Source organism: Athene noctua, chromosome 1 (genome assembly GCF_965140245.1).
Source record: "Athene noctua chromosome 1, bAthNoc1.hap1.1, whole genome shotgun sequence".
Classification (NCBI taxonomy): Eukaryota; Metazoa; Chordata; class Aves; order Strigiformes; family Strigidae; genus Athene; species Athene noctua.
In genome coordinates, this window is record NC_134037.1 from 50,526,507 (window position 1) to 50,598,595 (window position 72,089).

At 41.1% G+C, this 72,089-nt stretch overlaps 2 protein-coding genes across 5 annotated transcripts; both read right to left on the minus strand.

The window, feature by feature from the left end:
- Positions 1 to 724: 724 nt before the first annotated feature.
- On the minus strand, positions 725 to 33,966 carry POPDC1 (popeye domain cAMP effector 1). Of its 2 annotated transcripts, none has more exons than XM_074896104.1 (8): positions 33,817 to 33,966; positions 27,321 to 27,554; positions 24,977 to 25,101; positions 16,287 to 16,474; positions 15,219 to 15,327; positions 13,089 to 13,256; positions 9,748 to 9,889; positions 725 to 2,323 (listed from the first exon to the last, which is right to left on the minus strand). In XM_074896104.1, exons 2-8 carry the CDS (start codon positions 27,541 to 27,543, stop codon positions 2,199 to 2,201), a joined length of 1,080 nt encoding a protein of 359 aa, XP_074752205.1. In that variant the 5' UTR covers positions 27,544 to 27,554; positions 33,817 to 33,966; the 3' UTR covers positions 725 to 2,198. The 2 variants fall into 2 exon arrangements, with proteins under 2 accessions (XP_074752205.1, XP_074752202.1); XM_074896101.1 differs by lacking the exon at positions 725 to 2,323 and adding an exon at positions 4,451 to 4,565 and having other exon boundaries at positions 33,817 to 33,959.
- A 5,637-nt stretch (positions 33,967 to 39,603) lies between these two features.
- POPDC3 (popeye domain cAMP effector 3) lies at positions 39,604 to 59,926 on the minus strand. 3 transcript variants are annotated; one of them, XM_074896105.1, is made up of 4 exons: positions 59,826 to 59,926; positions 49,387 to 50,130; positions 47,417 to 47,525; positions 39,604 to 46,517 (listed from the first exon to the last, which is right to left on the minus strand). In XM_074896105.1, exons 2-4 carry the CDS (start codon positions 49,875 to 49,877, stop codon positions 46,197 to 46,199), a joined length of 921 nt encoding a protein of 306 aa, XP_074752206.1. In that variant the 5' UTR covers positions 49,878 to 50,130; positions 59,826 to 59,926; the 3' UTR covers positions 39,604 to 46,196. The 3 variants fall into 3 exon arrangements, with proteins under 3 accessions (XP_074752206.1, XP_074752208.1, XP_074752207.1); XM_074896107.1 differs by having other exon boundaries at positions 49,387 to 50,125; positions 59,826 to 59,921; XM_074896106.1 differs by lacking the exon at positions 59,826 to 59,926 and adding an exon at positions 59,136 to 59,268.
- Between the last annotated feature and the right edge of the window lie 12,163 nt (positions 59,927 to 72,089).

A 72,089-nucleotide genomic window follows, 5' to 3' on the forward strand; every position in this document is an offset into this window, starting at 1 on the left:
GGGATCATTTTCTCTGGAATGAGACTAAAGCATCACTTCTTACACAGAGCTTGAAACTGCTGCCACGAGCAATGAAGCCTTCTCCCACCAAGCTGCAAGTCTCAACATAAATAAGTTCGTATTTTTATAATTTATCCTACTGAAATGTTCTGCAAGAATTCTTTTTATTAAAAGAAACAGGACATCAGAAATCTCAAACTTGACACCAAGCAGTTACTGGAGTTATGAGGATACATATTTCTCTTCTGGCATGCATTTTATTGCATGGAGAGTGTTTCCTATTTCTAATATATTCAGTTTTCTTGTTTTCTATTGTACTTTTGTTCATGGCGTAAACTGTTCAGTGGCTAGTATTTGACAGCTACTAAAAATGTGGTATAATTTAAAATATGCATTTATGTTTTAGTTGCTGAATCCCAGTTGTACCCCGGTAGACTTGCAACTTCTCCTATCACTTCAGTTTATCAAACAAGTTGTTTTAAAAGCTGTTCCAACTAACATTTATGTTATATATAAGTTATAACAGCTGCAGGCAAACTTCTTATTTTCTACATATGAAGACATTACTAACATGAAATCAGATTTAGATGATAAACTACATCAACTCCAAGAGAAGCCAGTGTGCTTTCTTTTGTGTATGTGTGGCATAAAGGTATTTTGTATCTATTTACACAATTTAGTAAGTATGTCTCACCCCAGTGCAACATTTTTAATAATGAAGAACTGACCAAACCACAAGACATTTTAATGTAATATTAAACACTGAATTTAAATTCACAGAAGCAGGACTGCTGACAATGCAGGTCAAACTTCCAATTGTTTATCTGCACATTCTGATACCGCACAAGCTTTTGAGGAGAGAATAAATGAGTTATGTAAGTCAGATGCAGGCTGATTAAAGATGCTTTGCCAAGATAAATTTTAGAATTAAAATGGCGTGACAGAAAACAGAGCAAAACCAGACTCTGACACCTTTGACTGCTTGAAAGTTTGGCATAAACTTCTGTTACTGTATGTGAGTTTTATGCAACTCAATAAAAGGAACAGTATCTATTTTCTGTTATGTTTAGTTAAAAGATACTATTTGTTGCAAACAAATTTCAAGAATTGCCAAAGTACAGAAGAACAGCTACCATCTATGCATCTCCACATATAAGGCAGGACTGCAACAAGTACCTGTTTTAAATACTTCCCAATGCCTCAAACTATGAGACTGTGCTTTACTGTATTCACAGCTACCCAGTCATAGAGTTTGACTCAAATTTGCTCTATCAGATGTCATTTCTACTTCACATATTGCTACATGGAAAGATCAGTCCAGAACAACTCAATCACTCCACAGATAAAACTAAGGAAAAGCACATTGTTTTGCCCATCTTAAAAAAGGAAATAAAGAAACCACAATGGGCATCTTTTCCTTGAGAGTCACTAGACATGTCACAACTTTGCAGAGATGTGTGTTTGGCATGGACGGGCTGCATAGCATAGATATGACCTCGTCAGCCTTTGTTAGACTGCCTTCTGAGCAAAATGAAGCGGTTGCCTAACTTTGTAATACAGTTCCCTAAAGAAGAAAAAAGGTTGGAAAAGCAACATTCAATTTAAATATTTAGAAAAAAAAATTGAAGTCATTATTACAATGTAGAGTCAAGCAGTCAAGTTAGGGAGTGCCAGAATTAGAGGCAAATACCTCCCAATAGGTGCAGAAGTGTGCACTGTTTCACATGAGATTCTCACAAAAATTATGGTAGGTAACAGCAACATGGCTTTGGAAACAGTTTCAGAATCTCCCACCAAAAAAACACTAAGACCTAGGTTTCTAAGAAACTTAGGGAAATAAAACTGGGGATATTCTGCACCAAGTAAGTCTTTAGAAGTTTCAGGCTAGTCAGTCACTTAACACTAAATTTATGATGGCAAGTGTCAAAGTAGAAATAAAGCTAACACCCGTGTCCAGAAAACAAAAATAAAACCCATAGAAGTTTTAGGGGTTTGGTTGTTGGGGTTTTTTTTTTAAATTTATTTATTTAGAAGTAAAATAAAATGTGGCATTTCCATCTAGAAGTCACCAACATATGCTACAGCAAATTCAAACACACAGAGGTGGAGTTTTCACTTTCAAATTCCTCCCCAGTTCAGCTTCTTCCTCTTGCACTGGAGCCTTGTACAAGCCCTGATGTGCCTGAGGACACATCTGTTTAAGGCAGCCGCTGGAGTTCAAGCTTATCACCAGATGATGCTTCAAAGACGTCATCTTCAACACTTTCTTCTATGGGCTTCATTTTTGCCGAAGTTCTCAGGTAGGGAGACGTCCGGCCTGGGCCTGCCACAGTTACAAAGAAATTACCAATTAATTTAACAGCACGTATCTGCTACATACACCTATTTGTGACAAAATGTGCACCATCTGATGATCCTGTCCTAGTTTCCCCATGAGAAGATTTTATAAGTGAAGGTTTCTTCGTAATTTGGCCACGGGCATTGGGAAATTCTAGCCATGGGACAGCCATGCTGCTGTGAACCAGCAATGCCTCTGAGGTTCAAACCCTGTGGCTGGCCACGGGCATGCTATTCTCCCCAAATTCAGTGCAAATCCTGACTGCACAAGGTGCACAATGCTGAGTCCCTGGCGATTGTTTTCTCACTGTTACACTCACCCACTAATTCTTCTCCACAAACAACGATGTGAATGACTGCCCTAAGTACAAAAGGTATGTACAATTGCACACTTGTCTCAGCTGTGATAAAATTTCTTGGTGTACTGGGCAAACCTCAGGTGGGTACCCCTAACTGCCTTAAAAGCATGATAATGTAAAACTCATGGAAAATACAGTAACCCCATAAGCAGCCATAGAGAAAAGAAGATTAACAGGTGAGGCCATGTAACTTTTGACTAACAGCAACTTTGTTGCTCTAAGACAGTCTAGAAAGGCAGCAACTCAAAAAGCTTGCCAGAGCAGAGAACAGGTAACGGTCACTGCCGGTAAGACACAAATGGAGTTTTTGTGTAAGTTACCAATGCAAACTCCCTCTATTGTAGTTAAATTTTCAGCATAAGGGTTAAAGCAGAGAGCTCCTTTGAGCTCAGGTTTATTTCCCATTGTTCACTCTGAAAACTGCTTCTGCACTTGGACCGTTTTTTCTCTCAGTATCCTCTTCTAGAGTTAAATCACCACAACGGTACAAGGTTGTAAACAGCTAGCATATGATAACCAAAAAGATGAGGGAAATCTTTGAAATACCATTTTAGAAGAAAAGAGCAAGAGGTAGTGGTCCTGTCTGACAGATCATATGTGTGCCAGCTAAAAATTCAAACTTCCTTGAAAAAAATACCAGCAGCCATAACACAACTGTTATTGCAGGGCTATTTTTGCTACTTTAAAGATGTTTATTAGATATACAGTAAAGTGCTCTACTAAGGAAGCCTATTTATGAAAAAGGACTCCTTTGTGCCGCCTATGTTAAACAGAGAACAAAATACTAGCTACAGGCAAGACCAGCAGGTTATCGTATTACTGCATTTTTAAGCCACATTCACACAAACACTATTTGGAATTAGCTTTTTAGAACTTTCTGTGTTAAAAGTGTATTAGTATTTTAACATTTAAAAACTACCACGATAAAGGGTTATTTGCACACATTTTTAAAATATTGGAATTGTTAAGCACTTTTTTATTACTTTATTAATAGTTTACTACTATTTTTAGACTGGTTCTCTTTTGTTCAAGAGTGCTTAGTTCTCTCTAGAACTAAGAAATCAGAAGTAAGAAGCCATAAAATCTTTTAAAGTCTGTTGAACAGGAACCAATACTGGGTCTAATACTGTCAAGTTGTTTGGTTCAGGGACATGCCCTTATTTTCTTCAAATACAAAAACCTTGTCTATTGATGTCCGGTGTTGGACAGATAGATGTTCAGGAGCCTGAGTGTGATCCTGAACCTGGGCCTTCCATACCTGGGCCTTCCCTGTTGCACTCTCTCAAGGACCTAAACCCAAATGCCCATATTAAAATGCCATTTCCCATGAAACCCAATCCTGCTTTTAACCTCAAGCTGGGTATAACATAGGGAGCACACAGTGAAATAATAGCAATAAAAGGTTTCTCAAATAAAGTGTTTTCTACATTCCCGCTTAGCTTAGAAGTTTGCAAATACAGATTCACAGACCAGCAAATCTCAGTGATCTAAACCAAGCAGCATAGAAAAAAGAGCCTGTATCACTAAGTAGTATATGAATGACTATCAAGAAATAGAATTATTAAATAGAAATTAATACCAAAATGTTTTCTAAAGGACTGAAAGTTAGGTGAAGCTACCCTTGTAACCAGGTTAAGCTATTTCTGCTTAACTCAAATTTTGGAAAAAGAGATGCATCAATTTCATTTATTAACAAATTACATACAGATGGATCACGGATGTAAAGCACAAGTATCACGTGATAAACAAATCCCACTTTAATACCTTTTTGAGGATGCTTTGCTGAGTTAATGTGATGTTATCAACAGAAAACATCATGCTGCAAACGACTCACTCCGTAAGCATTATAGAACTCTTGTTGGTTATTTCCTTAATATAAAAGCAAACAGTTAGTTGGGCTTCTTAGTTAAATTCAAAACACAGTTTTGTTAGTAATCAGTTTGGGGCCTACTAATTAGTATTTTTCACTCTTTCACTACTAAACACTTTGAAAGGAGTTTTATATTAATTTATTGAGAAAATGAGTCAAAGCCTCTTGTTTGTAGCACGGATAAAAGCATAATTTTAAAATTTTGGATTATACAAAAATATAAATGGTCAATTTTTCAAGAATATAGAAATTAGGCAAATAAAACTTATTTGTACTGTTGTAGTCAAATATCCTATCTGTAATGGGAAGCTTTTGTCCACACAACAATCACCTAGCAATGACAAGACAGTATTCCTGTAGATAAGTTCTCTTATTACTTTCTTCTTATAATTAAAAAAAAAAAAAAAATCTAAGAGTTTGTAATTTCCATATGTTCCTCACTAATTCTGGGGGTTCAACAGTTTTGTTTGGTTGTTTTTTTTAACTAATTGAATGCATGATTGCAGAGGAATGCATGCTCCAGAGGGAATAGCACTGGGACAGTATGCACCTCATACTGAATCTTAAAAAACAGACAAAAAAAAAAAAAAAAAAGACACTGACTGCTGCACTGAGAGCACCCAGGAGAAGGTTTTTGAAAGTACAACAGTGGAAAGGAAACTGGCAGCTTTTTTGATCACTTTTCCCTGTGATCTGAGAAAAAGTGCATACATGGCCACAATCCAAATTGAATACAAATCTTTAAGCAGAGCTCACCTTGGTAACGAACCCCTCATTGGCAATGACAGTACCCAGGAATAACTAACAAGCTATTTTGGCAGGAAGGAAGATGGAAGTGTTATAGTTTAGTGAGATAAATAACTTTTCATCAAGGCTTTTTACCAACCTTTTATAGAAGTCAGAAACGTCACATTAATTAAAATACACAGAAGAAATAAAGGACAGTATTTCCCGAGGTGTATGATACACCGCTGTATGGGTAACACCTCTGACTCCCCAAAAGTAAGGGAAGTATTGGACTTGGGAGGCTGCTGCCACACCTACCGTTGCTAGTGGGGTAGTGGCAGTGTAAACTACACCAACCACTGTTGGACTGAGCAATATTGAAATATAAAAGACATTTAAACCCCTCTTTTGGGGAAAGCACACCCCATACACCAGAAAATATGGTACACAAACCAAGGAAAAGTACAACAGAGGAAAATGCATTTATCAAGTATGTGCTAAGCATGAAAGCGTTTTAGGGATTAATATCATTACAGCTGAACATGTCATGCATTTAGATTACTGTCTCTCAAAGCTGAAATACTGGTGTGTAAGTGTTCTGCTGCTAAACCTGAAAGAGAATTTTAATTCTAGACAACTGCAAAAACACATTTTTACAATTTCTTTCAGGCTTCTGAGTATGCAAATTTGTCCAATGGGACTCCATGCAAAGGAGTGGCTTCAATTTCATGGCACTTTGCTGTGGAACAGGTGAAAAGCCAGTCAAGAGCTTATAGGTAAAGATCAGAGAACAGACCAACACAGCAGACTTCATGGCAGGTAACTGCTACAGGCTGCCTGATCAAGAATAAGTAGATGGAAGCCTTCTTTAGAGAACTGGATGATGCCTTATGATCGGAGGCCTTGGTACTTGTGGGGAACTTTAACCACCCCAGTATCTGGTGGAAAGGCAACAGGGCTGGGCACAAGCAGTCCAGGAGATGTCTGGAGAGTGTAGCAGATCATTCCTTCACAGAAGTGACTGATGAGCCGATTAGGAGAGGTGCTCTGCTGGACCTGTCACTGATGAACAAGGAAGAACACATCAGGGAGCTGAAGGCTGATAGTAACTTTGGCTGCAGTGTCCAGGAACCGGTGGAGTTTAAGATACTGAGAAGTGTGCAAGACATATGGTAGAGTTACAACCCTGGACCTGAGGACAGGGTACTGTGGCTTGCTCAGGGATCTGCTTGACAGGAACCCATGGGACATGGCCTGCAAGGGCAAAGGGACCCAAGGACAGATGGCAGATCTTCAAGGACACCTTCCCCGAAACACAAGCACAGTCCATTCCAGTGTACAAAGTTGTGCAAGCATAGAAGAAGGCTGCCATAGATGAACAGAAAAGTCCTGACAGAGCTCAAACACACACATACAAAGTGGAAGCATGGATGAGCTGCTTGGGGGTAATACAGAAACATGGTCCAAGCATGCAGGGATGGAATTAGGAAAGCTGAAGCTCGGCTGGAGCTGGATCTAGTGAAAGGCAAGAAGAAAGGCTTCTAAAAATACATCGGCAACAAAAGGATGACCAGGGAAACTGCAAGACCATGGCTCAGTGGGGCACAGAAGCTAGGGACGTGGAAAGGTTGAGATATTCAACACCTTTTTTGCTTCAGTTTTTACTTTACACGTTTGTCTTGAGGCCTTGCACGTCTTTGAGTCTACTGGTAGAGAGTGGGAGACTGATACTTGACTTACAGAAAGGGTGGACTGAGTTAGGGAGCACTTAAGTCAAGAGAGAAAAAACAAGACTGTGGAATCGCATGAGCTGCATCCAAAGATGCTGACAGTTGGCTGATGCAATTGCAAGACCCCTCTCTATCATCTTGGAAAGGTCATGGCAGTCAGGGGAGAGAAAAAAACCCTATAAATATCATGCCTGTTTTTAAGAAGGGCAAGACGCATCCAGGGAACTACTGGCCCATTAGCCTTACCTCAGTTACCAGGAAGATTATGGAGCCTGTCTTCCTGGAAGCCACATCCAAGCAACACAAAGGACAGGAAGGTGACTGGGAACAGTCAGCATGGATCTACCATGGGCAGATAGTGCCTGACCAGTTTGACCACCTTTTGTGGTGAGATGACAGGCTCTGTGGATGGAGGGCGTACAGTGGATGTTGTTTACCTGGACTGTAGCATGGGCCTCCACAGCCTGTCACAGAATCAATCTAGCCAAATGGGTGAGAAATGGACTGGATACATGCAATACAGCTTGGGTAAAAAATTCGCTGGACTGCTGAGTTCACAGGGTGGTGAGCAGCAGTACAACACCCTGCTGGCAGTTGGTTACCAGCAGTGTCCCTCGAAGGCCAATACCAAGGCCTATAATGTTCAATATATTAATGATCTGGATAATGGGATGTAGTGTGCTCCCAACAAGTTCATAGACAACAGCCAAGTAGTGAGGGAAACTACTGATAAGCCAGAGAGTAGGACAGATGGTCAGAACAGGCCTTCAGAGGCTGGAGAAAAGAACTGACAGAAACCACATGAACAAAAGCAAATTCTTGCACCTGGGACACAAGAAACCTACACAGCAGTACAGCCTGGGCATCAACTGGTTGGAAAGCAGCTTTGCAGAAACAGACCTGGGTGTCCTGGTGGACACAAAATGCAACATGAGTCAGCAGAGTGCCCTGGCAGTGAAGAAGGTCATCCATATATTGGACCACATTAGCAGCATATATTGGGCCATATTAGCAAAAGCACAGGCAGCAGGACAATGAAAAAGATTAATCCCCTCTATATGGCACTTGTGAGACAGGCTCTGGAGTGCTGTGTCCAGTTTTGGGCTTCTTCATACAAGACAGACATGGACATACTGGAGCGAGTGCAGTGGAGAGCAACCAAGATGGTCAGGGGCTGGAGCACAGGACCTACATGGAGAGGCTGCAAGAACTGGTTGTGTTCAGCCTTACGAACAGAAGGTTCTCAGGGGATCTTACTGTTGTCTTCGGCTACCTAATGGAAGGGTATAAAGAAGACAGAGCCAGACTCTTCTCGGAGGCATGCACTAAAGAACAAAGGACAAGAGTCATGAGTTGCAATAAGGGAAATCTTTTTCACTGTGAGGGCGGTAAGGCCCTGTAACAGGCTGACCAGAGAGGCTGTGAAATCTCTCACCTTGGAAATAGTCAAAGCTTGACTGGACATGGCCCTGAGTAACCTGCTCTAGCTGACCCTGCTTTGAACACAGGGTTGGACTAGATGATATCCAGAGGTTCCTTCTAACCCCAAATGTTCTGCGACTCTACATGTCCTTTCAGCATACAGGGTAGAAATAAAGAGAAAAATGCAGAATTCTGCATCAAACTATCCCTACTGTCACCCTCAATATTCTTGTAGGGTGAAACACTAGCCGGGCTTTTGCTTCCATCTGTCTGAGCATGCAGACTATACTACCAATGTTAAGGAGTGAAAACAGATAGGCCCTCCATGTCTGAAGGAGTTCCTGGATGAAACTGTGAGGAACACAATGGAGAACAGGTAATTAAACAGGAAATTGCAAATGCTTGAAATCACTTCCTCTTCTGAGAGTTTAACCATTGTCAATAACTGGCAGTGATTTTTTTCCTCATATATTTGAATTTTAGTTACTAAAGAATAATATTTCCCAAATAAAAATAAATAATCCTATATGATCCTTTTAAATTCCATTAAACTAACAGTTTACACCAAATGAGAAAATTGAGCATCTTCTGGGTTTTTTTGTTCAAAAGATGCTTTCAGGCTACTGTTAAAGTTTAGATTCAGGAAAATTAAAAGTAAAAAATAACAATAGCCTACAAAGAATAGTTTAAAAGGTTTCTATAAACAAATAAATTACAAGAGTAGAAGCAGAGAGGTCAGGCTTGGTTTCTTCCCTCATTTCACTTGTTCTTTACTACTCCTGTCATACAAAGCACAGGGGAGGAGAGCCTGACAGGATATTTGGATATTTTCCAGGTAGCATCAAAACATTGGTTGCACACCACATTTCTCCAAATGCTGACAATACAAACTATCTCAGGAAGAAACGCAGAGCACCAAACTGCTGAGGGAAAAAGTTTGTTTGGATTTTTAATTTCTACAAGCATCAGTCGAAACCAAAGGAGATACTACTGTGACAGGCATCATACATTCACAGTTTTTCCCCACTGCCAGAAACATTCCGTATTATGCCTACACATTCATATTATGCCAAAAATTATTACAATACATGCTGGATTTTTGCCATTATCTATATAAGGGGATTCAGTGAGCATAAAAAGCCTTATGAATTCCCTACAGATAGGTCCCTCTACTTAACTGAAGTACATCAGCATCCAAAAAGCTATAGTCTGCTCCCACTGAAGACAACAGGGGTTCCACAATCCTCTCTTACGATCAACCAAGCTGTGTTCAAAACTGGCACTAACTATTATGAGCACTCACGAAGAGAGGATGCAGAGGAAGTCCCACGAAGAAACATCTGCAAGCCATCCTCACTGTCACTGGTACTGGCCATACTGTTCCTCATCTGCATCACAGATAGCTGTGAGCAAAGGCTGGACTGTCGATCAATTTTTTTTGAAGCCTAAAAAAAAATAATAAATAAAATAAAAATTATTTAAAAGAAGGTATCAAGGAAATTAAAAATGGAAAAAAAACTTATTTCCTCTGTAGTAGATGCTTTGGTCTCAGCTATGACTATTCATGAATCAAGAAATTAGTTAGAGCAGAAGATTCTATGCAGTGTAAATAGTTTTAAATGAAAATAGAAGATGCCAGTAATATATCAGAATTAGAATACTGACAAGCATGAAACTTCTGATTAATTATTCAATTTTAATTCTGTTTTGCACTGGACTTGTATTTTCCTACAGAAAAGTTGATTTTTATTATTTGGCAATTCATTATTCAGGTATGATGCTCTGCAATTAAATACAGCCTTTATGATGAGCCTGGTCCTCCTTGCTAACCAAGGCAGCATACTATACACAGAGCTTAGCAATTTATATCTTAACAGAGACTTGTTCACTTTCCTGGCTTTTCATTTCATAATGTTAGAAAACAGTGAATGCCATTCCTTCCTAGTAGATGATCATTTGACCCTTGATTTTGCTGAAGACAGATTAAATGCATCTCATGAACATTATCCTTTACCTGTCAAATGGTCTTAGGAGCTTCCATTTGCTTTGAGTAGTCTTCCCGTGAAGTCTTTGTACTATCATACTTATATGAAACCATACAATGTACCTTGTTAGGTATTCCTGCAAGTCAGAATGCTATTTTAGGTGTATGTGAAAGGTAGTAATCAATTACAAAAGCATAATGGATAACTCCACTTTGCTGAACTTTAAAAGTCAGGAATTAGCATCCTGTTTCATGCACAGAGGAATTACTATTTTCCCAAAAGTAGTGAAAATCTCCTTAGGCAGGAGAAAATCACAAGGTTCCTTACAAATAAGTGGATGCTTTCTGTATTCCAATATGCAATGAACTGATCTACTTGTTTTCTTACTACCATCTTGATTATGAGTAATCTATACTGAATTTGTTTTAGCTGTTCTCTTGTATGCCCCTGTGTATAGAATTAAACTACAAATTTTTCTGTTGAGACTGTCACCAGCTAAAAGGCATTAAAGACACCAGTAATCTGTGTATTTGACAATGAAGCCTGTGAGAAATTACACCCCCATAGGGTTCTGGCAATGGGGAAAATGAAGGAGAATTTACTTGACAGATTTTCCTTGTCCTAGGCTATATAGGAAGGGCTTCTACAACAGGATTTTCATTTGAGGAAGACAAATAGGTACTACAAATTTCTCAAACGCTTGGTCTTAATTTTTACAACATACATTTTCAAGTCACTGTGATAAAACAGTTGCAATAATCTTAAATTCATGTGACTATTGTCACTAAAAATAAAGACTTGGTACAAACTGAAATGTGCAGATATTAAGTCAAAGGCGGGGCGAAGTTAGTTTTTAATACTTAGAAAGTATGATAACGACCTTTCACTTAAAAACAACCATTTACAACATTACAGAAAGTACTTCATTATACTTCCATTTCAATAAATATTTATACCAGTGCTGAAGCTCTATAGTGCCAGAAGTCAGCAGCACAAGGCTGTTGCAGATGACTCTGTATACTAAGCATGACACACTAATGCTGTCATCCATGTATAAAAAAAGATGAGGGAAGAAAAGAGGAAAGAAAAGAGGAAAATAAAATAGAGAATAAAAAAGAGAAAAAATGAAAACAGAAAAAAGAGAAAAAAGAAGAAAGAGATAAAAAAGAGGGGAAAAATTTAAAAAGTGCATGGTGAGAAGTGTGGAGAACAGGAGTGTCCCAGGAGAGGCTGTCAGAATGCCCAGGCAGGAGGCATGTTGCTACATGTTCCTTTCAGATGCCACACTCCAGAAATTATTTACTGCCTATGTAGATGTGGGTTTTAACACAGAACATTCTCCTGTCATTCTTTTTTATTAACAAAAAAAAGCAGCTTTAACCACACACTTAAGATGTATTTTATAGATGGTACATTCCTGCTAGATCATTTTTACCTTACAGTATTAGTAAGAAGAAAACAGTGATCCAAAAGAGTTTTGAGGATCTGATTGCAAGACAGTGTAATCCTCTATTTCATTGACTGGAAGGCAGAATAAACAGAGTTATTGCTGTTAAACTGCTTCTCCAGAAATTCTTTTCTCTTTCTATAACCACTACAAAATTGAGAAAACTTACAAAGTCTATTAGCCATAAAGACTTTACAAGTTAAGTCTGTTGAAGTCTGTTGTATAGCAGCAGTGTCAGTCATTCCTTCTGAATCATTTTGTAGTAAATTCACAACTTTGCACAACTAAATATTTAACCTATATGAGATATTCACCGGCAATCTGATGAGAAGGGTTTTTGCTCTGAGTTAGTGTGAGTTAAATACAGACAGAATACAAAAATACTCTATTATAAAGCTTTTCATAAATGGCGAAAGTTCTTCAAATAAATTATGTATGAGAACCCTACAGCCACTACATAAATAATAAAACAAACCAAACATCAGCAGCCAAGCTACCATCCAAATCTTGAAAAGCCACGTAACTAAGAAGACAAAATTAAAGTAAAACAAGATAATAAATATATCCATGAGTATACCCAGAACACTTACTGTGACACCTAAAACACACTACCCTCTACATGCCAAGAATAAAATATTAAGTGATCTGAATATAACTTATATATACACTTAGATTTATTTATATTTTATATGCATTTCATGCCTCCTTCCACTAATGTCAACATAATGTTTTGGTTTGGGGTTTTTTTGTATTTACAACCCTCAAACACACGTTGAAATTATTGTTCTTGGCAAACAGTGTTACCCAGTTTGACCCCAACAAGCAAATTCTTTAAGAAAAAAATCTCTGAACCTTGTTTGTCCAAAGGCACCGATTTGTTAATGAGAAAGGATACCCAGGGAGAGGCACCTTTCTAGCTACCAGCCATCATGTCTACTAGTTGGCTAGAAATATTTTTGCTAGCTGATCAGTTCTAAGTCTCAAGTTATTAATCTTTCTTCCATATTACTGTGCTAACTTAGCAATAATCAATATTGCTTCTGACAAAAATGTTGCACTGACTCATACTTTGGCACCAAAAGGCCATGAGTGTGACTTCAGCAGCTGATAGCAGTGGGTTAAAAAAAAGGTGCTTCAAGATTATTTAAAGTTGAAATAACAATACATCTGTGTAGGGGAGGAAATGTCCCAAATAAAACTTCAGTTGCTTACCTTGTCATTTAAGGTCGGGTCATTCAGTGAATACAGTTTATTTGTAATATCTTTGCCAATAAGATACTTAAAGATCTCATAGAGAAATGGCTCAGATTCCAGAAAATAAGTCAGTCTTTCCCTGGACCAGCACAGGAACTTGCAGTTATCATCTGCAATAATGGTGACCTGAGAAAATACATGCTCAGAATTAGCAATTCTCTTTTGCTTTAAAATAAGCAATACAATTTTATTTGTGCCTCCAGTTAAAATAACCCTTAAAGCCATAAAAATTTTCAGTATCCCTTAGAAGGTGATATTTGCAAACATAAAACATCTCAGATATTTAATATCATCATACGTTTAGCTGATAAGCATAGCCAGTTTATTTTTTCAGAAAACCTGGGGGAAGCCAATAGGGGAAAAAAAAAATCTGTCATAAGTTCCCAAACTGTAAAAGCATTTATGTTAGGAGATTTACACATGAAGTCAGTTCTACAGCGATGACACTACTTGTATCCCAATATGCCTAGATGTTGCTTGGCTTTATTTTATGTCACTGTCACCAACAGGAACAACTGGTATAATCCAGAGGTCTCCATCAAAGAGTTTTTAGGGATTCAAACAACATCTTCATCTTTCCCTCTTTACTGTTGGCCCTGCTGACCCCACAAGTACCACCTTCTAGCAGTTGAGCTAAGGTTCTGTTTGCTCACTTACTGATAATTCAGTATTGATAGTTACAGAATAGCTTGCACCCTCTCCAGGGAGGCTGGACCTGCCAGGTTTGTCCCCCTGTGCCGGCAGAGGGAACGGCACACCAAAACCTACAACCATTCAGTGATACCCAGTGGTGTGTTTTGCAAGGAAAAGTCAGTCATCTACAGAGAAATCAAGGTGTTCTGCTATTACAAGCTAATATTGCCTCCCGAAAAAATTAAAAATATATAAAGCCTAAGAAAAAGTGGGAAGCTGTCATGTATCCATGGATTTTAACCTCACAGTCTGTAATATAAGCACACAAGCTGAGGAAGAATTTGCCAGCGTTGCCAGCAGATGGGGTCCTCAAGATTGATTCTGTATCCTCTTGCAATGGCAACGCTGAGTGTCTATATGGCAGTAACAAGCAGAACTCACGAGTGAAGGATGTACACCGTACCAGATTACAGTAATTTTTAAAGAAGGCACAAGTTGAGGCATAAGCCTTTTCCTTTTAAAGGGACCAATTTGCATCCAGTCGCTTACGAGAGAAAACAGGCAGTGCCAAGAGGGTGGCTGTGCTGCCGGACGCCTCGCTGTTGAGATATGAATACATCTAGGCAGTTCTCTCTCCCTGGCGTTAAGCCTACTATTTGACTGGAACATATGACATCAACCCCTGATTTTAGAGTCTACACTGCTCTCCTTCCCTCTTCTGCCAGGGTTATCAGTGTGGATGTACCCAGTCAACCACAGTCTGCTCATTATTACACGCACAGAGTTAAAAAACATCAGGTAAGAGGTAACAAAATAGCCATTTCAGTACTATAAGAAAAATAAACTTCTCTTAACAGTATTTTTTTCCCACAAGCTATAGTATAATATATCCTTTAATGCACTAGCAAAATTACACTGCTAGAGACATATACCCTTATTGTTCCCTGTATGAATATTTATATTCAAGATACTGTGATATCTTTCATCTTATTTTGCTTTAACAATTTTCAAGATGACAAAAGCATTAAAACATTAGATAAATACCAGTTTCAAACTACTAATGCCTGAATTTTTAATTTTAGTCACACCAAATATTACAATAATTTTTCCTTTTCTGATTTTGAACCAGTGATGAGACTGCTCACATCATCTCTTTTTCCAGTAGAACTATCTCTTAAATTATTACTCCTGAATAACCTCTTAACACAAAATAAACTTGGAAACAGTAAAAGAGAAGAGAATAGTAAAAGTCAGACTGTTCAGCAAACACCATCACAATACTGTCTTGCAGCATTTAATTTTAAAAGGTATTCTTGATATGATCCATCATGAAACACCAGTACTAGAAAGCTAATAAACTTATGCAAGTCAAATGGTTCACTGTTGACCAAATTTATACTGGTTTTTTTATGAGCTCATCAGCTCATATCCAGTGACATTAAAAGCAAAGTGTACCTGGAATTTCTCACCCCGGTTCATCTGTGTTGATCGAAATTCAGGAGAATCTATAAAGGCACAGGGGTAAATATTATGCAGAAAATGCCCTCGATAAGACACCTTCAATCTGGAAATAAAAATGTATGAAACAACATTTTAAAGTCATGGAGGTTAATTAATTTAATCTAAATTTGGACATGATTACTGACAATGGTAAAGCAGTAGGTAAAAGTCAAAAACATGTTTATCTTCTGGAATTTCAGCTCCAGAGCTACCCTGTTTCCTACCTCGACCATTTCAAAGCAGAACAGACTACCAGCCAACTCAAGTTGCCAAACATGGTGTATGTCCTCAAAACGTTGCTATTCAAAATGAAAAAGGTCTGCAGGGTTACACTACACAGCCAGACCAAAAATCAGGCTTCCTTTAGGTAACTAGCTTTGCAGTAATGAGCAGCTAATGACTTCAAAGAAAAATGATAAAGTCTGACATCACTGTTCCTATCATCAGACACTGGTTAAAATATTGGTCAGAACTTAGCAAGAGCTTCAAGATTAGAGCCTGACCAGGGGCATTTATTTTACCCTTTCCCACCTGGGCCCTGTCAGCTTCTGGGCAGCACACCTGCCCCTCTCTGCTTGCACATACATGTGCAATGAATGAATTCCAATAGGCCTGTTGTTTTAAAGTCTACTGGAGGGGTATTTTTTCTTGCCACATGCACAGTATTTTTTAACCTTAAAACCTGAGAATGCACTAAGAAGATGACTTAGATATCTAAAACTCAAACAAATCTCTTGCTTATTCTGGAAGACACTGCCTTTGGTATTATACAAATAGAATTCCCACTAAAATCCATGCAGCTGCAAACACAAGTGGAGACGTAACATTCTCTCAGTAAGAAACACCCATGTCATTTGAAGACAGTGTCACAAAATAGTCTATACCTATAGACTATTTGGCTATAGATCATAATGCGCTATAAACCAATAACATTTTAAAAGCTAACAAAATCCCCAACAATTTTCTAATCTATTCAACTACAGCACAAAGCATAAGACTGTCCTCAAGCTTTATAGAACCTACTTCCCCTTCAGCAGGATGCTTAGCCTATCATCAACTGATGTTTTATCTTCTGCAGCATAGGCTTGACCTGTCTTTAAAGTCTGAATGTTGCAGAATTGTCCAGTTAGTCTTTGGAAGAGCTCTGGAGGCACATGTAGAGGTTCAAACATTCTCTTGTAGAGGCTGCTAAGCTCCTTCTCTATCTTGATCTAGAATACAAAACCAAAAGACATCAATAAACACAGATGCATGAATTAGAAAAGGGGGAGACTGCACGCATGCTTTAGTTGTTCCATCTGAGGAACATGTTTGTCTTTGTTCTGTTTAGGCAAGAAAAGAAGTGGTAGATGTGTGACATCTGTCCACAACCACTGCCTATGACAGGATGACCAAAACCTTATCTTAAATTAGACAGGCTGGCACACTGGTGCTTTAGAATGCTGTTCCATCCAAGTGGCACATTAAATCTGATACAAGGAGTCTTCTGAGACTTCTGTTGATCTAACAACAAATAGGACTTGGGCCAGAATTACACAGGAAAAAAAATGATGTTGCCTGCATTTTTCACACCACATGCACACCTCGTTCTGGCCATCTCCCAGGCTCTCCTGGGAGTCCCTTTCATCCCTGAGCTTCTTGGCTTACTTGCAGTAGAAAATCAAGTCCTCAAAAACAAACCTATCATATTGAAAGCACATGTAATGAGAGAGGGGAAAAAACCCCTAACTAGTGCCAGCTACACATCCCACATCTAGGAGCCCACACAAACTCAGGCAGCAGCAATGAGGGAAAGGATGTTGGCTGAAATCCCAAGCTTGAAAGTCTTTCCTGAATGAAGACACCAGGGAATGAGACCATGCCCCAGCATCCCTGAAAGCAGAGGCAGTCTGAACAATGCTTGCCTATTTGCTTGGAGGAAAACAAGTTAGAACAGTAAGTATCAGATAATGAAAAGATAAAATATACATAGAACGTACAATAAGGAAAAGCAGCCAAGAAAAAAGGCAGAAAAGAGGAAAAAAAGAGTCACCACTTAAAACGAGAATATTCCAAGTTTACACAACATTTCTAGATTTTTTTATTTCAGTATTAAAAACAGGGGAAGAGAGAAGGTGGCAGCAGCAGGAGTCCAGGAGTCACTTTGCAGCTGATGGTAGCCAACAGTGGGACTTGAAAAACTTCTGGTTACCTTGTGGCTGGAGAAAGTGGGGAATCCAGAATGACCACAGGGGGCCTCACGCAGTCTGAGGCCCACGATGGCTTCAAACTGTCACATACCCACTGTTCCTCCCCTAGGAGAGTATTTTAGGGCAAAGGGATACATGTATTCCACATCAGAAATCCTCCCAGAGCTCTTCTCAGTAGAATTACTTCTGTGTGTGAAACAGTCCAATTTTGGAAAATTGAGAAGGCTTCCTTGTTACATTTCAAGTTTACTTAAATACAGAACAAATTGAGATGAGGTAGAAACTTCCTAGTTGTATGGAACCCTATTTGGAGTATTTCACAGCCAGCCTGAATGCCACAGGAATCACCCTGGAAGTGACAATCCCATGGGCATAGATGGTGGGTTAATCCCACAGAAGTAGTATACATTACAGTATACACTCATTATTAAATTCCTAATCAGGAGAGATAAGGCTGCTTATGTGACCTTTGCTGTTATCATTTTGTGACTTCTCAGCCTTTAAGTTTCCACAACAGCTCAACAAAATGATATCCCAAACCTGCAGACTTCACTTTCTACCCAGACAGCCTCAAACCACGAGAACTGAAAACAAGTTTATGAACCACTGAGATTTTTACGCAGTCTTCCTGTGAAACACACATCAATACCTGCTTCCAAGGGCTTAACATGTAAAATTTTCATGAGTTCCTGAAAACTTACTTTTGCTTACACATAGATGAACTTACTGTTAACTCTGTGTACAGTATCTGTAGATTTACCACCCCCAACTGTATTTGTTTGATTTTTTTTTTTGATCTGTCCATACTTAAGTTTCAATAAAATGTGAATTGCTGCCTCCTCAAAACATTTAAATCGATCTATTCCATTACTCTATCACCATTTTGTAACATCTCCCTCCTCCTATAAATTCACCACTACCTCAGAAATGGTATCATGACCAAGAAGAAGAGGGCTAGAAGATAAGCGTTCAGACAAGATTAACAGTAAATCACAGAATCCCAGCATGATTGAGGTTGGAAGGAATCTCTGGAGGTCATCTGGTCCATCCCCCTGCTCAGGCAGGGTCACCTAGAGCAAGGTTGTGCAGAACGGCATCCAGACCGCTTTTGAATATTCCCAAGGACAGAGACTCCACAACATTCCTGGACAAGCAGTGGCAGTGCTGTCACCCTCACAGTAAAAAAAAAAAAAAAAAAAAAGAGTGCCTCCTGTGTTTCAGTGTGTGCCCATTGCCTCTAGCCCTGTCACTGGGCACGACTGAAAAGAGCCTGGCCCCATCTTCTTTGCACCCTCCCTTCAGGTACTTATATACATTGATAAGATCTCCCTGAACCTTCTGTTCTCCAGGCTAAACAGTCCTGGCTCTCCTCACAGGAGAGATGCTCCAGTCCCTTCATCGTCTTCATGGACCTTTGTTGGACTCTCTCCAGTAAGTCCAGGTCTCTTTTCTACAGGAAAAGCCCTGACTTGGACCCAGTACTCCAGATACGTCTCACCAGCTCTGAACAGGGGAAGGATCACCTCCCTCAGCCTGCTGGCAAGGCTTTTCCTAATGCAACCCAGGATACTGTTGCTTCTCTTTGCTGCAAGGACACACTGCTGGCTCATGCTCAACTTGTCCACAGGACCTGCAGGTCCTTTTCTGCAAAGCTGCTTTCCCAGTGGTCAGTCCCTGGCATGTGCTGGTGCGTGGGGTTATTCCTCCCCAGGTGGAGGACTTCACATGTCTTGAGGTTCCTGTTGGGCCATTTCTCCAGTCTGCTGAGGTCCCTCCAGCTGGTTTCCCAACCTTCTGGCCTATCAGCCACTCCTCCCAGGTTTGTGACATCAGGGTTCACTCCGTCCCATCATCCAGCTTATTAATGACAATGTCAAACAGGACTGGGCCTAGCATTGACCCCTATGCTATGGGGTTATGTTGTTACAATATGTTACAATGCTAGTGTACACACCACACACTAGCATATATAGTACACACCTCCAGTCAGACTTTGTACTGCCGATTACCACGCTCAGCCCAACTATTCAGCCAGTCTCTATGAGGATTTTATGGGAGATAGTGCCAAAAGCCTTATTGGAATTAAGGTACACAGTATTTACCACTTTCAACTATCCAGCATTTCACTGTAGAATGTTATCAGGTTGGTTTGGTTAAGCATGACTTCCCCTTGGTGAATCCACACTGACCACTCCTGATCACCTTGTCCTTCACATGCATAGAAATGGTTTCCAGGATTAGCTATTCCAACACCTTGTCAGGGATCAAGGTGAGGCTGATTGGCCTGCAGGTCCCTAGGTCATCCTTCTTGCTCCTTCTGAAGAAAGTAGTGGCATTTCCATTCCTCCACTCCTCAGGCACTTCTCCCAGTCACCATGATTGTTCAAAGACTCTCAAGAGTGGCCTCACAGTGACATCAGCACTTGTGGGTGTATGCCATCAGGGCTCATGGATTTACATATGTCAACTATGTCACCTGAGCTGAAGTTATGCTGGTTTCCCACCAAATCAATTAGTAATTAAATAATCCACCAGTAACTACATTTATATGAAATCCAGGTTTTGAATTTCCTATGTTCCTTATGCCAGTCTTTAACACCTCGAGGACACCTACGTGGACAAAACAAGGTTTAAATTTAAACTGGCAAGTGAAATTGTATTGTGTCGGGGATTGTTCTGAACTGTTTGATTTCAAAATAAGTTCCATATATCTGTGAAGTTAGGTGACTATGTTTTGCCAACAGGTTCTCCAGAAAAGTCCTCATTTTTAACAGCTGTACCAATTTAATTTACACCTCTTTCTATACATGACTACTGCAACTCAAAGAAAGATAAATTACTGTTAGATGAACATGCAAGTAGCTCCCAAGACTACTGAATTCAAAACAACACGCACAGACATGAGGACAGGATTTGGCCCTGGAGTGTTAATGCAATCCCTTAACTAGCACATAATTCAGGTTTCATGATCTTCCTCTAATGTAAAATACTTAAAAGAGAAAGCAGGCATAACCACTTTCTTAAAGATGGATGAGGTTGGACACCGTAGATATACTTTAGATGGTCTCCTTCCTAACAGACTGTTCACCCTTCACAGGCACAGCTGACTGCTCCTCCAGTCATGCTTGTGGATTATATTCCAAATGAACCATACAGGTAGGTGTAATGTTTTGTTCAGCAGTGGCTGAAATATTCTGGGATGCTGCCAGAGCTCCAAGGTCTGTAGTCAAGACACTCTGTCTGTAGAGACTCTGATTAGCCTCAGCTTCCACTCAGACTAAAAAAGCCAAATTTGTAAAGCTCCAAGGAGTCAAAGCCACAGAAATAATCTTCTGGGCAGAAAAGTAACTTGCTGCTATTTTGCTTGCTTCATTTAATAAAATAAATATTTAACAACTGAACATATCAATTATTCATTTTGTAATATGACTAACTTGTAATTATTCTTCCATTCTTTTCTTTCCTTAAAAACATCATTTGTGAGGATGACTAAATAAAATTGAGATGTGCAATACAATAGTTGCAGACAAAAATCTCAAATAAGTTGCTAAGAACTTTTTTTTCCCCCCTCCATTCTTTTGCTCTCTATAGGAAAAACACTTATAAAACAGCCTTCAGGTTCATAATAAACAGGATGTGTAAGAGTTACAGACATGTAGGACAAGGCATCATTTCAAGTAAGCTTGGTGATCATAGCCTGTAACAAAGAGATTCATATATTGCTTTGGATACTATCCTGTTTCCATATAATTTCAGCTATTGTTTAAATCCACATAATTTGAGGTACATAGAGCCCAGCTTTCAGGGAAGCTGAGTATCCACTGTTCCCAGATCACACCTGCAGTGGTAGGAACATAAATCTTTTGAAAGCCAGACTCCAGTTCTCCATTTTGTCACAATTTAGATTAATATGAACCAATTTGAATTCTTTTCCTCATATTGCTAGAGAGCAGCAACGAAGTGCACCTCACCTATAACTATATAAAGCTAGGTTAGCAGTTTATAATGGTTGTGTAGGCTTGTTCTCTGGTCAGTGGAGAGGGATGGCACTATCACATCTTAAACAGATATTGGATGGGTGCACTGAATCACACTGGACAACCATTTTAAACTAGATGCTTAACTTGAAGATGGATGAAGTGAGACAAGATTATTCCAATGCCTATTTCATAAGGTAAAGCAGAAGTAGAGACCATAAACAATTAGTTGTACTCTTTGAAAGTGCTCTTAACTGTTAAACTCAAGTATTATATGCTTCCTCTTAGAGGCCTTTCACTTCTGGGAGTGCCCATTTCCTAAGCAATGTAATATTTCAGGACAAGTATCAGAATGTGACTGAGACTACAGTCAATGTTTATGTAGAGTATTTGATATTCCTCCTACATTTTACTGTTTCTATTTCTTGCACACTTCTGCCTTTAGAAAGCAGTTCAATACTGCAGAAGATGAAGAAAAAAAGATTCAGTAAAGGCATCTGTGGTGGCAGTTTCACGATTTTGCTTTGTTCTCTACCCAAAATTATAGAGATTGTTAAGATGTAGTAATTCATTTTTAGAGTCAACAGAACTGACATTTGGTTTAAGGGAGCTCTTCTGGTAGTGACTCCAGTCTCACCAGAATAAGTGTCTAGGAAGTCTTCACATGGAAGAGTGTTTCCACAAGCTCCCTCATTTCATTCAAGATCTGGAGCATGGAGCTGGGGGCACTGAGCTGAACTAAGTGCTGCAAGCTTTATCACCACAAAAAGGTGTTTTGAAAGAGGAGTGTGCACATCTACAAAGGTCAGGGTTAAATTACTATGTATGACCTACATGCCAGAGAGGCTTCACCTGACCAAACAAGAAAAAGGAAACTTAAAATTCAATTCATAAATTTAACGAATTGTCATTCATTGACAATTGTAAATACTCACTGTCCAGGACAGAATTTTCATTAGATCTTTCCAATGCTTTATTTTTAGTTTGAGAAGTTTTTCTCATCCTCCCCTACAGTATAATGCTATGTTTTGCCATGGACAGAAAGAAAAACCTACAGTACAGAAATTTATATAGTGAAATAAGTTGTTTTACATTTACTGTAATTTGGTATCCACATCAGCTTAAAGTACAAATCCTAGGCCATGATCAGATACAGTGACAGGAGTCAAGCAAAGACCTATACAGATTAGAGTACAAAATGAAGATACCCAAAAAACACCACAAAGACTATTGAAACAGAGCTGTACTCAAGCACAAGCCCAGGACCTTGGCTGGGAAAGTCCTCTGATGATGTAATACCCAAGTAAGGACGCAGTCAAGCATGAGCATATAATGTGGCAGACACTGCACTGAAATACATGCCAGACCTGTTAGCTTGCGTCATAGTAGGTATCTAGCTGTGCAAGTGCTCCTTCCATGTTCTAGCATGAAGTCAAACAGCAGTCTGTGGCTAAACCACATGTGAGGTGTCAGTGGCTGAAGCCCAAGCTTGCTGTCTACAGATACGGGGGGAACCCCAGCCCCCTTAAAAGCCCTGCTCTCCTCAATTTTGTTCAGGAGCCAGATAAAGAGAATGAGTGACTGAACAGTTTCCACACCATAGATTCAGTTGTGTACAAATGACTGGTGTTCTTGACAAGACATGGGAAGTATTAAGGTAAGCTTTAACAAGAACCAGATACTAAACTTCCTTTATTCAGGACTTACACTGTGGAATAGAAAAACCATCCAGGTTTAGGTTTCTCATCCTGTTTCACAATCAACTATTACTCATTCTTAGAAGTTGTATCCAAATTATGTGCCTTGAATAAAAGTTCTAAAGGGGAAAAAAATTAAGACTTATCTTACACTAAATTTCTTTCCAGATCGTTCTGTATCATCTCATTGTTGAGCAGTGAAAAGTAAACCTGAAAAGGACTGAGTGTTAAGGTATGTAGGGGGGTGTTTTAAGAAAGAAAAAAAACACCAAGACCCCCAACCTGATTTAAAAGTAATTACTGAAAATATTATGTATTACACCAATTAAAACGAAACGGTTTTTATGTAATGTTCATAAATACTGTAATTTCTTAAAAACTTAAAATAATTTCAGTAATTTTCTTTCCATTAAGTCATAATATATAAAAACCACCGCTACATAGCTCATCTATTAGAACTAATTCTTGGTTAAAATTTAAACTGTAAAGGTCATGCAGCCCTGCAGATGGTAACCTTTGGGTGAACCTGTGCTCCATACTGGACAAATACCACTGTAGGTAGAACCCTTCCTTTGTTAACACATATAAGTAGATGTACTCTATCAACCTGTAGACAGATGCAGTTTAACCTTTAGCCTCTTTTTATATGCTGTGTTTGACTATCGGAGTTTGTTCTGCAGTTGTTTTTAGCCATACTTGTAAAGATTTCAGCATTTCTACCATTTCTCTTTCATCTCCTTTAAGTTCTTCTTCCTTTCACAGCTTGCTCTGGCTCTACTTAAGTTGAAGTTCTTCAGTTTTTCAGAAGAACATCCAAAGTCTATTTTCCTCCCTTTCCTCTAATATTCTGTCTAGAACTTTATTTTACTCTATATAAGAATAGCCATGGGTTTGCACCATGTGTATGGTGCACAGTCTACAGCAGTGTCAAGCACCTTGATTCTGCTGTGGTTACATCATAACCAGGGAGGAGGGGCTACAGAAATGGAGAGCAAAATCAAATGGAGGTCCTCCAATCCTTCCTTTCTCAGAGGTAATTTTCTACCAACTTTGGCAACTGACAATTTATCAGTCAAGTTCCATGTCCTTACATAACTCCTTCTTAAACCTAGAGTACTTCATCCACTTACATCACTTATCCTAACTCCTACAAATAAAACTGCTAACAAATTTACTAGACAATTCAGTGAAAATAGCTGGCACGTCAACAGGATGAAGTCTGTACCATAATGCACAAAAAAACCCTGGAGCCTATGCTAATATAGCTTTTAGTATACAACTGTAATCACAGAATAAAGTGTTTTTCTTTCTTCATTCAGTATTGATTTACACATTGTAAGGTAATTTTTATTTTATTTTTTTTTAAATTTGGGCACAAACCAGCATGTCCTCCTCCCAAGATACTCCTTTTAGATTTTTGGAAAGGACTGGATGGGTGCAAACCCAAGTAACATTACCCACATTCTAAGGACACATGCCACAAGTCATTTAAAAATTCAGGGAAGTTTTAAGGCTTACAAACATCCTCCCCCAAAATACCACTTCTGGTCTCCCTGCAAAGAAACAGTGTAACCCCCTTCTTAATACCAAAACTAAACACAACAGCCAAAACCAGCCAATAGTAACTTCTAAAGTAAAATAATTTTCAGAAATATTGATTTCAGGAAAATAATTATGTACTACATCAGATCATACTTATGGTCTGGATCTTTCCTGAAGTAGCTAACTGACTTCACCCAAAAGAACTATCCAATTCAAGAACTAGCTCATTGATTCGTCCAAACATAGGCAAAACTTCCTTTTTCTTGCACCTTACTTGACTGCTTGTGCAATTTAGCTGTTATACATACCGGTCTTCTTTTATACATTAGGTATATGAAATGTAAAAGGTTGACAACCAAAAACACAGAATTCCAGATCATTATGTCCAAGGCACAACGGTAGAGTGTAGCCCAAATGATGAACAAAGCACATCCTGTAAAAAGTTAAAAAAAAAAAAGGAAGTTAAATTTCACTGAACAATAAACACATTCATACAAAGTCATCAAGAATGTGTCAGCTGGGTATAATTTACACTGAAAAGCAATATAATCTACAAGCTTTACCACAGTTAGGCTCTGTGCATCCATGCATGCGCTGGTAGCAGAGCTAATCACTACAGTGCTACAAACAGGAACTGAGAGCAGGTTGACAGCAAACTGCAGTCCTATTGCATGGGACTGCAATACTGGAATGACAGTAATTCAGATCAGGACTGGAGAAAGCAGAAAGGTGCAGCCCACGATAGTCTGTTACTAAAATTAAGTAGAAATAGGATGGGGGGGGGGAAAAAAAAAAAAAGTATCTCAAGTACAAACCCCCAAATTAAGCAGCTCACAACATTTATTACTACTGCATTAATTAGCCAAATGAGAGCCTAAAAAAATAATCTCAAAAAGTCATACACAGATTTTTTTTTTTTAAATTTAAAGGAAGGATCATTGCTGCTTTTTGACAAGGTCACAGCAGAAACCTGAATTTGCTATGACAAAGATAAAATTTCAAATGCTTACACTTTTTTTAGTTGCTTTACTCTGAATAATGGCAATTGCTTTAAAAGATAAGGCATTCTGATTGATTAGGGATACTATTTTTAGTCTACAAAGACAATACCTATCAAATAATAGATTACACATCAGTGAGTCTTCTCCTAGACAACAGCGAACCTACCATCTGGTAGAGATGGCTGTAATGGTCACAGACATGGTTTCCCTTAAGTTTCATTCAAAGACAACAAGAAGGTGCCAAATCAGTGACCCTTTCCTCTCTCTCCCTGAAGGCAATGCTGAATTAATGAATTCAGTATTATCTATTGGGTTGTTGACTGGCTAGGCAGCACTTACATATGGATCAGAAAAATGACAGTGTGATGTGTCTTGATGAGCTGGTTAATTAGATTGCAAGGCATGGGAAGATACAAGGGCTGGAATTACTGAAGAAAAGCAATATTGTAGAGCAGCACAGAGGCAGGGCAGGGTCAAAGCAAAGGGGACAGACACCTAGGACTCAGGCTTGGTTACTTCTGCTGCCCGCAGAATAAATTTGTTTCCAGCTGCCACCTCAGCCTGAAAAACTCTGATTCTCTATCTCTTCAAAATGCAACAAGACCTACAGACCAAAGTGGCAGGCTGTACAAGTGCAGAGCTCCCACTGCTTTAAAACAAGAACTACACAGACAAAATGCAATGCTCAGACCCTTGGTCCTCAGTGCAGTCTGTTTTGGTAAGTTTTCCTGTAATAGCTATAAAAAGAAAAGGCAAAATTGTTTTAAGTTCAACCATAGAAGTTATATCATATAATAATACGGGTCAGTTCCATGAATAAGCATTCTCATTTAAAAGTATTTAAGCATGCTCTGTGTTGTGATACACCCAGGTTTATCTGTCTTACACTTCAATGACTCACTACTCCTTCTCCTTTGATCACACAGACCCTGTCCCACAAAAAGGACTGGGGCTCTGAAATAGCTGTGGGACTGCAAGATTACTACAAATGACACCATGCTTGCTTAGTCTCAAGCATGCCAAATTTAGTTTTTCCTCTGAAATTAAATTTTGGTATCACAGAGGTCTGCAGTGGTGAAGGAAACATGACTGACTTCAGGAGAACACAGACTGCACTCCATACTGCAAATCCATGCTTCAGCAGTGAAACTAATGCTGGTGATACACAAACGCTACATGTTTGAAACCACATTTAAAGAACACGTGGGGCAACATCAAGTTTCTCAAGGAAAACCTTAATATTGCAGATGTACCAGTCAATGTACCCACTCAAAATTTAAAATTAAGGTCTTAAGGATCCATAAACTTAACTCTGATTTGGAATTTAATGAGCTTTAAGCGGTTAGTCACGTCTGAAGTAAATGGGGTCCACTTGTTTTCTAGTCAGCATCTACACAGGTTTGAAGATGCAAGTTGTATTTCTGGGAAGTATTAAGAGCCTAGAGACATATAATCTCTCTAGAAAAGATCTCTCAGGGTCAGAACAGACTCCCACTTACACCAAAAACAACTTCAGCAGAATACAATGACCATGACTATGTGCTGGGATTTCACCATAAGCTCCAGGGACGAGAGCAAAGCTCTGTAATGGTCACAAACTTCTATTTCTGTCGCAGGAAGGTTACAAAACTCTCCAGAATAGTTCTCATACCTATGGTGAGCAGACCTCGCAGAAAAATCATATGAAGGTTCACAGTAGTTGGAATTACCAGTCCAACTGCAAAGCAAATGTTTGCCACATGGAAAACAAGATGATGAATCTCTTTCCAATTTTCACATACAGTCTCATTAAAAGGCACAAGTGTGGCATTTTTTAAGTCTGGAATAAAACCTAGTGGAGTAACAGTGAGTGGGTTCACTGCTGTAGTATTCATCTTGAAGATTCCTGCAATGAGACAGAGAGAAGGGAAAAAAAAATAAATTACTGTGCATTAAACTGAAATATATTAGACATACTGTGGTGGATTGACCCTAGCTGGAAGTCAGGTGCCCATCAAAACTGCTCTATCGCTCCCCTCCTCAGCTGGGCAGAGGAGAGAAAAATTAACAAAAGGCTCATAGGTCAACATAAGGACAGGAGATCACTCAGCAGATACTGTCACAGGCAAACCAGACTTGACTTGGTTTAATTTATTAACAATCAAATCAGAGTAGGACAATGAGAAATAACACCAAGTCTTAAAACCACCTTCCCTCTACCCCTCCCTTCTTCCTGGACTAAACTTCACTCTCAACTTCTCTTCCTCCTCCCCCACAGCAGCACAGGGGGATGGGGGATGAGGGCTGTGGTCAGGTCATCACACATCTCTGCTGGCCCTTCCTCCTCAGGGGAAGGACTCCTCACACTCTTCCCTTGCTCCAGTGTGGGATCCATCCCACAGGTGACAGTCCTCCACAAGCTTCTCCAACATGAGTCTTCCCCACAGCCTGCAGCTCTTCCTGAAGCGCTCCATGATGTCCCTTCCATGGGGTGCAGTCCTTCAGGAACAGACTGCTCCAGTGGGGGTCCCCCAATGGGGTCAAAAGTCCTGCCGGCAAACCTGCTCCAGCATGGCCTTCCCACAGGGTCACAGCCTCCTTTGGGCATCCACCTGCTCTGCCATGGGGTCCTCCCCGGGCTGCAGGTGGATCTCTGCTCCACTGTTAACCTCCACGGGCTGCAGGGCACAGCTGCCTCACCATGGGCTTCAGCACCGGCTGCAGGGGAATCTCTGCTCCAGTGCCTGGCCTTGGCCAGTGGTGGGTCCATCTTGGAGTAGGCTGGCATTGGCTCTATTGGATACAGGGAAAGCTTCTTACAGAAACCACCCCTGTAGCCACCCTCCCACCCCCACCCCCCATTACAAAAACCTTGCCGTGCAAACCCAGTACACATACACATGAATTTTGGGTTATTGTCAAACTTCCCAGGATATATTTTCCATTATCATTCATGGGGGAAAAAAAAAATAAAAAAAAATCTACAAACACTTTAAAAGAGTAAGCTAGATCAGTAATGCTTTAGTATCTCTTTCATCTAAGTGCTAGGCTTGAAGAATGGTAGATTTCAAGATCTGGACTGTATGCACATAAACAACGCTGTCTGAATGCTAGTTACTATGACTGTCATTGATTGCTCAGTACACCACCCTATGTATTCTTCCTAGTTATACACAAATAAAAACCACATTTCAGTCTACCATTTACTGAATGGGTCCATGATGTTAGGCAAAGTAAATATTTAGGAGAATTTAACAACCTAGATGAGAACTGAAAGAGAAAAAAAGAGAAAAAAAGAGAAAGGCGTATGTAGTGCAAGTCTCTTTCACGGCATACAAAGCTGTTCTTCTAAATAAGGAATAGAAGGTCTTAATGGAGGAACACGTGCTTTTCTGTTGATTAAAAAAAAGCCAACAAGCCATACAAATCAAAACTGAAAACAATTTCAACTTCTGACTTTCTTGCAGGATCATTTGGGGGCTCTTAAGACGCATATCATCTTGCACACATTAATTGGAGTAGGCAAAAAACCCAAACCACTTTTGAGAACAGTAAGTAAATACTACTGTTCTTCCTCCTAGTTGATCAGATGCTACCAAAACAGAAAGAGAGATGCCCAGGCTGCTAAGTTATGGCAAGTCTGCCAGTCTTTCAAGGAAATGACTTCGTCTACCTAGTACAAGCCACCTTGCAAGACGGTTGCCTGTGGAACTCCTGGAGAAAATAAAACAGTTTAAAAAGTAGATTTCTAATCTAAAAACACATACTTTTTGTTGCTGTTGTAATAATAAATCTAGCGTATTTTCCTTTCACACCAATTCAAAGGGGAAAAAAAAAAAGATATCTGTGGGCAAATATCTTCCCAGTACAAAGTAAAAAAAAAATCCCTATTAAACTACAAGGAGAAAACGGAAAATTTCAAGACACTACCTTTAAAATCTTAAAAGCTGGTCTCTCTAGGGAACTGCAGTCAGTGTTACAAGCACTCCAGAAGGTCTCCTCAACCAAGAGCAGTTTCCAGCTGGAAGAACATGACTGCTCCTACATGGGCTGTCAGAAACACAGGAGAACCCAGCTTCCAGAGAGGCACGTACGGTCCCCCACTGCCACAGCAGCAGAGATTACATGGAGCCCAGCTTGAGTCTTGTTAATGAAATACATGCACAGATCACTGAGCAAATATGCTCCATAACATGCAACAGCGTGAAATTTGCATTCAAATAAATTCTGTATAGACTGTGCACATCCCTGCCGTGTGTGATCACCAACTGTCATGCAATGCATCTGCTCAGCAGACAATTTAGAGTCACAGTAAATACAGTGAATATTTTTGGCAGACTGGAATACACTCAGCATCTCTGTTACTTGACAGAGCTTCTTGGACTGTGAAGTAATTTTGAGTTGCTTCATCCATCTTTTTTATTATTTTCCCCCCAATCAACTTGTGTATAAGGCATAAGCAAGCTGTGCAATTTCTGAAATTAATCAAGCAGTCTTAAAAATCCCTTTCTGAAGTAGTGGGAAGAAAAATATCCTCACCCTTCTCATAGTTCTCTGATGCCCAGAGCTGGTCACAGCTAAGGCATGCTACAAAACATGCAGAAGCATCTTGCAGGATCAAACATCAGCATGAACACAGTATACACAGTCTCTGGATAGAAATGATATTCAAAGGAAAAAATATATCTAGTTTTTACTAAAATAGGCAATTCACATTTCTTCTCTTGAAGAGCTCACTTTTTTCATTCTTACATTAGTTTTTCACAATGGTTAACTAAAAATGTGGGGTTTGACATTCTACACAAAATTGTTACCAATAATCAAGGTGCCCGAACAAATTCACCATCCAGGTATCATACAGGTACTACCCAAAACACACTCCTACTTTCCTTCAGCTCCTTCACATGAATTCAGTGACAAGAGCCAAGAGTAGTTTCACTGTCCTGGAAGAGACGCTCACACAGATCCAAAGCCTTGGCGTGAGCCTGTATGAGGCTGCAGGACTGTTATTTTAATGTGCTCATGAACAGAAGGTAATTGCTAACTCTGGGTAACTGTGTCTGTGCTTATCTTATACACATCTCATCATTGTGCTCCTGTTATTTTCAAACAATATAAACTCCTTGCACTGGCACAGCAGGATCTCTAGGTCTTCTGCAAAAAGTTATCAGCTGAGTTTCTATCTACATTCAGTCTTTCACTGCCTAGTCATGTGCCAATAAAAGCACCACTTAACATGCCAACTGAACACGTAGAGATAACCAAACTCACAGACACAGAACCAGCTATAGGTCCATCAATGCATCTCAAGATCAAAACAGGCTGCAAGAAGCAACTTTAGCTGCATATGATTACAAATCAACAAAGCTTTCCAGATGACTGATATTTTTTTTTTTTTAACAGCAAGATTTTGTACTGTATCACTGGAAGATTAGAGGCTACTGTACTCTTTAAGACTTGGCTGTAAAGTATCACACATCTGAAGACTGGAAACCCAACAAGCCAAATGAACTATACACAGCATGTGACAATCAGCCAAGACACTGCTCCCCTCCTTAGCCACAGATGCTGATGCCACAGACCACCAGCCATAAACTGTCAGATGGGGAACATGTTTCTCCAGGTGTTGGCCAAGTCATTTAAAGCCATAAAGCATCCACAGTTGTAACAACAGGACATTCAATGCTTTTGAAAGTCTGGGGCACCTGCTTGGCTGCCTAAATAAGAATCCAGGAACCTGAATCTAGCCAGATCCATTTTTTCCATAAGCTTTATCTTTAATACCTTGAAGTCCTTATATGAATGCATTTGAATTTCACTTACTACTCATAAACATACATTGCAGCACCACTAATGTACTGGAAAACGGCGGAAAGCTGCAGAATGTCTCTGTCACAATGGTATTTTAAAGCTGGCAGAAACAGAGCGATGCTATCTGCAAAATGACACAAGTACAGATTGTGACACTGGCTCTGAAGGAGAGCTGTCCATGAATTTCAACTAGGAAGCCTGCTTGAGAATCAACAAAAAAAGGCAGACAGGCAGAGTTACAAGCTGTATGTAACCTAAAATGTTTGTCCACAGGTAACACCAGAAAGACAAGTATTCAAAGTAACATCTCTGTAATTTTTAGGTCAATTCTTTAGTCCTAACATCTACTATTGTTGTCACATAATATTGAAGAATTAGAAAAAAAATCTGCTATTCAACAAATGAACAAGTAATTGTCACTTCCTACCCTCTGCTATCTGAGAGCGCCAAAAATTAAAACTTTAATTTAGGGCTATGTCTACTAAGTAATGTATCACAAGACTTTGAAGTCTTACACTTAAGCCTTCAATACTTCAAGACATGTATTAATATCATGAGTTAAATATACAACCAACATAGTAAAAAAATTCATAAAAATTGGAGAAATAGTATCAATTAAAATGAAAGCTTTATGGAACATAAGACAAATAATTAAAAGAATATTTTTTAATATCTAGTCATTTTTCCATCATATGGATTTAGAGTTACTAAACTAAGAGTTCAAAGACACAGCTGATTGAAAACTCAAGCCAATTTATTGTCCAAACACACACAAATTAAAACATAAAAAAACCCTACTGACACTTTCATATTAAATCTAGCAGAAATTAGTATAGCAAACAAAGCCTATTAATTTTTTTTTGTGCATGAGCTTGGTAGAGAGTTTAAGGTTATACATTGCAGTTTTAGGTCTGAAAATACGAATTTTCAGAATATAGATGAGGTAATCTTACTCTTGTATTTTTCTATGCTCAGGACATCTTTATACACGAGGCCAAACTTCTGAAAGCCATTCCCAAAAGTATTTAGTCCCTAAATCCTCAGACACGAAGATGCCTTTAAAACAAATGGAGGTTTTATGGATATGTAGATAACATTCACAGGAGACAGAGATAGCAGAAAAGTTTAAAGGTTCTAGTAAGGAGAAGAGGTCAGCCAAGCCGACACAGGACAGCACAGCGTCCCACTCACATCATCATCCACTTTATTGACATTATTCATATCTCAGAGCTTTACTGTCAACGCTTTTCACGTGAATTTCTTAAAGCTTGAGTGTTTTTGTATAACCTTATAGTTATTGCACCTCTACAATCCATCATTTACACAGATGGATTTTGAGTCTAAAGAAAAGAATTGAAAAAATTAAGTCAAGCTCAATATTTTTTTTTTTAAATCATACCTGAAGAACTTTAATTATTGTTCTATGGTCTTGTAGCACAAAAGCTGCATAGAGATTTTAGACAATCAATTTCTTGCTTTTGTGAGCTGAAGACAAACTATGCCAGCATAATTGAGGTAATTGCAGTTTAAGTTACCAATTTCCTTTTTACAATGAAGTAGGTGTGAACGGGAAAGTGGTACAAGAAAAGATGTATTTCAATATGCTCTTTGGAGCAAGTTAATTTCCATTAAGTGTCATTAACCGAAATTTGTTAGACTCACTCTACACTTCAGAGAAAATTTACCAACACTTTCATTCTGCATAGTTCACAAAAAAACCCCATACCATGATAAATACCTTTACTTATGCTCAACATAACAGCGGCGTAGCTGTACTAATGGCAATGGAAGTTCGTTGACTGCGTTTGAGCTCACTCTCCCCTCGGACCCCATCGCACACGGGTCGAGGGGCGCAGGCGGCACCCCGCATCCCCGCATCCCGCCCCCGAAGCTCCAAACGTGCAAACACCAAACCCACCGCTTACCCAAAATAATCAATAACAATTCTAACAATGAGAAAATGAAAACTACCGAGCGACCCGTCCCTCTCCCCGCCAGAGCCGTTCCGTGGGGAGGACACCCGCGGAGCCCCCGCTCCCAGGACGCCCGTCGGGGCAGCGAAGTGGCGGGCACGACCGCGCCGCAGCGGCGCGCTGCGAGACCCCGAAAGGGAGACGCGGACACCAGGGAAGGGGCGCGGCCCCTCCGGTCCGGCACGGAGCCCGGCGCCCGCCCCTCCTGCCGCCGCCGGCGGGGCGGGACCCCCGGCCCCGGGGGCAGAGGGACCGAAGGACGCTGCCCCCCGCGGCACCCGCCGCCGCCCAGGCAAACCGCCCCTCCGGGCGCTCGCACCCGCCCGCCGCAGGGCCGTCCCCGCTGCGGTGCCGCCGGCGCACGGCGGCAGAGGCGCCCCTTACCTGCCCCGCGCCCTCGGAAAAGTTTCCCGGACGGGACGGGGCCGGACTCAAGCTGCCGCTCCCGCCGCCGCGGCCACCGAGCCGCCGCTGTGACTAAAATAGGCAGAAGCCGGCGGGAAGCGGCGGGCGGCGCCAGCGCCGGGGCCCGCACCGAGCGGCCGCAGCGCGCAGGCGCCTCCGCCGGCCCCGGGGGGCGGCGGGGCGAGGCTCGGCCGCCAGGGGGCGCTGCGGGGCGGGCGGGGCACGGGGGGCGCCGGGGGTTGAGGCGGGGTGTGGGGTGTGTGTCTGTGTGTGTGTCTGTGTGTGTGTCTGTCTGTGTGTGTCTGTGTGTGTGTCCCGCCGTTGGACCGTGGGCATCCGATCTCTCCCGGTTCGACGCCTGCGAGTACGGGGCAGTGCCCAGCGTAGGCATCGGAAACACGTGGGGTGAATCACCCCACGGAGGTGCCGCCGTTCGCCGTGGAGATGAACCCAGAGCTGAGGCAACGTGCCTCGCTTTTGGGTGGTTAAAATTAGAATAGCTGAGTTCCCCCCCTAAGCGAGTGGCGAGCAGTATTTCCCCTATATGGTGAGTCAAGGAGCCACAATAGCCTTTATAAAACTGCTCCTCTCAACTTGGCACCTGCTGTGGGTGCTCTGTCACAAGCATTATGCTTAAGAAATGTCACCGAGTTTGCTGGTGCGGCAGTTCCACAGCTCCCAGAAATGCCGTGTTGCCCAAGCGGGCCGCTTGCGTCCCCGCGTGTCGGTTGCTGTGTCGATGTTCTCTCTCACCCTCCCCTGCGCTGCCGGTCTTGCACCGAGCCTGTCTTCATCTCCAGGATGTTTATCCAGCGGTGAAAGGCATTCCAGATACAGTCCATGGGCATCCCAGCCCATCCCAAAACCTGACTGTCGGTGACAAATGAGGACTGAAAAGGCAGAAAATCTCTTTCAATGCAGTCTGATAACCTAGCTACAAAGTGGTGTTTTTTTTTTTTCTTTTTTCCAGCAGCCAAGAGCATATGGTCAGCATTATACTTAAATATTTTTGGAAAGAATACAGAATCCTGAATAATTTTTGAAGTAAACTGTTTATACATGTACACATCAACGTGTTCCAGAAGGCTCCAGCTTTGTTATGGTTGTTCTTGGCTTTACAACTTGGAGAAAAGGTCTGGATCTTTCCAGTGACGTGTGCCACGTGAACAGGGTTTTTGTGAATCCTGCTGCCTGGTCTAAGGCCTGATTTTCTAAAATATATTATGAATTTAGTATGAAGGGCTTGATTTGGACAGTGTTTCCTCTGACTGGACAGTAATTGTTATGGATGTATATGCTCTTTCCCGAAATATGCAGCGTTATGAGCTGGAAAAAGAGTAGGAAGAGCGAGTCAGAATAGCATGGTCACAGGAATGGTCATGAGAGACAGCATCTAGCATGTATTTGAGATTGATAATATTCAGCTATGTTTGCTGGAGCAAAGCCAAGTAGCTTCCAAAAGCAGCACAAAGCAGCCTGTCGGAGAGCTCCTGTCAAAATCTAGACTGACATGTAAGCATTTTCTAGCACGTTACTGAATGTTATGCATTGGAGAAGCACAGTTTGTTGTATTAGGTGTGTCTTTTATAAAGTCTTTGTATTTCTCTCATTACCCTCCAGGTCTTCTCTGGTTTTGTGAGGAGCCTTGGTGGTAAACAGTATCTGCTTAGCTCAATGCAGAAAATCGTAGTTAGGAAAGCTTGGCAATGAACTCATGACATTTGCAGCCATGTGAAGGTGTAGAACTTTGTCCTGATTGCAGCTAGTCTCTTGGGATCTTTATATTTTAGTATATTCGTGATTAAATGTCATTTCCCCTGTGCAGCAGAGACATAAGAACCAAGGCTGTGGGGGTAATGTAGGTGGTGGTATCTAGTACAGCTGTCAGCAGAGAGAGAGAGAAATGAAGGAGGATCTGAGAGCTGCCCATATCTCCTGGCCCTCCAGGAGCACAATAAGCAGGTGAAGAGTGTGGACATGGCTCTGATGGACTCTAGTATTGTGCTGCGGGTTGCACCTGCATGTGGAAGAAAACCCCTTCTTTCTCTAATAGAATGACTAGCATCAATTTTATAGAAATAATAGCACGCAGTCCTATGCAGATATTAATGGCCATAATTTTAATGACCTTTAGTTACATAGATAATATTAGCTAGCATAGAGAACATTATAGTTACATAGATCACTTAAACATTCTCTTAAGTTGAATGTATTAAGTAGAGTTTATTCTCTCAAACCAAGGTCTTATGTACTGTAGGAGAATGTAATGTAGAAGAATTTAATTAAATCCGTTTAATGCCCTAGTGTTAAACCACTGTAAAGACTTTAAGAGTTGGGTTAACCTCCTATCTATGTCAATAAAACACAAGTTCATTGAAGTCCACTAATACAAATTAGTCTGGCAGAGGCATGAAATAAAAACTCTTTGCATCTACATTGATGAGGAGCTGGCTTCAAATAGCCAGATCAATTTTTAGAGATTTGTGTTGAATTGATGGATTTTTGTCAGCAGAGACAGGCCTAATGGTATTACAGCTGTTCATTGATGCAGGCTTTCTCTGTCATGTTTCTCTCTCTTGCTATTAAAGTCTTGATAGCTTAAGTACTTTCTCCAATTATTTAGTTATTCTCCACAGAAATGGTCCGCAGTGGAAAATGTCACACAGATGCTGCAGATTGCTCAGCCTTGTTTCTTATCTCCATCGAGATGCTTTGTGATCTTTAACAGTATACCCTAACCTCTGGGTGCCTGGCTGGTCTCCTCTATCGCAGGGGAAATAAGGCACACTGACGATGCGGGAAGGTGTTGCTCAGCGGAGGTCAGGCAGCGGTTCAGAAGCATAGTGGAGACCAGAGCCTCCGTTGTCCTGCTTCTCAGTTCAGCCTAGCTGGGCATCGAAAGACTTTATTAAGCAGATGACAAAGTAACTTTTTGTAAAATTGCAGGCACTCTGCCTCTTCCAAATGAGAGCCTGATTCTGCAGCCTTTTTTAGGCAAAGTTTTCACTAAAGAGAACAAATGCTTTGTATTTGGGATCCTAGATGTGCCACGCTGACAGGGCTATTTTCAGACAATGGCAAGATCTATGAAATGTTTCCATTTATAGTTTCAGGAGCGTACTCAGCATCTACAGGCTAAAAGATGCCTACTCTAAACTAATTTTTTTAACTCCCTCTATAGACATTGCAAAGGAGGTCTTTTACAAAGTTAAGTAATCCTCTGTGTGTTTGACAACTGTCTGGAGTGGGATGAAATACACTGGCATAAGTGTGGCACTGGTTAAGAAGTGCCACTTTTCAGTGAAACAAATCCCATCCCAGATGCTGAAATTATGTGCTGCATAACTGAAAAATTGCACATATTTTCCACAGAAAAATTATTTATTTGGGTTTTGCCTGAAAACATCCTCAAGAATTATGTTTTATTAGAAGGAAGTTTGTATGGAAGAGACTATGAATGATAAATACTCTCTCAGCTCTTTAATTTTCTGGAGGTTTATTTAAGAGGAGTATGCGCATTCTGGTGCATTTTTAGCTCAGACCCTCTGACAGCCACTTTCTGATGTATAGTCAGGAAATTTTTCCCATGCCATGTCTGCAGGGAGGGTGTCCCCTGTTCATACAAGAAGGGCTATCTTTTTCTTTGAATCTGAGATAAAAAACATCATATTCCGGGGCTTCCAAGTGTCTCACTGATAATATAGTAATTGATTGTTGCAAACTTAGAGCCAGGAGCCAACTTTCTTCTAAAATGATGTCAAAATATCCAAGTTTTAACAAATGCACTGCTTGTCGTAGATGTTTATCAAAAGGTTACATGGTCCCGAGTTATAAAAGCACAGTAAAATTGTTTGCTATTATAGTTATCTAAACTGTGCACAGTAAACAATTTATCCAACCACACTTAGCAATTATCCCTGTTCCCAAATTATACGTGAGCAGTCTCCTGCTGACATTTTAATTTGTATGTTCATTATTTGAAATTGCTCAGTGAACGATTTCTATGAATATATGCAAGCCTACGAGCTGCTCGCAAGTGATTTTTCTGAGACTTGCTGGAAGGGCCTGCTCTGCTTGCTCTAGCTCTACTTAAATCATATGGTTCCCCCCTCCCCCCCCCCGAAAAACGAGAACATCTATAAAACCGTTTGGATTTCCTAAGGTCAGGGTCATGGTGCACCTGTCACTGCCCTGACGGGTCTGCTTGCTAACAGCAGTGGGGAATAACGGGGAGCCTCTCCCCAGCGGCTCTGCTTCTTTCTGGAAATAGAGTAATACCAGAGATGGGTTTTAACCACATCATTTGTCCAGGACTCAAGCAGCTATCGACGCGTTGCTCTTGGTTAACATGAGGCAGTTCTTGCTCCACATATAATTGGAAGACAAGTAATAAAGCCGTGCTTTTGCATTGCATCTGTCCCCTCATTGGGTGACAGCCCATTTCTTAGGGGTCCCCACTACAGCAGATTTGGCAGCGTAGTTGAACTGGCTGTGATTTTTCTGTTCCCTTTTTGGACAACTTCCATGCACAAAGTTCAAAATGGTCATGCAAAGATGTCTGTGCTAATCCTGAAGTAAATCCATCTCAACCACAGCTCACAATGTTCTGTCTGCAGAGATCTTTGTGAATTTATTTGAGCCTGTGTGACTGTCCGTATAAACCAAAGGAGTTGCAGATATTGTCAGGGTATAAAAGTACACATGCTTTTGGGTGTTGGTACAATGGTAGTTAATGTTTTGTTGAAATATTAGCCCTTTTTAGCTGTGCATCTTAATATTCACCAGTGGTTGTTTTTGAGAAGCAAAGGCTGAGCTTGAATCTTCAGGACTTTGTATATTAACATCATTAAAAGCTAGCATTTTCTAGGAATTTTATAAATTATTCATAAGGATTCAGAATTTTATTTCAAGATAAAAAAGAAACTAAATAACAGGTGTTTAACATATCCAGAAGGACAGACAGAACTCAAAAAAAAAAAAAAATCTAATTTAAAAACTTGAGAAAGGACAGAGTGGGGGGAGACAGAAGATGAGTATAGGGGATTATTTAAACATGCAACAGAGAAAGCACATAGAATTTGAGAGTGAAAATACTCCACACTGAGGGGAAAGAAAAGGTAAATACAGGTAAACAAAGTAAAATTAGCTCAGAAGAACTGAGAATGTGCATGAGGTAGCTTTTTTAATTTTTTCTTTGCAAAAAGACACAGAAAGAAGAGTGCAAGAGTGGGTGGGGAGAAAATGGATAATCCCATGAAGGAACATACTGGGGAAGAAAATAAGCCAAAATAAATGATAGGAACAAAAGTTCAAGAGCAAAAAGAAAACCAGGGATGCACAAGTTCGGTCCAAATGCACAGAAATGGGTTGATGTAGCCCAAATATCACTCAGGAGCATTTAATGCACTTGATCAGCTTAGTAGTCCCAAATAAGACTTTGAAATACTCCTTGTTTTGAGCATAAACCTCAAGGAGAAAATAAGCACTCAATTTTTGGATTAGCTGCATCCTCTACCATTTCAGAAGAGCCAGCATCAAACAATTGCTAAGGAGCATCTGGTCTGCATTTACTGTGCACCCCATCTATGCTGCTTTGTACATCCAGATGCTGGACTTCAGGTATGCATGTCGTAAATGACTATGAAAATGTGTGCCAAATTATAGTATACCATAACTGGTTCTTCCTACCATGATCTTTGATAGTAAAGGCAAACAGAGAATTTAAAAAAATAAATCTCTAATTTCAATGAATAAATAAGACCAGTCTTCTGAGTAATGTTTATTATACTTCTTTGTTCTGTAAAGAAAAAAGCAACAAACAAAACCCTACTGTAACAGGGATACAGACTGCAATAAACATACAGATGTATATGATTATTGCTTTTGCACATAATATTAGCTTAAGTACATATGCCACCGTGTAAAGCAGTTTCAGAACTAAAATGGCAATGACTATGGTAAAGAAAAAAGTATTAATAATTTATAAACTCAAAACAGACATAAAAATATTTTATGCTCCATATCTGATTTCAGAATATCAGTATTTATTGTATTCTTTCCTACTAATACTTACTTATTAATTTTTCAAATAATGAGCTCATGTACTGAAAGGACACTATGTTTTTGAAAAGCTGTAACTGAACAAGAAAATGGAGACCCAGTAAAAAACCAGCATGGTGCTGGCTGTATGAGTGTTTTTAAAGAAGCACTCCCATTCACCTCATTAGGGAGCTCCGCTGTAAAATATCATCTGAAAGGACCCGACCTTTCTTTAAATCAAAACAGAACGGTTTTCCTTCATATTCTAAATAAGTATTTAAAATATTTTATCTAAGCTAAATCTCTTAGTAAAATAGAATAGCTGCTACAACTGGATTCAGTAAAGTTTTAAAGATTTTAACATGAATGAGTTAGATGAACAAAGCACAATAAGGATTTCCAGCACAATGGCTGTTTTAATAGGAACTGCTGATGCTCAGCCTTGTGTATCCTGGCAAACCTGAACTGGCTTGCCTCACTTTTGTTATGGAGTAAGTTATTTTTCGTTTATCCCAGTGGAAGAGAATGCATATGGGAAGATACAGGGTCACACCTTACGTGTTTTAAACCCATCCCATAGCTTACCTGCAGGTATCCCACCCTTGTAGCCGTATCCTACAGTTGGCCCCTGGAAGTCCCAAACCAAGCACTGGGTATCTAGATTGTCCTGTATGCTTCTTAGGAGTCTCTAAAACCTACACATGGGAAACATTAAAGAGAAGCCCTGGTTCTGGCAGGCTGCCAGCTACTCAGGATCATCCAGCCAGAATCCCTGCCTGGCCACAGGGACCCGCTCACCTCCTTTCACAGATCTGAGATGCTTTAATGCTTGTCTATGACATGCAGTTGCTACAGAAGGTGATGGTGCTGCCCACCTCTATACAGTGACATAGAGCATTTATCCTTGAAACAGATTTTTGGCTTCAGTGTCTTTCTCAGTCTAGCATACCTTATTCGCAGAAAATTATTACATCCCCCAGGTTTTAGACAAGTTTGGATAGAGAGTTACTAGTGGATAGGATATAATGAAAACTATGGGATCACTGCTAAAATAATTCTTTACTACCATTATTTTATTGCAGTTGTTTATTTATATAACTTCAGTGTCTGGGTTTTTAATCACCTATATTTTATCATCGTTTATCTTCAAAACCTCACTAAAGTAGGGAAATAGTCCTGTCCCCACAATACACCACAGATCCCTTAAATTAGGAGCTATGGTGGAACTGACAACTGAATAAAATTGCCTGGGAATCCACAGCAGAAGACTAACTGCTAAAAAATCCTTCTGCTCCCACAAGCTTTTGTGAATGCCCCATCTTTTTCCCAGTCCATGACAACATTCAACAGCATTTGTGGCTTGTAGAGTGATGATTTGGGTCCAAACCCTCTGCTGGCAGAACCACCTGCAAAGCTGCCCTCTAGAAGGGCCTTGCCAGCCTTAGTTTGGGACGTGACCCTAAATCCTGGGGCTCACAGATGATGTGGTTGCATCATGCTCCTGTACATGCTCCTGCTGATGAAGCTCCACCTACACGGTTTGATTCATCAGGATGAGGTGGCTTGATTTACATGTTAAGTTCAATTAACTCTTTTGATTCACACAGAGGTAGAATTAGAGTAAGCAGAAACACAAAAATCTACTAGAAAGGAAAGTTAACGTGAATTAGACAAACAGAAGAAAAGGGTGCTTTCCCTTGGGACCCCCGAACATATTATATTTTTATGCATATTAATGTAATCAATGTAAGTATTTTCAAGAAGGATTAACAAATCAGTTTAAGGTATTTATTTTGTTGTACTGTAAAAAATATCTGTTATACAGTAACACTTTGAGAGCAGAAGAATATGCCTTCAGTTATTACAGGAACAGAAAGAAAAATATTTAATTTGTTAATGCCTGAATTCAACAAATAAGATATTAATTTTGAATAGTTTTCTTCTATTATATCTAAATAGCTATGGATTTGTTTCATTTTAACATATGGTTTGCAATATATAAGCAGTACAACATTATATTTTAATTTTCCATGTATATTGAGCCCAAATACATCTTATATTTATCATTTACAATAATTAAAAACTGTAGAGCACTTTTTTGCTGGAAAAGTAGCATCAACATATTATTTAATTACGGCAAGCATATGCCTTTTTTGTGGTGTGACAAAACTACACAATTTCATCCAAGCATGTATTCAGCTTTCCCAGCTTTATCCTAGCAGAAGTCATATATCTATATGTATAGTTTGGCATAATTCTTTCCATTACTGAGTTTCTTTTGATCGCTGTCACATTTTCTGGTTTGTTGCAGGCCAATTAATTCTTGAAAATTTTGGACTGGGATGGCCCTTCTCAGTCACCAAGTCCAGCTTCTGTTATCACAGTCAACTGCATAAAATAGTATTTTTCATTAAGCACTTACAATTTGCCTTACGTAGCATTATTAGTTATAATACATTGTACATTGGAATACATTCTCTCTGGTTATTCTGTAGTTTTGAGTGGAGTTGCACGATGGATTAAAAAATCACTTAGAATCTGTTACCTTTACTTATACTACTACTAGTTAAGAAAATACTACCTAATGAAAGAATTGCAAGATCAGTTTCATTCCTCTCAATAGGCAAGACTTGCTTTGAAGCTCTCACAATACATCTCTACATCCAATAAACGAATTTGCCTTAAGACCAATTTAAAATAAACCTCTCCTGGATAAAACCTGCAAGAAGCTGAGTGGTTTTTTGTTTTGTTTTGTTTTCCCCTCTGCGGACAATGCTAGGCCATGTATTTTTTTAGTTTGTGCAGTAAATTTGAACCCTTCTGCAGGCTGTAAGGATGATTCCAGCATGTTGCGCACAATTATAAAAACTCTGGAAGATCAACTGATGCTGAAGAATCAGCAAATCATCACATACACCAGATTCTGCTGCTCTCATAACAGTACACAAATGTAGACATAACCCCATCGAAAATTATGAAGGTGATAAAAATGTAAAATGTGAATAAAGGGGAATCGCTGCAGATCAAGAAGAGGATTAATTGGTAGTCTCCTCAATTCACAAAGCGGCATGGACTCAAGTAGCCCTTCACTTAAACCTGTTATGAAAGAGTCTGACCACCTCACTGACAGTTATTCCTGAGTAATAACATAGGCATAAATTGGATGATGCTCAAGCCAGAGCTTCATCTAGCTCCAAATGTTTACTAACCTATAAATAATCATAGACTCATAGAATATTTTGTGTTGGAATCAACCTTAAAGATCATCTAGTTCCAACCCTCCTGCCATGGACAAGGACACCTTCCCCTAGACCAGGTTGCTCAAAGCCCCGTCCAACCTGTCCTTGAACACTGCCAGGGAGGGGGCATCCACAGCTTCTCTGGGAAACCTGTTCCAGTGTCTCACCACCCTCACAGTAAAGAATTTCTTCCTTACACCTAATCTAAATCAAGCCTCTGTCAGTTTAAAACCATTACCCCTCATCCTATCCCATTACTCCCTGATAAAAAGTCCCTCCCCATCTTTCCCGTGGACCCTCTGTAAGTACTGGAAGGCTACTATAAGGTCTCCCCAGAGCCTTCTCTTCTCCAGGCTGAACAACCCCAACTCTCTAATGACTGGGTGTACATGGTATCACAAAAGCTTGCATTATTCCACTGACATCAGTCTGAGTACATCTTTACTTAGGTGGATTATACAGCTCTCTCAAAACATTGGTTTATGAGTCACATACCCAAGTGTATTTTACAGTATGTTTTAGACATGCTGTCAAGATTTAAAAAAAACAGAGGTGGAGAGGGCTTGCTGTCTTGCCTCCAGTCCTTTTGTGTGTACTTATGTTATTGTAGATATATATGCTCTGAATTCTACAGCTGAAATGTTCTGCTAGTCATGACTCAAACAGATGCTAGAAAACTGGAAACAATTTTTTGAAAGTGACTCAAAGCCCAAAAAGCACAGTAGCAAAAGCTAAACAAGATTAGCTAAGAGTTCAGGTATTGACTCAGACTTGTCCTAGTAAAGATTGCAGATATTGACTCAGATGTGTCCTAGCAGAGAGACAAGCCTATATATTCAAGAAAACCAAGGAGAGCATTAATTGAAGATTTATATTACACCTAAGTCTAGAATAACACACCTTTTATGTTTCTAGACTATAATCTTATGTTCACAGATTGTTAACATATAAAACATTAAGCATAAACTGCATATTGGTCCAACACATGTTATAGCATGAGTAAAATTATAAATTTTTGTTACTTTATCAGAATGAGAGATGGGGTCTATTTTTAAATCCCCTGTTAAAAAACAGTGTAAGGTTTTCAGAGCAGCTCAACTGGGTGAAGCAGCATGGGGATCATGAGGCACAGCCTAAGTGACCACATACACGAGAGATGACACACTTCTTAGCCACCTCAGGCACCACTGACAAATAAAACATGATACTAATCACAGTGCTGAAGTTACATGAGAGTACCCATGCTGAATCATACCAAGGGGTCAGGTAGCCTGCTATCCTGTCCCTTAACCATGAAAAGTATAGGAAAAGGGCACACAGAACCATACATCTTTACTACACACTGCCAGCCTCTGGCACTTTATGCCTTAGTTATTTTCTGTGCCTTAGTTATTTTCTAGGCCAGTCTTTAACAGCCATCAATGAACTCTCTGTTTGCATTTTTTCAATTATCTTTTGACCAAGACAAAGTAGCTTTGTGACTCAGGGGCTTCATGCATTAAGTAATACATACAGAATACACCGCATAGAAGGGTTATTAGAAGGATTTTGGGATTATCACATTGCACGCTACGGTATTTATGTTTGGCAAATTTTCCTCTCTGAGAAAGGGACATAAAGCTAAAAGCAAAACTTGTAGAACATTACCTGCTCTACACTGAAGGTCCTTCAAATAGGTGGTGTTTCATATCACTTCTAATGGCATTCTTATACATACTGCATGATTATCTTTAAGCATGAAGTTGTATCATTGTTTTAAATCCTTCAGCAACAACTCAAAAAATCTAAACTCAAATATATATACCCGCACATACACACACAATGGTTGTCCTACCAAACAGTCCAGCAATTTTAAAATATTAAAAATGTGATACACCTCCAGATATATCAAGCAGTATTACAGTCTCATAAAATAGTAATGCTTCTTATTTTTTGATTACTGGCAGGCATCAGGCATAGCAGCAGGAAGGTGAGTTAGCAAAGACATTCAGATACTTCTCCCCAAAGGCAGAGTGACCTCAAGGGTCGAAACTAGCCTTCTCCTACTGAAGCATGAGCTGGTGCTCTCTTCTGCCATTAAACCACCACAGAATTAGAGAGGGAATACTTTTTAAATCAAGACACAGGCACCAAAAAGTGACTCTGGAAGCTAAACAAGAATGTTTTGGTTAAAAATTGTATTTATTGCTGCAGTTGTTTCTTAGTTTCTTCCTGACAAACCTGTCTAAAAAGAATATTGTAAAACAAATTCCAACGGTTTGGCAATTGACTGACTAACAGTATTTACCGTACATGTCACGAACGGCACTGACACTGTGGAAGCCTAGGTCTTATAGCATCACATTCTATCGAAAACACTACACGATCATTTCCCTAAGCTATATTTGTAGCAGTTACAATGGCTTTACTTTTCTAATGCCAGCAATTACATTTATGTTTGTTTTCACATAATACCTCTTTAGGACAGTGAGAAAGAAACCTTTTTTTTTTTTTTTTTTAAGAATCTTGCTGTGCATTTCAAAATCTTTCCTTTCTTTAAAAACCCAAACCCATACAATTGGTCTCTTAGTCTTTTTCTGCATTATTCTTCATGTTAATAGCAACAATGTTCATGTGGCATAAATATGAATGTTACAAGCAAGTTGCTGTATTCTGAAGACAACTTACTTGTTTTCATTGACTATACTGACTATAGTTAATTATGGCAAATCATTTTGAGAAAGTATAATTGCAAATACCATGGGTCTTTTTTTAAAAAAAAATACAATACAGAGACTACCACAATTACAATAAAACTTCAGCCTGTTATGATTCGTTTTCCTCCAAAAGTAAGGAGATGAAGATCAACAAAAGAAACAACAGAAGCTAAACATATTGCACAAACAGTCAAAATGCAGAAGCCAACCCGCTGGCTCTAGAGAGAAGAAGAATTCAAGCTACTCCAATGAAAGTAAATGGCACTTATCAGTCAAATTTGGCTTGACTGGGTCTCATTCTGCTCCATCTTTCTGCTCCTCTGCTTCACCACTTTGCATTTTCCCTTCATTGCTTTGGGGAATGGCTGAAGCAGAGTTTTCCTTCCTAGGACTGTGTGCTGAAGGAGCTGCAGTTTGTAACCCCCATGGGCTTGCGCCGGGGGGACCCTCTCTGTAGGTGGTGGGAGGGCTGCACTGGAGGGGTCTCCGGCAGTGAAACATGGTAGAAGTTTGGTAACCGAATGTCATACCTAAAGCCTTTCCCCACGTGCACTCTGTCATTCAAGGCATACAGTTTTTCAGCAATGTCACTCCCAATTAAAATTGAGAAGAGGCGAGAGATGAAACGGTGTTTAGCAAACAGCAGATACAGCTTCTTTCTCCTCCAGGCCACATACCGACAATCTGTCTCTGCTGTAAGTGTTACCTATAGAAGAGAAAATTAAAATTAGGTAGGCGATAAGGCAGTGATATTGCTGCTGCTGCCCTTGCTCAGAAAGCGCTCCACTCTCTCAGCAAGCACACGGGCTGTGTCTGTAATGTACACTTTGCATCCTTGCACCTACTGCAATTAAAGCCATTCCAGCCAAAGCACTCTGAAAGGTCTACTGTATGCAAAAGACAAGCGAGAAGGGTGACTGGGAACAGACCAAATGATTGTGTCCTGTCAGCCTCAGTGACAGCATGCCCATGCCCACACTGAGCAGCAGCCCCAGCTGGGACACACGCTGATGGTGCACCCCAGCCTTGGCCCTGCACTCCCTGCTTCGCTCTTGGCAGCCCCAGCTTGAAAGGCAGGTCTAAAGAAAGCTCTTGACAAATGTCATTTGCCGTCGTGACATGGGACATTGGATCCCACACAGGCAGAGGACAGCATGTCAGTCAAGTGCCAGCAGCGGCAGGGCTCACAGATGACAGGGGGCAGCCCCCACAGACACCGTGTCCCATGCTGTCCCCCCACGCCAAGCCCTACCACAGGCACGGCTTTCCCCAGCCTGTGCTCTCTGGCTCACCCCCTGTAGGGAAGCCTCTTCACCAACTTCCACCCCCCTCCTGCAAACCTGGTTTCTTAGGGCTAGAGTTTAGCACAGCCAAAGAATGCAAACAGAGTCTGCCTCCCAGATTAGCTTTAAGAAAAACCTTGTTTGATGCAACAAGATGCAAACAGAAGATACAAACAGCATAACCAATCCAGCGGGTAAAGAGAACTTCCCTCGCCAAGTTTTTGTTTCACAAACAAAACCCACAACTAAATTAACTTATTGCTAAACCAATGAGTGCTTGAACAGTTTTCTGTAGTATTAAAAAAAAAGCCTCCACTTTTACCTGGAAAATTCCCTCTTCTGTGGGCCTCAGTGAATCCCATTCAGGAGAATCCAAAAATTGAAGAGGAAAAATATAATGCAGAAACTCCCCATCAACTGTCACTCTGATCCTACCAAGATAAGATGTGTTAATTTGTTAGTATTACCTGTACAGCAGCAACGACTGCAACAAGAATGTGTTATTTTTACTATGTGAGGAGTTTAAATATAGCTTTGAGAGCATGAAAAAACAATCACTGGCCAACAGTACCCTAATTACATTTTTGAACCCAACTTGATCAGGTCAGTTGAAAGACAATACAATACAAATGTGCAATTGAAATGGAAGCCTTTCCAGGCCTTATTTAAGTCATATTATTCTCTCTGGGGCAAGTCCATGCAGTGACATGCGAGCTTTCTCATGAAAAGGCCAGCATGCACTGGAGACGTGAAAGACTAATGCATGTAACACCATTTGCCTCCTTCACTTGAAAGCCACAGGATATACTTCTAGGTTTGGAAAATATACATTTTAGAGGGAACAAAATGGCAAAAGCACGGAGTGGGAAGCAGGAGTTCCCCAGGTCATAGGTAAGGTAGGGCTCTCTCAATGTTTAACAGCAATTATATGGCCACAGGACTGTCTTTGGAGCCAGGAGAACAGGCCGGAGGTATGGGATCTCTGTGTGAATGCTGTGGCCTTCTGCAGATGCCAAAGAAAAATTTTCTTTCTACTTCTTAAATCATATTTAAGTTTGAAGGCACACAAGCAAGAAAGGTATGCTTAAAACTTGGGAGCTAAGAGAAAAAACCCACAAACTATAGGAGTCCCCTTTTTACATCTGCTCTGTGCTGAGACTAATGCTTCTTACAAAAATCAGAAGCAGCAGTCCGATACTGCACGAAGGAGGGTATCAGAAACTCCCTGCATGATTATTAACTGGCTGGGCAGGTAGAAGGATGGACACCTCTCCTTCAGTATGACCATGACCAAAAGCAACCTCCAGGTGGTACTTTCTAGACAGCTCCCAGGAATGCTCTCTGAACCAGGGCGTCACTAAGGACGACTACCTAAAACCCATATTGTGTATTGCAAGTAGTTCTAAATCATCTGAGTTTCAAGCTGCCTACAAATTCCATCTGTCCATGCAGCAGGCTGTCAAAAATGTACCTACAAAGTGTCCCATCAAAGACAGACCATGGCCATCCTCTCTGGGTATCCCATCTACTCTCGTAGTGGTCTAGTACTGCATATCACTTTGTGTACAGTACAAAAGCTCATATCCCTTCAGAAAAGCACCAGCAAGGTTGGCAGAAGGGTCTCCAGTAACCAGGGAGTACAGGCAGGTGGATTTATTGCCTCAGGGTCTAAGGGCCACAGTATAAAGTAACTGTAGACTCAGTTCTGCAAATCCTGATAGGGCTCGACTACATCTCCTTGTAACGGAATGGTGCTTTTAGGCCTTCTGCTCTCCCTTACTCCCTCTCTTCTCCAACCCCCCAGAAAGCAACTAAATACAATCTGTATCAAAACCAAGATCTCTATTAAACAGAGTTTATCTCAGTATATTCGGTTTTACAACTACTTTTAGTTCTGTTTTAGATGATACCAGCAAAGTAAAATAAGAAAGATGATGTCTTCATCAGCTAAGCAGTAGACAGATAGCAAGACACAGCCTGAAGACTGAAGCACACATTTGTTCCCTTTATCTGACTAACCTGTTAAGTGCTATGATACAGTGGTCTGGAAAAGAATGACTTAAAATCCTTTTCTTTATGCTATTACAGATTTTGTGCTCAGTGTTTTTATGCTAGTGCTGTCCTAGCAAGTGTATTTAGCCTATTAATATTTATATTACTTGCATTAATATTTAATCTATTGTACTGGAAAATGAACAAACAATATACAAATTGGGGGTTTTTTGTTTTCATTTTCAAGAAGGAGGAAAAAATAAAGATATTTTCAGTAAATCTGAACAAACTGATACAAACCTGCCTGACACAAGCAAGGACAGTTTATCAATAGGCGTTTTGCCCTGCATGGCATAACAGTGTTCCTTCTCCAGGGTAACCACTTCTGCATCACAGCACAAGACGATCTTTCTGTAGACAGTCAAGGAAATTCCCAGAGGCTGGAAGAGAGCGCTGTAGAGTTCCTGGAATTCTCTGTCAAAGGAAACACTCCGAACTTGGTAGGTAACGTAAATGAACTGGACGAAGCATATAGCAAACAGTATAAAATTCCAGGAGAATATATCAGCAGCACAGACATCCAGCCAAGCCCAAACAGAAGAGCAGAGAAAGCCCAATCCAAGCAAGCTGAAGACATAGAGAAGCCCAAAGAATCCACTTCCACCCATGAAGCCCACAACAAAGAGAATACTAGCTAGGTGGTAGATAGATCCCTCTGCCTCCTGCTTCCAGGTGGTACATGTAGGATGTGCATATATCAAACTTTCCCAAAAACTTGCATTTTCTCCCATGGCTGGAATAATTTTTCAATTCAGCTGAATCTTTGAAATTTTTATTTATGAGATGCAGCTAGCAGGGTCCTTTCCTTTTCCATTCTTGCAAGCTCTGCTCAATGATCACATAAGGTCAGGGTCTCTTCTGTAGTAAAGTCATACTTAGGATTTCCAGCAACTAGGAAGCTAATGTTCTCAGAAGACAATGCTGTTTCTCATCAGTTCATGCACTGTTTTGACTTTGGCCGTGTCATCTGTAACTTCATCTGATCTGGACAAGTGAAGAAAAGACAAAATATTTATAAAATTATTTTCATCAATTAAACTCTATCAGAGCTTTTATTGTCTAAAACCACAGACTGCATTATAATCTTCCAAGTCCCCTTGTAGCCCTGTGATTCCAGGATCAAACCTTAATACTAATGCAATTGAAAATCGTGTTTCTGTATCTATGAACCCTGTAGCAACTGTCAAATCACGACTGAATCCATGCAAACCCATTCATCACATCCGCAACATCCTGTGACAAGCCTTTCCACAGCCTAACTGCTGAGAAGGTAGTTCCATTTGTTGGTCCTGAACCTGCTGCCTGCGAGTCTCATTTAATGCCCTACCTAGCTATTGGACAAGAAGTGACAGTGAACTCTTGTTCGTTGTTCACCTCCTCCACACCTCACTCTGGATTTTTGTTAAACCACTCTCATTAATGAGTTGAGCAAGACTGTTCTCTGCCCCCGGAGACAGCAAACTACATCCCCAAACACCACAACAAGGGAAACCCAAGTATCACAGGAGATGGTCTTCTCTACTCCAAGGATGACAGGCAAAAAGCTGTCATATATAAGGAAGAACACAAAGCTTAAAGGCAGCTTTATACAGATTAAGCTATTAGAACGTGAAGTAAGTTGTCCTACAAAATACGTCTCACAGGGCATTTACAAAGCAATTTTATAATATTCAAAGTTCTACCTTGTATAATTTCATGCCTTGGACCACATAATTTTATTGTTCAACACTGTAAAATGTTAAACATGCTATTTGTTTCCATATGAGAATGTATTCCTTAGAGTTAAATTAAAAGTAAAATACACAACTGAAAAGCATAAACACCCCCCACCCCCCATCCCCAATAAATTAGAAAAATCAAAACCAGCTTTCTATGTCTGTCTCAAATTAAAATACATGCTTCAGTGACAGATTAGACATGGTAGAATTTGCAAAACCAGAGTCTATCAGTAGTGTAATCAGGACTGAAACCCATCAGAGTCTTTAACTGTCTGGTTCTTTTCCTAGTAAAACAGCAGGAAAGCTAAGAAATATCTTGCTATCTAAATTATTACATTCTCTAGAATATCAAAGGTAGCTTGTTTTTGTTTTTTCAAGAGCCACAGAAGTCAATACTTAAAAAATACTGCCGGTGCAGTGAAGCATCCAACATCATTCAGCAGGGCTTTCACTGGTGTTTTTTTTCACAGTGACAGGCCTAAGAAATTAATAAAGCAAAGTCATATCACATTTCCTAGCTGCTACATCTTTATTTAAGTTTATTCAAGCCCCCACATTAATTCCATGATTCAGAAACACTAATGCTAAATGAAGACATAAAATCCTAAACAACCAAGTGTCAGAGTTCAGAAGAAAAGGTTTAGGAGGAGACCTTTCCCTCTCTGGGAGTGGCGATAGGGAAGTCACTGACCCATAAAAATACCACAGCTAAAGAGCACGGAACCTCTCCAAATTAAAATGCTCAATATCCTACTGCAGTGGAAGAACCAGCATTACAAGAATGAGGTAGTTTGTAACTATAAGCCTTTCTGGTTTTACTCAAATACTCTTTTCTGGTACAAGAGTCCTCCCTGATGCAAGATTTAGCCCTTGAAGAATGGGAGCTGAGAACCACATCAACTACAAAAAAGCTAGCTAGGAATGGTAAGAGAATGAGCAATTTTAGGCACTACTTCTGTGATCAAGGGGTAAGATTTCTGAACCAAAAGAATATAAAACTGGAACAAGCAGTTCCCAGGCCCTGTGTTCTGAATTCTACTGACACTTAGTGGAAGTTTTTGTTTGATTGTCTTTTTAAATAGAAACATTGATAACAGTGATTTTGGATTATTGTTAATACTTCTGCTTTATTGCCAACATTTTGCTCTGAGCAATTCCCCTGAAGGCCCTAATTTCTACAAAAAATTCAGTGTTTTGGATAGAACCATGACTGATAAGTTACATGGGAAGCTGTATGCATGCAATGAACAAAACCACCATGGATCTGTACTGTAATCTACTTTTCATTACTGACATATTTTTGTCATTTAAGGTCACACAGTGCGATAATTTGACATGACGTTGCAATAATTTCACAAAATTTATGTTCAATTTCCAATTCACTTATAGCATTCACAGTCTGCCCACACTACAGCTCATAGCATTGCTGTAAAACATCTATTCATGACAAGATGGGTCAAAATGATGATCAAAGGACTGGGAAGCCTGCCACATGAGGAAAGGCTGAGAGAATTGGGTCTGTTCAGCCTTGAGAAGAGAAGGCTTAGGGGAGACCTTATCATCATGTCCCACTAAAGAGTAGCTACAAAGAAGATGGAGACTCCCTTTTTACAAGGAGTCACATGGAAAAGACATGAGGTAATGGGTACAAGCTACTCCTAGGGAGATTCCAACTGGACACAAGAGGAAAATTTTTCACAATGAGAACAATCAGCCACTGGAATAGTCTCCCCAGGGAAGTGGTGGATTCCCCAACATTGGGCACTTCTAAGATTCAGCTGGACAGGGTGCTGGGCCATCTTGTCTAGACTGCGCTTTTGCCAAGAAAGGTTGGATCGGATGATCCTTGAGGGCCCTTCCAACCTGGTATTCTATGATTCTATGAAAATAATTTGGAAAGAAGAACACACCACTAGGACATAGATAGAAGGTCATCATAGACAAAACTAAAGCCCTGGAAAAAGTGTCCTGCATTTGTAACTGTTTGGGTTTTGGTTTTTTTTTTAATGGCACCTGTCTTCCAAAACCACTGTATGCAAAATTCCCACTTATTTCAGTAGCTCTGCACAATGAGAACATTTCCTGTGCTACAGCATCACCCAGGTTGGAGAGGGCCTCCCTCCATCTGGGCAAGAGGAAAGGCAAAGGAGGGAGACCAGTGCTAGCACAGAATACAGCCTCACCAACATGACACTCTCCTGAGCTATGAAAGATGTGCCGGCAAAAACAAACTCTCTGGAAATACTGATGAAGCCTACTACTAAACGCAGCTGGTTTCTCAGGGTATGGTGAAGAGCAGACATGCTTGCTGCTAGTGAACTGCAGGCAGAAAGAGAGGATTCACCTCTTTTTAATCAAGGAATTATTCTAGTATTTGGGAGCTAAAAATTCTTGGTAGTTTTTTAACTGAAGTATTAAATAGGGCAGAGGCAATAGTATGTATGGGCCTAAGTACAGTAAAATTTCTAATTTTGATTGCTATTTAGTGTTAGATAAGGCCTTTTATTATATTTTTCTTTTTAGTAGCTTCAAGTCCAAAATTTAAACTCTTGAGGGCTTCAGTCACTTTCATTAGGCCCTTCATCTACTGCAAGCAGGGGTCAAGGAAAGAAAAATTCCCCAATGCAAAAAAAACCCTCAAACAGCTGTGGTACCAGATGTGAGTTATCCTTCACTGAGGTTCCGTCTACAAAGCGCTCACAGTAGCATGGCATTACCAAGTTTGTAAGCACCTGAAGGGGACACCATCTTTCCACTGAGATGCTTCAGCATTCTTAGCTACCAGGACTGGGAACATGCCAACTGACATGGCCTTGTTTGACACCCTGCTTCAGTTGTCCTGGGTGCAGTGAACAGTTATCGCTACAGGTTCATCTGATGGTGATGATCAGGCAAGCTTCAGCATTTAAAGCAGGTATCTTGGATTGTAAGCAATGAGAACTGTATCTTCCCCAAGTAAATGTTGAATACTTTCTACTCTGTCCCCTGCCAACGGAGAAGGAGCAGCACCATGCACAGGCATGGTCTCTGCTATTTGATTACCGTATTCAGAATAACAAAACATTGACATCTGTAGGCTGCTGGAGACAGAGGTGCATGGAAGGGGTCTCCTCCCAGCTCAGGAAGGAGACATGCCCTGCCAACACAGGCTGAATTACTGAGATGCTTCTGAGTGTTTTGCCTCACCACACATCTCAACCTCTCCAGCAGAAGTAAATGGAGTGCTGGGAAAAATCAGCCAAGACTAGAGATGTGAGCAATATACAGTGGCATGGACTTCTTTAAAACAAACAGCAGCATTGCTGAAAGGACTAAGCTATCATCAAAAAGTGTTAAAATCAAGGAGCTTGCTGGAGCTTCAAAGCAGTAAATGCACCTATACACTCCAAAATAAATACCGGCCAGCAACTTAAATCTTCTTATAAGCAGTATGCTAAACGGTCAAAACAGAACAGATTTTCCCCATACACTGCAGTATTCCCACAAAGAATTACCAATTACATAAATTTTTAATTTGCTTGAGAACTGGGTATTTTGCCCCATTTTTGTCACTGATGACTCAAATTCAGCTCTGAGAAGCTCGGAGTGTTAGTTACTGTGTCTGGATGACAATAATTTCAAAAAATAAGCCCTAAAAGCCCTGAGGCTACCAGCAGTTCTCTCTTTGGTCTTTTTAATTACATCAAAAGCAAAGCTATTCAGAGTCCGAATACTCCATTCTTTAGTTGTCTTATCCCAAGTATTCTGCCAGAAAGCCCTCAGCACTTTCACACTGCACATGGTGACAGGCTGTAGAGCCATACATACTGATTGTGTAGCCAGCCTGGATGAATTGTTTGCTACAGGTTTGGATGCAAAAGGGAAGATTTTTCTGTACAGCATATATGCTTTCATGCACAAAATGAGATTACGCTGGATTTAGTGGACTTTGTCTCACTGGTTTTAGCCATCTACAGAGTAGATGTTTATACATGAGCTAGTGGCCACAGCCTGGCTCACCAGTCAGCAAAACTGCTCCAGCAACTCCACCAGGAACTAACCAGTCCCTCCTGCCAAGGGGGGACCTCCCCGCCTCAATGCCTCCCGCTTCCAGAGTGATGAGCTCTGAGCACCCCATCTAGGCTGGCAAGTTACATCTGGTCTGGCCATCATTCAGACACATAAAAAGAAGCTGCTCCTTAATGTTATCAAGTACTTCCTCGAACATGCAATGTAAATGCATACATTGATTAAGATACCCCTTCCTTCCATTGCCCCTACTTCTCTGAAATCCTCTCTCTGGCTCCCTACCAACCCATATTGCTCTCAGTGGCTGTTTATGTAGCACACTTTTCCCAAGTTACTTTCCTCCTACAGTTGTTCACTTGGGGTTAGATACCCAAAGGGACTGAGACAACCAAACTCTTAATTGCAATGCAGTGTGTAACAGTGCACGGAGGAGCTATGCACCTGCAGAGAGGTATGGCTATGTGCCTGCAGGCAAGTATGGCCAGATAAACAAGCTATTTTCAGTGATAAAGTGTCCTTGAACCCGCTCCAGGCTCAAAACATGCAGGCAGCGATATGGACAGTACCAACACACGCTAGCTTACCTTAAACTCTTTGAGACTATATCCTAGAGAAATCAGTAATTATAATACTGAAAACACATGTTTTTCCTGAGAAAATGTAGCCTGCACAATATAGCGAAGGCTACAGTAGCTTCATCACAGCCCATAACATCTATTCAGGAAGATGGAAGTAGGATGAAGAAAAGGACTAACCAATCCAAAAGACAAAGGGATCAAGATAATCACTCACTATAAAACCAGATATATTCAGATATACAAAGACACACAAGCATACATAGCAAAGGTAATTAATTAATGGGATGGCTTTAAAGATTTCCTTTGCTGGGAATTAAGGAAGTCAGGATGCTGTCTGGTACCTAAAATAAATCTGGGGATGCTATTACTAAAAAATTAATTGATTTACTATAATTCTATTTTTTATTCTCCAGGAAGTCAGATTAGATTATTGCAATAATATATTCTGGACTTTTGTCGTAAGTTACTTAATATAAAAACGATGTATGTACCTAGGAAGTTACATAGCTGGTCTTCCCAATGAAATCTAGAAGCCTATCTCAGATACCAAGTAGCTACTTTAGACAACAGAAATCTGAAGACAGGTATATCTCTGAAACTATTTCTCATATAGACCTTGCAGGAGAAACCTTCATCCATGTGGAGCCAGCATCCCTTCCTGCCAGTGTTTTTCAAAGAAAGGGATATTTTAATCAAAGAATATTTGAACATGAAACACGTGTGCCACCCTGGCAGCCAAGCCCCAGGATCCCACTCCCCAAGCGAGTGTCTCCATTGCAGAACAAAGAGCAACTGCAGTGTGGTTCTTCCTCCCTCAGTCTCCTTTCTGCACAACATGACAGCTTCAACAAGAAGGGCAGCAAGTGATCCACCCACATGAGTCAAAATGAGTCATATGGAGCACCCTCATGGGAGGAGGGAAGACGGATTTGCACTCCCTCGGTCAGAGGAATGCACCCTGTGTCTCAGTGATGTCTCATCAGTATGTCTCACCCCTTGGATCAGTGCTCCAAGTGCAGGCTGTCACTTGGAACGTAAAGCATCTCAGGCCTTAGGAAAAGTGGTCAAACTGCACCCTTCCCCATACTTCCAGTACCCTCCTGGGATGTGCAGGCTGTAATTCCCAGATTGGACCCCCTCCCCCAGAGTATCCATGCGAAGTGATACCTTCTCAGAGAGCGATGCTTCTGGGAGTGCTCAGAGCTACAAAACAAGCTGCTGGGGCACGTCCAGCCATCAGTGGTGCTTCACTGCCTTCAGCGCAGCTCTGAGAAATAACCACCAGCCAAGGAGGACTTTTGGGGGCCAAAACCCTACTCTGGGTCAGGCAGAATTTAGGCTCCCATGTGCAGATTGTTCAACCAAGAACCCCCTTCAGTCAGCTGCTGCCTAACCTTGGAGACCCCCCAACGCCATCTCTACGTTTAAGTAAACCGTCCATGTGAACAACCCACCAATGGCACGAGGCTGGTGACTGGTTGTCCTCCTTGCCAGGCTGGGCCCAACTCCTGTCTCCCTGCTGCAGCAGATGCTGCAGATTTCTCCAAAGCAGAGCGCTTTAATGGGAGCCTTTTCATCGGACTTTCAATTCATTGAGCTTGTTCAGCTGCAGCTGGGAAGCCCTGATTCTACTTACGAATTGCTCAAATTCCTACTAACCTTTTTAAGAAGTGGAAAAAAGCCAGGCGAGGGGAGGCATCAAGACAGAAAGAAAACCCACAGCAATACAGAATAGTTTAAAGTTCATTAGAAGCACTGCATACAGTGAAGCTGCTATTATTTAGTCTTTAAATATTTAAAGACCAGCTTACTATACACAGCTTACAGTACTTGAACAATTCCTCATTTATCACTGTAAAATATACAATACAATCCTCTGTGGTTGCAAAGCCAATATTGAAGATGCCATCTATTTTATCATCTAGACAGTATCTGATATTAAAAAAAAAGAAACATTAGATATTTTTTTCCAATTTGAAACAGAACCGATCAACCGTAAGTACATGCGGTATTCCTGTCAAACTAAGAAGAATAATCCCCTCCCTCCTTCTTTAAAGGTCTTTTGCTCCTAGGAAACATGAATATGTAATGACAGTCAGACATTTTTTAAACTAACTATGGATTGCTAGGACCTGGGTAAATCTGAGCAAGGCTCTTGTATATTGAACAGCATTGGCCAAATAATAATAATTCAGGGGGGTTGTTTTATGGTGTTTTATAATAAAAACTGCAAAGTCAATACACATTCAGGCTTTTCTACAGTTCAACTTTTAAGTTAATAATAGAGAAAGCAACTACAGTGGCTATTTCACAAGTGCTTTAGAACTGTGTTAATAAACTACAGCTGAACTCTGCAGAATTCAGCTTAAATTAGTTTGTTACGGTGTAGTAGTGCCTTTGGACTGGAATGTATTCCCATGAAACCAACCACCTGATGTGAGCTTCACTTCCCAAAAAAGAAAAACACAGAGGCTTGGCTCATCGCACTACCCCTGCATGCACAGCTGGATTAGGGAGAAGTCGTGTCAGGAGCCATGTGTTCAAACAGATAAACAGCATGCTGAGCCATGAAACATCATATTTATGTGAGCTCTAAACCAGAGTGAAACACAGTGAAAAGTAGCGAGGATGCTCTAATGGAGCTGCTGAAATTATTTATCTTTACTGGAGGGTTTAGAAGTACAGTTCTACTCTGCTTTCCTGGTACGTGTCATACAGCTTTACATACAAAACAGTGCCAGGCAAAAGGCACTGGTTTAGCATCACTTTCATTAGTTTTCTATCTATGAGAGCCAAAATACCCTTAGTTTCATCATGTAATATAATCACAAACCAAGGCTTTATTCACTGTACAATACCTGACTTTTGTCTGGGTGACAGCAGCATGCCCAGTTACAGGTGCTGTACCATCACCCGGAGACACTGATCAGAGCTCTTTTTTGCAAGGCAGTGGAACAGACTAAAATTATAAAAGAAAAATCTTATCTCTGAAGAGCCTGAACACTTAATAAAAAGATTAAATGTAGCTTCAGCTAACAACACTTTTCTTGAATCCTTAATAAACTTTCTGTTCTCAACTTTTATCATAAAAGGTTTTCCTGCCACAAACTTTGCCTTTGCAATTACCTGTACCTTCTGTTTTAGTATCTACTCTCCTCACTAACTACAGGACTTGTGGTGTATTTGCTATTTTGCAGGCAAGGCATTTTTTGAAGACTTCACATTTTAAGCTACTTGAGTATTTGCCACCACACAGAACTTTGTGGAAAGCCTGAACAGCAACAGTGCTGCAGATGTAGAAACCACTTCTTGTTTTGCTGTGGTCAGCGAAGACATTTTTATTTGCATGTACACAGTCATATTCCCATAGATCAAGTGGCAAGAAGCTCTAGTTCTGGAAGCCAGATTTCATCAATGACATCTTTATAACACTACCAGGTGGTCTATGATTCAATACTCCAAGAGATCAGCTATGTAAAATGTTTGCCCATGAAGTGACTGAAAACCTAAATGCACACAAAGCTTTACAGAACAGCTGAAGAAAACGTGGCAAAATATTATAGTTTGGAAAAAAAATATTATAGTTTGGGGGAAAGAAGCGTTTTGTACTCTTCATTCTATCTTTGGAAAGAAACGACTGCAAATGCAAAACCAGATCTTAATTTCAGGGCTCATCTGCTCTTACCATTTGTTGCTGGGGTGAGAGAAGAACCAAATATCGGCAGCTTAGGAAGCAAACCCCTAGTCAGTGGAAGAAATCCCCGGGTGCCAGGTTGGTTTTGTGAGAGCAGAGGTACCCCCCGAGCCAGCCCGTGTGCGAGCGGGCAGCAGCTGCACCCCGGGGGAAGCCAGAAACCACGCTTTCCTGAGAAATTAGCCCCCAACCCGAGGCACGGAACGAAGAGTCTCCCCGGAGGCAGAGCGAGCCCTGGGGAGGGGAAGAGCCGGGCGGCGCGGCGCGCCCCGCTCCCTTCGGAAGGGGCCGGGGGCAGCGCTCCAACTTCTCGCCGCGGCCGAACTCGGGCGCTCCGGTTCCCGCGGGCGGACCGCGGCGGGGCCGTGCCGGGGAGGAGCGCGCCCCTCCCGGCGCAGGGAGTCCCCGGCGCCGCTCCCCGCCACACAGCGCCCGGGACGCCGCCGAGCCCCGGGCCGGCAGCCCCCCCCCCTCCGCCGGCCGTGCCCGGAGCGGGCGTCCCCGGGGCGCGGCGGGGCGGGAGGCGGCCCCGGCCGCCCCTCGGGCCCGGGCAGAGCGGGGCGACGCTGCGCGCGCGGCCTGACTGGACAGCGCCGGCGGGGGGCGGGCGGGGGCAGCGCCGGGGCTACAGCCCGCCCCGGCCCGGCCCGGCCCGGCCCCCGCCCTGCCCGCGGCTCTTACCTGGCCGCGCCCGCGGAAAAGTTTTTCGGCCGCGCAGACGGGACGGGCTCGGGACGCCGCTCCCCGCCGCTCCCGGCACCACGTCCCGCCGCGGCCACCGAGCCGCCGCTGTGACTAAAATAGGCAGAAGCCGGCGGGAGGCTGCGGGCGGCGCCAGCGCCGGGGCCGGCACCGAGCGGCCGCAGCGCGCAGGCGCCTCCGCCGGCTCCGGGGGGCGGCGGGGCCACCCCAGCACCCCACCCCAGCCGCGACGGCCGAGCCCAGGGCAGCTGAGGTGGCGGGAGCTGCCGCCCTGTCCCGTCCCGTCCCGTCCCGCCGCGACCCTTCGGCAGCGACGGTGTCCCCCCCTACCCCCGCCCCCGTCAGCCCGTCCCGCCGCCCCGCGCTGCCGGTGAGCGCCGAAGGCGTCGAAGGGGCGGGCGGGGGAAGGGGGCGGCGGCGCCGCTACTGGCTGCGGAGCCCGCTCGGGGCCGGCGGGGCCCGCGGGGTGCGGCCCGTTGAACTCGGGCACCTGAAAAGCCGGTGCGGCTGCAGCGCTGGGGCTTGGCGCAAACCCCGCGGCTCTGGGGGCACGCAGGGCCGGGGGAGAGCCGCCGGTGGTTCTGCCGCCGCGGGTTAGTTGTCTGGGGCGATTGCGTCGGAAGAAATAAAAATTCAGTTTTCTGCTCTTCCACTTACTTGCCCCAGTAGCACGTTTCTTCAGAAGGGAGATACATGCCTTAAGGGCTGCCTTTCATTATGTGACTAGTGCATCCATTTATATGCAATTTTCAGTTATTTCGCTTCAGAACAAGCATATGCCTCACCAAGAATATAGTTGCAAGTGTTGGTACGGTGTCAATACGTAAACCTTTCAGCGTACCAGCCATGCGTTTGTCCTGGTGACCACTTTGTGCCTGGGAGAGAGAGAATTTCTTGACAGAAGGAGACAGACTTACAAGTTGTTAATATACAAAAAATCACAGCATATTAAAAGCGCAGCTTCTGTTACTACAGAATCTAATTCTCAATAACTGGAGCGTGAGCAATAATATCTTTTAAAATAGTGAGTGTGGAGAACCTCGTGTGCTGCCGGCAGCCAGCTCTGAGGTCCCGCGGCAGGCCGACACTCCTCGCACGGCAGGACGATGCAGGGCGACGCACTGATGTGAACCTCTCCAGAAGGAGGGAGCAACCTGTTGGGCTCTAGATAGAGGGATTAGGGCTTTTCTTAACACCTTTGTGAACTTGCTTTCCCAAGTGGGGGGGTCGTAATTTTCACAGATTTCTAGCTCCATGTTTACCATGAAAGACGCATAACTTCTTTGAAGAACTGATTCTCCTAAAACTTGACAAAGCAAAAAGCCAGAGCAGTTTAACCCAAAGCTATCCTGAGTTATATATACTCAAAACTTCACTATCAGATTGCAGGACTTATATTTATTATTTTTGAGAAAAAAAAAGTCTTTTTATAAATCTAATCAAGTATGTCTTATAGTTCTTGTTAAAGGGGTTTGCAGTGTAGCTCCAGAAACCTTTCAGACATGCTTTGCATATGATATTTTGCAACTTGTTTAACAGTATAATTTGAGAGATTTCTATACTGGCAAATCTGAGGCTGATTTACATTTTTTTGCCCTTTTTCTTCTTTGTACTTGGGTGGAGTTGAAAGCACCCAACCACTTACTCAGATTTGTCCCCAGCTGCATTAAACATAAATTTACCCACTATATTTAGTTTTCATTGGGATGATAGCAAAAGGATGGGCAAATACATAATAAAAGAAGGATGCTAAGGTTTTTTATTTACTTATCTACTGAGATTACACTATTTTTTCAATTAAAACACGTTCTTCCTAATAATCATAAAAGAAGCAAGTAAATTTTGATGGCGTATCTCTAAGACACTTTTTGAGTTGTACTTAGTTGGAAGCAACTAAACTAATTGTCCAGAGACATATAGATCACCAAGGAACAGTTCTCCTACAATAATTTTTATTTTGATTCAATCAACTCCACATCCAGTGTTCTCTAGAACTATAAGACTGAGACTACAAATGACCTTCTCAATCTAACCTTGAAAATCAGGCCTTCATGAGAGATCCAAGGGAGGCAATAATAAAATGGCAAAGCCACCACGTGCTGCGGAGAGACTAGCACTGCCCAGCATGCTTTGAATCAGCCCCTTGAGTGACTGGACTACTCTTTGATATATCTAAAACTGCTTGTGGTACTTATATAAAATGACTATTTTCAAAAGGTTAAATAATATAATGAATGTAAACCCAAATTATAATCAATATTGTTCTTTGCAGCAGTATGGCAAGATATAAAGGTCATACTTAAAGGTAGGCTTACAAGTGAGACTGCGGCAAGACTCAGAAATCCAATATCAGACCTGAAAAGCTCTAGGAGACTTTGTGGCCCTGGGTAGAGGGAGAGTCTCAGCTGTGGCAAACGCTCCCGAGGAGCCAGCCAGGGCCAGCTGAGAAGGGGCAGCAGGAAGAGCAAGATCTGTTCCAGTTGGGCTGCGCAGGAACCTGAGCACCTGAACTGGCATCTTTGGGCCAGTCCCACTCTTCAGCTGTGAGTTTCTGGCTGGTTGTAAACAGCACTCTTCTCATATCTGCTATTAGATTTATGGGAGCACCTTAGGTGCACCTATCTCTGGGCATGATTCATCCTATGAGAAGTCTGACAGCTCCATAAAACCTGCAGATTGCCTTGATGTCAGCTTCTCAACAGCCCTGCCTCCAGACGCCGCTTGTAGTGTTGCTGCAGTCAAGGAAGGGTTACCCGAGCTGGCAGCCCAAAGTGCCCCCAGAGTCCTGGCACCAGACCTTCCCTTGGGTGTGCCAGTGATTTCCCCCAGACAGAAGAAGAAAAAAGCCAGTGTATGATTTCTCTGTCTAGAAAACAGCCCCATCTATTTCCTCAGTAACCGCTTAAGGAGGGACTGACTTAGAACATCAGATGGTTGCCTTCTCCATTATCTCTGAAGTAAAGTAATAGTGTTTCTTACATCATGCTGTACTCTAGGGCAAGTTATCAATAATTGTGTTTAAGTGGGAGATTTTTTATATTTTCTTATGCTTTTTTAATGTTTAATAAATCTCTACTGCATTTTTCCTTCCCTGCATTTTCCTTGGTCAATAAAAATAAGTTACGAGGCAGGGGGATATGGTAGCAGGTGACATGACAAATTACCTCTTTAAGAAGCAATGTGCTTTTTCCTCTATGGATGTAATGTTCTGCTTCCCAGGTAGTTGCAAGTGGGTTCTTGTGTAGGAGCTCTTAGTAATTTTGGAATGAGAATGAAACTCTTTATGTACTTAGAAAAGGTTTCAGCAGACTTTTGTAGAGCTGAGTTCTCCTACAGAAACCTCTCCTCCCTTTACTTGTGGGTACAATTGAAGTAAGAAAAATCAGGATTGTATTTGTGTAGTAAACTAGTTTTTACTGTTAACTCTCACAAGCAAGACAGCAACCAAGTCATGTCATAACACAATATAATCCTGTAGTTCAGATCATACACAGCCTGCAGAACTGAGCAAAATTCAGATTGGAAACTTCTTAAAAATGTCATTCGATTAACAGCATTCCCTGTCAGGTGCAGATAAAATAGTTTTAATTTAGGCAAAAGGCACTTTTTTTAAATGCATCTGTCAAATAAAATGCTAAATAGGGCATTTAAGTTTTTATCTTTTCACTTCTAAGTGCTTTCAGATAATAGACTCGGAATTGAGTATCCTCAGCTGCAGTGAAGGTGGAGAACCTTAGCTGGTTCTCCACCCTGGTTTCCATAAGCAAGGTGTGGGGGATGTGGTTCCCTGACCAAAGTGACTTCACAACCTGAAGCAGCCTGAACACAGAGAAGGAGACTTCTCCTTCTGGAAACTGGCTCTTCCCAACCTGAGCTCATTTCAGACACTAGCATCTGGAAGAGGTGGAAGAAGTACCCAACGCAGGATTTAGCTGTAACAAAAATATGCAAATTCCAGTCTGTGGCTGCAGCTGCTGGAGATGTTTAAATTCAGTCAGTGAATGCTCTCCTGGTTTTAGGTTCGTAGAGGGACCCTCTCTGTGGTTTCTGCATGGGGCCAGAGATGCTCTGCTCAAGGCACTTGCCATAGCCATCGCTAAACTCAGTCACTGTGCCAGACTGTGGCAGAGCCAAGGACAGGCTTAGAGCCTGCTTCTCTCATCCTCAAAGGTTTGAGCCCTGCACAAAGTTCAGCTGTTGTCAAATGTAGGAACCAGAGAAAGCTCCAAGACTTCTGTGGGCCAAGAAGAGAGGTGCAAAAACCATGTCGGTTGAAAGCCCAGTGCTTAGGGCACTCAGCGTGGGAGAGGGAAGACTTGCATTTTCTCAAGGCTGTTTCCACTTTGCAGATAAATACAGATTAATGCCAAGTACAGAAACAATTCTGGAAGCCAACACTAAAGCTGGACTGTGTGCCAAAACCACTGCCCCATGGCATCTCTGCCTCACTCAGATAGAGCTGAGTATGTCCAGGTGTTCAGAAGCTGGCAAATGTAGCATGGTAAATGCTTGTATGGCAAAAAGGAGAGGTCGATTTGAATTAATTGAGACCTCCAACTGCTCAGATGGGTGCTTTAACCACGCGACTGATAGGTAAAAGATGAGCTGCTTGCACAGGGGAGGGATGTGGCTGAGTCGTGGCTCTGTGGGACCAGGTGCTTCACTGAGATGATGTTTGCATCACTGCAGAGCTGTAGTTCAGTCCATCCCTCAAGTAAGGTGTCTGCTCAGGAGTGAGAATATAAAGCTAAAAATACAGAATTTAAATCTAAAAGCTCTTCAAAGCATTATGTAACTATGGAAGACATCAACTGTGAAAATTCAAAGGTTGTGTTCTAGTCAGGTGAATAAAACATTCCATCACAAATGTTTCAAGACTCTTCAGGCATGGAGATGGTTTCTGTTAACAGTATCTGATACTCTCTCTTGCTGAAGTTCTGAGTTGTCATCAACCTCCTACTAGATGTTGTTAGCAAAAGGGAAGAAATCTGCAATTCCCAGCCTAAGCTTTCATGTCAAATACCTTAGTAATGCTTTCAATAGTTTTTAGATATACACTTCTTATTTTTAATTCTATACTCTCACTGCTCATTTTGCTTTTTTACCTTCTTCCAGCTTGCCCTTCGTCTCTTCCCAGAAGCCTTCTGTCTCAGTCCTTACCAATCAAGCTATTTTCACAAGCGTTGTCATTAAGAATAGATAAAGGTCTTTAAAATAAATTATTATCTTTGCTTAGAAAGATCCAGATGACCAGATGTGCTGGACAGTGCAAGAGGTCGGTTTGGCTGGGGGAACCCATCCTCTTGTTAAAAAGAGGTTTGGACTAGCTCAGCGTTGCACCAATTTCAGTTGACACACATACAATGTTATTTAACTCTTATTTCATCCACTGTAGCTCTTATTCTCAGTGTTAGAAAGATGTCTTTACAAAACAGTGTTAGATTAATTGCAGGTGGAAACTATGGGTAATATATGTCATCAAGCACTAGTAGTGAACAGAACCAAGATAAGCCCTACTGAGCAGACTTGCCATGAAGGCTTATGGAGTTTAAGAAATACTATTCAAATACTTGTCAAAAAAACATCCTCTTCAAACTAAAATTTTATCTTGAAGTATTCAAAGAAAGAAAAATCACATAGCGTACGAAGATGCTGTAGTACAGCCCTAGTTCCATGTGGGTAAAGGAGAGTGGCACGGCAGCGTGGGGAATTCTGCATTGCTCTTTTCCACCTTCTGCTCATGTTTTGCACACAGTGAAGTACAACTGGAGTATGGAAAAAACCCCTATTTCAAATATCTCTTCTTGCACATGGTTGCACTCATTTAGATCTAGACTTATCTGCCAAAGTTGTTATCAGTGATACTGAATTGTGGGGCTGAATTTCACCATGCATATCATCTTTCTGGTCTAAATTGTGGTCATCAATACAAAAAGATCTTCACCCCTGTAAATATGTTCCTAGTATTACTAACTGTATCCATCACAATCACTGTTCTCGTATTTTGCTTCAGACACAAAGCTTTACAGAGAGCCACAGATAGTAAGGATGCAGTTATACTTAATTCAAAGGTATAAAAATAGGAAATGGATTCTTTTGAGTGTTCACTTTATTGTGTTGCTAACGAATTATAAAATGTATATCATCAAAATAAATATTCTTGAAATTGCTTCCTAATGAATCACTTAGACAATGTGCCTATTCAGTTGTGTCAATGATTAATTATATTCTTGCTTCCTTCCTGGAATACAAATGCTTTTATTAAAGCAATCCAAAGACAGTAAGACAACAGACTCATTCTTATGGTCATTCATTCACTTGCGGATTGATAGAGTATTCCTTTCAGCGTTTTTAGAGTGTATCTGAACAGCTGCAAGTGGTTGTGACATAAATGAAAGTTCATGTCACCTTAAGCAGAATGAGATGGAAGACAGTCTATTCATCCAGTTTCGGCTTATCAGTGAACAGTCATTAAATACTAATACTAGCTGGAGCACTGTGATAAATGCAGAGCGTACCGTGCCGGCTACAGGCATCATCAGATGGGAGCCTTTTTAGAACATTCTGATGCACGGAGGTGAATTATTCGAGAATATTAAACCTTTCATTAGTTCTCAGCTTTGAGATATGGCTTTAAAAGTGGCCAGTCTCACAGAAAAAATCATTATCACTGAATGTAATACTTACAAAACAGTATTTATGAAGTTCAGCAACTGCCACTATTAAAGAGCCTGAGAAATCTTTGTATAGGTGCCATCATTTCTGCAAGTCTGAAAAGCAGTTGCTCATTTGCATAATAGCATTCACATCATTGTTGAAAGATTAGGATTGATTTAATGAAAGTGGTCACGGGTGGAGAAAAATGCTTTTTCACTGAATTTAAATAAGTAAATCCTGAGCTTAAGTATTCCTTTTTTACTTCCTAGCACGACACACAGAAAACCTTGGCTGCCAACTGTCCTTGGCACCGATGGGCTTCATGTCAGTAAAGATAATTAATGATGTTAGTTCACATACCCAACGACCCAATGACTTAGGTGTCAGTAAGCAGATTACTATCTAGTAAATCAACATGTGCATTTACACAGAAAGGAAGAAGCACTGGATAATTAATTTACTATGGTTTATCTTGCATAATGTGAAGTGATCAATTTACGGTGATGGGAAAAGAGGAGGGATAGAGTAAGTAGGAAGGTATCCTGGCTTTTGGATGCAAAGGTTTCTGGGTGCACAGTTTAGCTAAAATTGATGAAAGTTAAAGGAAAGACCAAAATACAATTAATCCATTATGAAGAACATCCAGACATAAAGGAGAAAAAAAAATAATAAAATATTTGATTTGAGTGAAAGTTTAGTAAAAAGAAGTACTCAGAGTTATCTTGTACCTAGGCTGTGGTAAAACAAAATCAGTAACTTACAGAAGAGGAAATCAAAGTTTTTTAAAATGTGAATATTTTGTAAATGTTTTAGATGACAAAGAAAACGCAGCGTGCCTGAACCACACCTGACTGCATTTGATAGTGCTTTTTTTCTTCAATTTTCTTCACCTATTAATATGACTCTTTCTTGGTTGAAACATGCCTTTGTTTTTACATGTGCAGCTCACTGTATTTAGTCAGTGGCCCTCTGGGTGAGCCCTCTCCAAATCTTTATGGAAAAGGAGACTTTTCTTGAGTTCTGGGGAATTTAGGTGTAGCTCTGGATAAGGAAAGATTTGGGTAGGTCCTACTGTTGAAAATCCTCATGCGGGGCAAAACCCGCATCCCAGCTGTTGCAGGGACTTTGCCATATTCAGCCGTTGGGTCTCACAGCCTGGTCGGCTGGGACGAGGCAGACAGGCCAGGACGATGAGTGCCTTCAAGTCCTGTGGCGTGAAGGGGGAGAAGCTCCTGCAGGCTGCGTGGCAGGGAGGGAAGGAAAACCCAAGAAAAGGCTCGCAGGGAGACTGCCACTTCCCTTGCTCTCTCCTCACGGGCTGCTGGAGTCAGCCTGTCTGGGCAGAGATGGGCACAGCTGCTCTCCTTGAGCTGACGCGAGGGAAGGCAGAGGTGCTGGTTGCAGGGAGGCAGCCATCTCCTCCCAGAGCCAAACTCTGACTCGCCTTCTGCTCCCTGGTCTCCTTGGGCAGAGTGGTCCTTGCAAGAGCTACTTGGCCACTTTTGACAAAATCCATCTTCCCCCATTACTACCAGGAAGCCTCTGGCTAACCAGGCTCATTAGCCTGAAGTGACAGCTGTGACCACCTCCCTGACACATGAATTTGCTTGTGCCTTCCTCATTGATTCAGGTACAGATGAAAAAAGATATAAGTGATGAAGAGCTGGTGGATTGTCTGTGTGGTGTGGCATCAGGACAGCTGCCTTTTTTTTCACCTGGGACTTCTGTGGCCCTGGAGAGCATCTGGCTCCTGAGCTGTCCCCGCAGGTTGCTCCCTCCTCCTCACCTCCAGATGCTCGCCCAGACTCTGCCCATATGCAGGACCAGACTGAATCACACACAGAATCACAGAATCATCTAGGTTGAATGAGGGAAACAGCCAACAAAGAAGCAATTACTGGGTTAATGAGCTCCACTGTGACTGTGAAAGCGTATTTCTATGCCATGGAAATCAGCAGGAGGGTGTCAGTGCAACAGAATATGCAAGATCAGCGAGTATTGGTATGTCAAGGCTTGGGGACTTCTTTCCCCCAAACAGAAACATGATGCCGTTCTCACTGAACAGCATGTACTTGGGGCACCTTTGCTGTATATTAGCAACACAAATATATTACCAAGCCAGCCCACTGGGAGGGAAAATCAATACATTAAGGGAGGATGGAGTTCAGAATACATGTACTCATACCAGACACGCATATACAAGCTTAGATAAGAAAATGGATAAGAATTGAAATTCAATTTAGAGATTTCAGAAGTAGTTTATTCTTTCTGGAAAGTGTCATCCACTTCAACATGTTCCTTTATCTTGTTCTCCCTTAATAAGGATATTGTCTTTCAATTGAGTTAACTCTCCTAGTTGCTTAATTACTTTAAAAGAGTATCTCAATTACTCTTTTCATAATCTGTTTTCAGGCATGCACTTTGACTGCACTTATTTAAAGTAACTGAGAATATTTTTTTCTTTAGTCTTTTCTGGCATTATCTGTACACAATTTGTAGTGCATGTTTTGGCTAAACACATTCAGCCAGTAGAGTAACACAGACAGATCTAATTGCAGACACACAGGCTAAAATGTAGTGTCGCTGGGATTGCTCTCAGAAATGAAGCTGTCTGGAATTACATGCTCAGATACTACAGTGATCAGCTGCATATGGAAATCAAAGGGAAGTAAATGAAAATTACCTTGTGCTAATTTTTTTTTTCCCTGCTTCTGTGCTAAGGAGTAGATACCTTTCTGAATCAAACATGTGTGGACAGATACATATCAGAGAGCTATCCAAGCTCATTTTCAAATCACAGCCCTGTGAGCATGTGAGCATGCTTATTTTTTGTGCTGGGGTATTTCTATGCAACATTGTAAAGTGGAGGATGCATCTAGTTATTGCAAAGTTAACTCAGAGCTGTCTGTGCTAGCTGTCACATCCCGCTCTCTCACTAGCTCAGTCCTGGAGTCACGCAGATGCACTAGAAATCATGACCAGAAGTTTTTAAGAAGCAAGGTGGAACCTAGAGGGTTAATATTTTACTTTTGGCTATTATTTGCACTGGATACAAAATATTACACAAAAAGAAAAAGTGGAAACATCATTTATCATACTACCTTTTACCATATGGTCTGTGGAGTAAAGGAACAACAAAGAAAAAAAACACCCAAGAGAATGTTATGTCTGCAAAGCTCCAAAATATTTCCCAACCTGCTGATCAGCTTTTATGTTTATCATTAAGAAATGATGTAGTACTGGCTGTAATACATCAAATACCACAAGATTCAGCTTGAACAGTGTGAGAATCTTGTCCTGCTGCAAATTGCTGGGAAGGGAAGGGCAAACCAATATAAGAAACATGTCAAGCACAAATATTAGACTGGGTTTAGAGTGCTGCAAGTTATTTTATGAGGATTATAAATGGGATAATTTAAATTAACATTTTGAGATCTCATAGCTTACATTATAATGCAAGTGTCAGCATAAAAATGAAGATCAATAGGTCATTGAAAAGCTTCACAGATAATTTAGTCTTAGTCTTTATCCTCATGTGCAGGCCAAGCAAGTGATGCTGCAGCCTGGTGATCAGCAGGATGCAGTTCCTCTGACGGCTTCATGGCCTGCAGCTCCGTGTCTGATGAGCGTCTGATTCTCCTGCTAATGAACCCTGTAAGTTTTATGCCTCTTTTTGTCAGATCAGGTTCAAATGAAGGAGTATTCAGAAAATAAGGGGATCATCTACTAAGCTTCATTAGATTTCGTCCTGATCTTCTATATTGAGACAATCATTTAAGCCTGATTCATGAGTTTCAATATCCCTTCCTATGCTAGTGGAAAACAACAGGAGAACTCCGATTGCGGTTGCCCAACCTTCTTTTGAATCCTGCTGACTTTTTGACCTGAATGATTTCCTCTGGAAATGAGTGCTGGGTAATAAGTCATATGGAAAATTATCCATTTTATCAGTGCTGGATTCCATGCATTGTCATTTCACCGAGGAAATTTTCCTGTCTGGAGTAACAGCAATCCCTTTTGCTAGGGAATAATCATTATAGCTTTTATAGGTGAATATCACCTTCTCAGACCTTCAGTCCTTTGAAAATGTCAACAGCAATTGAAAAAGAAAAAGCCGGCTATGCTGTTTACTTGAATTTCCAAAAGGCTTTCAGCAAGGTCCTTCACCAAAAGCTTTTAAGAAAGCAAAGCAGCCATGTGACAATAGGGAAGGCTTGTGTGTGGATAAATAATTTATTAAAAGAAAGGAAACAGAGGGTGGGAGAAAATGGCTGTTCTTCATGGTGAAGAGAGATTGTGAGGGGAGTCCTGCAAGAAAACCTGTACTGGAACTTATGCTGTTCAACACTGTCATATATGACATGGAAGGAAGGTGGGAAGTGAGGTTTGCTGATGGTACAAAGTTAAAAATTTATTCAGGATAACAAAGATGATTGTGCAGAGTTGCAGAAGGAGATTTCTATATTGAGTGGGAAATAAAATGACAGATTAAATTTGATGTAGACAAATATGAAGGTGGCAGATAAACAATCCTAAAGTCATATTTAAAAAGATGGGCTGATTGCTTCCTTCAGCAGCAAAAGCTCTGCGTTATGATAGATAGCTCCAAGAAAACTATTCATGCTTGCTATCAGTACACAGTCTGAGGCAAAGCAAGTATTAAAAATTGCCAGGAAAGAAAGAGAGAGAAAACTGGATGTCATCATCATGCAACTGTATAAGTCCATGATTTGCTCATCGCTTCAGTTCTGCCTGCAGTTCTGATCTTTCTTTCTCAAAAAGATGTAGAAAGCCTGAAAAAGTTTCAGAAAAGGGCAACAAGGATGATCAAAAGTATGAAACTGCTTCTGTATGAGGAACAATAAGAGAGGGAATGAAACGGTCTGAAAAAGAGACAACTAAATGACAGGGGGGACTTCACAGATGTTTATGAAATCATGAAAGGCATTGAAAGGGGATCAACGGCATACTCCTTCTGGTAGAGGAATGGGGAACCAGAAAATGAATTAGTAGGGGGCAGCACAGGAGATTATTTCACCCTCAGGGTGTCCTTGGGCTATGAACTCCTGCTCACAGACAGCATGGATGCTCAAAGTTTGCACAGAGTCAAGGGATACAGGACAAGCTCATGGTAAAGACCTTTGCTGAGAATTCCAGGGTAGTATGAATGTACTTGGTAACATGACCATGTATGTTTGCCATGTTCTTGTATTCTTCCCGCTGAGTACACCCTCTTCCAGTCACTGCTGGAGACAAGCCACCGCCTTAAAGAACATTTCTGCTCTTATGTTTTAAAAAGCAGCTTAAATTTATTTATTTTTTTTTAAAGAAAAATAAGCAGAACTTTTTTTTTTTTTCCCAGGATAAGTGGTTCCTGATCTGCAATTTGAAAACAGAAACCTACAGTGAAAAGACAGACATGCTATTTGACCCTTTAAGTTTGAGCCTGGTGTTGCCCCCTTCCAACCCATCTTCCTTCCTTGTCTCTTCCAGCTGAGAGCACTCATGGAAACCCCGTTTGAGTAAAAGCTGTGTTTGTGACCACCACGGTCTCTGAACATGTTTCCACCACTCAACTGTAGAACA

Coding starts and splice junctions, on each gene's coding strand:
- POPDC1 (XM_074896104.1), bottom strand. CDS start 27,543: ATGAATACTACAGCAGTGAACCCACTCACTGTTACTCCACTAGGTTTT. Junction 16,475..24,976: donor TAATGTATAAAAGAAGACCG/GTATGTATAACA, acceptor TTTGTATTCTAG/ATCAAGATAGAGAAGGAGCT. Junction 15,328..16,286: donor AGCATCCTGCTGAAGGGGAA/GTAGGTTCTATA, acceptor TTTTATTTCCAG/ATTGAAGGTGTCTTATCGAG.
- POPDC3 (XM_074896105.1), bottom strand. CDS start 49,877: ATGGGAGAAAATGCAAGTTTTTGGGAAAGTTTGATATATGCACATCCT. Junction 47,526..49,386: donor TCCTTGCTTGTGTCAGGCAG/GTTTGTATCAGT, acceptor TTATCTTGGTAG/GATCAGAGTGACAGTTGATG. Junction 46,518..47,416: donor CAGAAGAGGGAATTTTCCAG/GTAAAAGTGGAG, acceptor TCTCTTCTATAG/GTAACACTTACAGCAGAGAC.